At 40.5% G+C, this 61718-nt stretch overlaps 6 protein-coding genes across 7 annotated transcripts; 4 read left to right on the forward strand and 2 right to left on the reverse strand.

Annotated features, from left to right (window-relative positions):
* Positions 1–476: 476 nt before the first annotated feature.
* Positions 477–1704, reverse strand: LOC139282257 (vasopressin V2 receptor-like). Its single transcript, XM_070901849.1, has 2 exons — positions 861–1704; positions 477–652 (listed from the first exon to the last, which is right to left on the reverse strand). Exons 1-2 carry the CDS (start codon positions 1702–1704, stop codon positions 477–479), a joined length of 1020 nt encoding a protein of 339 aa, XP_070757950.1.
* Positions 1705–2932: 1228 nt separating this feature from the next.
* On the forward strand, positions 2933–6015 carry vhl (von Hippel-Lindau tumor suppressor). The gene is made up of 3 exons (XM_070901850.1): positions 2933–3330; positions 3906–4028; positions 4852–6015. The coding sequence occupies exons 1-3, from the start codon at positions 3144–3146 to the stop codon at positions 5043–5045; spliced, it is 504 nt and encodes a 167-aa protein (XP_070757951.1). The 5' UTR covers positions 2933–3143; the 3' UTR covers positions 5046–6015.
* A 5636-nt stretch (positions 6016–11651) lies between these two features.
* On the forward strand, positions 11652–15081 carry tatdn2 (TatD DNase domain containing 2). The gene is made up of 5 exons (XM_070903058.1): positions 11652–11999; positions 12274–13230; positions 13364–13491; positions 13913–14096; positions 14941–15081. The coding sequence occupies exons 1-5, from the start codon at positions 11721–11723 to the stop codon at positions 15079–15081; spliced, it is 1689 nt and encodes a 562-aa protein (XP_070759159.1). The 5' UTR covers positions 11652–11720.
* A 2004-nt stretch (positions 15082–17085) lies between these two features.
* On the reverse strand, positions 17086–18281 carry ghrl (ghrelin/obestatin prepropeptide). Its single transcript, XM_070903059.1, has 4 exons — positions 18168–18281; positions 17394–17471; positions 17193–17304; positions 17086–17105 (listed from the first exon to the last, which is right to left on the reverse strand). Exons 1-4 carry the CDS (start codon positions 18279–18281, stop codon positions 17086–17088), a joined length of 324 nt encoding a protein of 107 aa, XP_070759160.1.
* Positions 18282–19617: 1336 nt separating this feature from the next.
* Positions 19618–23263, forward strand: ccdc174 (coiled-coil domain containing 174). Of its 2 annotated transcripts, none has more exons than XM_070902338.1 (11): positions 19618–19694; positions 19906–20016; positions 20116–20216; positions 20307–20365; positions 20456–20609; positions 20904–20993; positions 21101–21237; positions 21358–21452; positions 21797–21944; positions 22093–22245; positions 22496–23263. In XM_070902338.1, the coding sequence occupies exons 1-11, from the start codon at positions 19653–19655 to the stop codon at positions 23158–23160; spliced, it is 1755 nt and encodes a 584-aa protein (XP_070758439.1). In that variant the 5' UTR covers positions 19618–19652; the 3' UTR covers positions 23161–23263. The 2 variants fall into 2 exon arrangements, with proteins under 2 accessions (XP_070758439.1, XP_070758440.1); XM_070902339.1 differs by having other exon boundaries at positions 22096–22245.
* A 15284-nt stretch (positions 23264–38547) lies between these two features.
* fgd5b (FYVE, RhoGEF and PH domain containing 5b) lies at positions 38548–56797 on the forward strand. The gene is made up of 22 exons (XM_070903061.1): positions 38548–38557; positions 39181–39200; positions 39580–42191; positions 46126–46273; positions 46725–46783; positions 46888–46918; positions 47561–47712; positions 47906–48062; positions 50000–50090; positions 50177–50227; positions 50711–50769; positions 51432–51503; positions 51735–51803; positions 53584–53667; positions 53935–54014; positions 54229–54325; positions 54478–54615; positions 54778–54880; positions 55571–55707; positions 55840–55965; positions 56066–56220; positions 56761–56797. The coding sequence occupies exons 1-22, from the start codon at positions 38548–38550 to the stop codon at positions 56795–56797; spliced, it is 4488 nt and encodes a 1495-aa protein (XP_070759162.1).
* The last annotated feature ends 4921 nt before the right edge of the window (positions 56798–61718 follow it).

A 61718-nucleotide genomic window follows, 5' to 3' on the forward strand; every position in this document is an offset into this window, starting at 1 on the left:
TTTTTTCCGATACACAAAACAACAATGCAATTGAATCCTTAGGTTCTTCTTTATCCTGAACAAAAGTCACAATTCAGCTTCTTGTAAACGTGAAGACTATTTTTTAATATCACATCCAAACTGTCACAGGCGGAACAATGTGATGACTTGATCCACACCGGTTGCTTCCAGAGTCTGTACGGACTCTTTGCTTTCCCAACAGTCCAACAAAACACCATTTGTTTTTATCATCCGTCCACATCCAACATCTGGAGCGCATTCCATGACATATTTTCTCATGTCAGAGACCGAGATAGATGCAGCACGTCTCATCTCCATAACTTCTGTTCAGAAGAAACAGTCGTTCAAATGCAGAGAGAGCTCAGAGGAGCTTCGCGAGGCGCACCGACTTTGCTTTTCCCCCTGCAGGCTTTTTTCCGTCTCCAGATTACAACGCGTTGCCCTCATTTGGACTCAGAGACATGTTTGAAGCTCATTTACAACGTGCTGACGAGCGTCGCCTCGTCTTGCATTGAATTCTTACCGTCGGCCTGCCGCTGGCACAGGAGCGTCACCAGCCTCTTGGGAAACTGGCCGCTGAACACAAGGTAAATGCAGGGATTCGCGCAGCTGTTCAGACTGGCCAGCAACATCAGGATGGTGAAAGTCGCAGCTGGAATGACATCAGAAGTGCAAAGCGTTATGAGTGTGTGCAAAGTGCCATTTACCGCCCATTAATGTCTTGTGTATTTTGTGCGTAAATACTCACTTCTCGGACTGCGAGTCGAGACTCTGATTTCATGTAATTACTGATCACGTATTTAGAGAGAAATCCAGAACAGAAACACTGTAGCACCAGCCAGAAATACTTAATAACTTACTTTCTTTTGGCGCGTGTGTGTCCCAGGCGGTCCAGAGCTGGACAGTGAAGAAGGGAGTCCAGCAGATAATATAAGCCAGCACGATAACCACCGTCATCTTCAGCGTCTTCACCCTGGCCTTGGACATGCCGGCCACGCCGCTGGCTCTGGATGGCAGTGGGAGACTCACGCCGCCCTGCTGTTGGATCTTGTGGTACAGGTTGATCTGGATGGCCCGGCAGATGCGCACTTGACAAACAACAACTGTAATAACAGGTAAAACAAAAATGACCAGCGTGGTCCAGGTTATGTAAGTCTGCAGCCCCCATGGCTGGATAAATTTAGCCCAGCAGTCAAACACGCCGGGTGCGACCTCGACCTGTGAGAAGATAAAAACCTGTGGCAAGCTGCCCAGCAGAGAAATCCCCCACGCGACGCACACAGGGATGTTCAGCCTCGTGCGTCTCCGCTGGAACTTCACCATCGGGTTGCAGACAGCTTGGTATCTGTCAACTGTCATCACCACGATCATGTAAGTGGATGAAAACATGCCGAGAACTTGCAGGTACTTCACCAGGCGGCACACCAGATCTGGTCCCACGAATCTGTCTGTGATGTCCCATATGAGCTGCGGGCACACCTGGAAGAAGGCGACCACCAGATCCGCCAGGCACAGGTGGAAGACGAAGACGCGCATCCTGGACATCTGTTTGCGCTGTCTCCAGAGGACAAGCAGCAGGGCGGTGTTGAGGATGGCGGCGCCGACGAAGATGACACTGAGCAGTGCGATCTCCACCTTGGCCAGAATCTCATCTCTCGCGATGTCCTCCGCATCCACAAAGTCGCTGTCATTCAGAGGACGCATCGTGTTTAGGTCGTGAAAGACTTCAGACTTGCCAACTGCCGGAAAAAAAACAGGCATGTTGGGGAATAAAAGAACAGGTAGTGTAGTGATATTAAAATTTGTCATTTGTCCAAAACAAAGTAAGAACTGTCTGTTAGGACTACATAATTGTTGAGGAGTTTTCATTCTGGAGAAAACTTATATTTGCTGAAAAGGGCCTATAAAATTAGGGTACATGGGAAAAACAGGTCATTTTATAGCAAATATTAAATAATACCTACCTTTTATTTTTCAAATAGTGCCGAAGGTAAATTGAAGCTCTGCTGCTGTGGCCGAGTTCAGGTTGGGAATAATCTCTGGAGAGGAGACTCGAGAAGGTCTCTGCAGCTGTGTTTTATATGACGATGAAACAGGGTGGAGCTTAGATTCTTTCACTACTTTGATTACCTTGCATATAAGTCTTAATATTCTGTACGGGAAAAAATAAATGAAGCCTGTGCTCATAATGGAATTCGTATACTGGTGAATGAAAGCTCCAGAACAGTTAATAAATAGACGTAGGTGACTGTTTTTCAGTAGTTTTGTCGAGTTTAGTAAAACTTTTATCTCTTATCTCTCAAGTGTTGTTTGATACAACAATAGGACTATAATAAGAATATTTTGTAATGTGCTGATTAACAGTGAAGTATTCAAATCCTTTACGTAAGTGAAAGGAATAATACATACCACAGTGTAAAAATACATCATTACAAGTACTGCATTACATTTTTTACTTTACTTTACTAAAAAGTACAGACGTATTCTCAGCAAAAGAATCAGAAGTAAAAGTACTCATTATGCAGTAGAATGACCTCTGCCAGTGTTTTATGATTACACATTTTATTAGCATATTGGATTAATATTACTGATGCATAAACTGGAAATACTTAAATAAAATGTACAGTGCTTGAGCAAATGGTCCTATAAATTCTACCCCTGTGATATTGAATCCCTTGCTGCAAAGGAACCTGCTGTGCATTTTAAATGAGACCACCAGCAATCAACGCCTGGAGTGTGACAGTTAACACTGGACTTATTTGAGCTCCTATATTATAAGACACCGCTGTAATTACTTTTCTTGCTTCTCAGTCTTCCCGGGACGTCATCGTGCTTCTCGGCCAATCACAGTACAGAAGAGTTTGACGTCCCAGGACTTTCAACCGGAAGAGTGAATGTAAACAAAGTAGTTGAGATTGAGGAGAAGCGACAGTAGACGTTTTTCCCGCTGTAGTGTCGCTGCAATAGTTGCTCATAGGCCTTTTTTTATAAACGATGTAATGTAATTGGACAGATTAACTGATACACTTATTGATTCGGTGATCTCATACATGGATACCTTGCCTGCTAGCTGCTAGCTAGAGTTAGCTAAACGTCTAACCTTACTGCGCTAACAATTTAGCGTTGATTAGCAACCAGCACCAATGTCTCAAGGGGGAGCGCAGTCTCTTCCACTGGTTCGCTCCCTGAACAGTCAAATACTCATTAATGCCGTGTTTTGTAACCGCAGTCCCTGTGTCGTACGACCACTGTGGATAGATTTCCGCGGTGAACCTCAGGCATACAATGACTTACAGCCAGGGACGTGGCTAAAAATGACTACCTACGTCGGTAAGGCAGCTTTTCCAAATATCACAAGCTACTCATGCATAACGTGTTAGAGCAACACTTGCTCTAACGTGTTAGTTGCCATGTCTCAGATTTAGAGTTCAGAGAAAGAGACGCCATGTAGGGACAACATGCAAACAACAGCAGATTTTAGCAGAAGCCTCATTATGTTATTTCTGTAATATTTTACAGCACTTTTAAATTGTGGAGATGTGGAAAAGTCCCTCATTAAGATGAACCACAGAGACAACAGAGGAACTGCTGCTCAGACTTACATCCCAGGGTGCTGTGACGGCAGCCACTGTTTTTATTCTGTACAGAGACATGGCTGCATTTTTTGATTCTGATAGACATTTGAACTTTACGTTCAAATAAAACTCATTTGAATGTAGCATCTCCCACAAAAACTTTATGAGGCACAAAGTTGGTCACTAATTAGTGGACCAACCACCAAAAGGTGTGACCTCATGTCTTAATTTGCGGTTTAGGGAGACAGTTAGTTGCCAGTGCAATGGTATCACTTGTGGGCTGTGTAATGCACACTCTGTAAAAGCATGCTTTATGTATGGTTTTCCCAGGTCACCCATGGATGTTCAGAAATGCAGAGACTGATGAGCCACTGAGGGTGAACAGCAAAGAACTCTTTCTGCCTAAACCAGCAGAGGGTGGAAATGCTACATTTGCTAATATCACTTTACCAGGTAACATATTAGCCATTTTCATCATTTGTAATTAATTACTACTCACAGACATGCAACCAAGGGTACATTTATGCTGCACTGTGTAATAAACTAATTTCACTGTAGACCATTTCTGAGCACACTTGCTGGTAGTTCATTTCAGAATATATCGTATTTGTGTTGTTTTGAAAGGCTGTCGAACTGTTGTTGATTACAGCTCTGTGAGCAATTTCCAGTCTGATGGTTTATAGGGACAAATGACAAAAATAGTACGAGTAGTTTTCCACTTGCCCCTAGTGTTATCTAGTCATGCAGGTAGTTTTCGGCTTTATTTGGCAGGGTTTTAAGATCCCTTTCACTGAGGCTTCTACCACACATAAAAGGTAGGTGAGTGGCATTTGGCTTGTGGTGCTTAAAGCATAAAAAAATAATTCATAAAGAAACCTCCAGAAATCTTTCACAGAAACACACAGGGGTTACACAGGATAATCCATAGATCTAGTTGTGAATAGTTTTCACTGAGAGTCCCTCTGCAGCGATTTTCTAATTTTCTAAAGCTTTGCGTGCCACAAACCAGTTCAAATTGAGTGATTTAATAATTATGATTGATTTTTTTACAGCAGAAATATTTGTAAATGCAGCATTAAAACACTCCTACATTTTCAATTCTCAGTGGACAAACACAAAGAAAAAAATCTTTATGAATACTCCAGCGTGTACTGCAACCTGCCAAGTCTTATTTTTAATTCATCTACTTTACACTGGTATCAATTAGTTTGAGTAAAAGACTATTAGGAAAGTGTTTTTTTCTCAACATTTGACAAACTCTTGTGTGGTTTTACAGTTTACAGCCTCAAGGATCGGGCTCTTCAGGTTATTCGGTGTCTGGTACGGCCAGAAGACTACAGGAGGCTGGAAATAGCCCGGTGTCTCCATGAGGAGCTAGAAGATCAGCCCAGTGTGTTGAAAGATCTCCAACGCATGAACCAGCGAGTAGAGCAGCATCTACTGGAGAGGATCCAAGGCCAGGAGGAATGAGGCATGAAACTGGATGGATAACGGTCACGTATGGACAGCAATATTGTATTCCACACTATTAGAAAGCAAAGAAGCCAGAATTGATCAAATGTAAGATTAAACATTGGGAGTGACTTCTTGGGCGAGTGAGCAGCTGTTGCACAGACTTCCCCACAGATCTCACATTTCTCGTAAAGGAGACTCAGTTTGATCTGCTGCCTGTTATATTCACTCATTGACTTTGGCAAATGTCTTCCTCAGCAGAAAAAAACTGTATGTAGCTTTTGCCTTTTAGTAAGAGGAGCTTTCATATAATGTGATGACAGTATCTTCAATGAAATAGTGTTTGTCCACTAAGATGTTATGAAATGGGGAAATGCAAGCCTTTGATGCCTCTCTGATTATGTTACCCTGTACTTGCCATATAGCCAGGTTCTGTCACAGCTAAACTCCCTCAAAAAATCCTAGTCGATCATTTGCACAAGACTGAGCTTGTTGTTGTCATGGATACAGTGTTAAAACTAGGATCATCTGTCCTAAATATCACAATTTATAAAGGTCAGTAAACAAAACGTATATAGTCACTTTAGATTTCAGAGAGATATATGTTGTTATTGGTCTTATTGGGGATGCCTGAGATGAGGTTATCTTAACTAATTCAGTTTACTGCACATCTCCCCTCGGAAAACATCTTACTTTGTTATTCTAGCTATTAAGCTCAGCAGTCTAACCAAGGCTGACTTGTACAGCAAAGAAAAATATGGAGTGATTATTGGTGCATTTTCCAAGTTGGCCTATTCTGGTGAAACAAAATGATGTGTGGAAAACAAACTAATTCACCTTGTCTTTTCAGTTTTAAAGATGAGGCTGTGAAACACTGTGACTGACGAGAGTATGCTTTTGTTTTTGCCTACTTTGTATTTCTTTTGTTCTTCTGTCATCCTGTTTTAAATTCATACATTGCTACTGTATCTCAAAGACTTTCATTGTTTATTTGTGTAATAAATGAAAGATATATTTCTACCATTTGAAAGGCACTATGTTTTCATTATTTGCTCAGCATCTAAAAACTGCGATTTGATTATGAACTATTAAAACATGAGGTGACAAAACATAAAATCATGAAATTGAGACCTCACTTCTCAGAGCACACAGCAGTGATTACACAGTGAGACGCTATTATATTCTGTATATTTTATGAGGAAAATATTGAAAAGTTACATTAGAAAAGTCTAATAACAAAACCTCTGTCTTTGGGTACTGAGTACATTGAAAGTACACACCCAACAGTATCTGTTTTGACCATACACAAAATACTATTAATTACTATTGTACAGTTGTGTGTATTTAATAAATGGGACTGCTGCTTTATGATTTAGGAAATAATATTCATTGCTGTTTTAAGTGCAAGAAGTTGAATTTCACTTCATCCCAACACTCAGATCATTTAAAAAAGTATTAGTATCTTCTTTATTAAGCTTTCTTTTTTGTGGATCATTTATCTTTATCAGATGAACTAAAACGTCTGAAATTAAGTAAAATGTTTAATTCTAACAACATAAAACGAAGCATCATTTAAAAATTTTAAAGCAATGTCATTATTTGTAATTATGCCCAAGTGGAGAAACGTTTTGTCTGTTATGTCTAACCCTAACCCTAATATATCAAGTTTGGCACGAGCTGAATAACTTCACATATTTAACACTTGTTCAAGCACGACTGTATAAACTCACAGACAAACACAAGGATGTATGTTCAAAGTGACATGTCAAACTCTGAAATTATAACCAGCTCCAGTTCACCACAGCAGCAGTACTGTTGCCAAAGGTGTTGCTAAGCGACAAAGTAACACAACCCATCTGTGTGTGTGTGTGTGTGAGTGAGTGGAGGTGAGCAGAGCGCAGTAATATCTGGAACATGCAGACAGGAGAAAAGAAAAAAACATGGGAGTCGAGTCGCTTCAGACGAGAGAAGTAAGTACTTGGTGACTGCTGAGAGCTTTGTCTTTGACTCACACACTTGTACAGTATTTGTTTTGCAGCTGGGATCCAGTGTTGTGCATGATGCGGCTTTGTTGGACTGAAGGAAAAGACGGTAACTAATATTCATGACCCTTCGATTTTCTTCACCAGCATGACATTTTGGCCAAGACGTCACCCAGTCATGTTTCCACATCTGCAGACAGACCACTGGAGCAAAATGAAAACAACAGTAAGATGAAATGAAACAAAACCCTCTTCTTAACACAACAACATAAAATCTAATGACACTCTTGACTGATTAATAACAAACACATGAACTTCTTTGTATTCTTGTGATGCACCGTTATTCCCACCTAGGTTCCAGTTTATCTTGCATCCCTTCCAGCTGCCTTGTTGGAGGACAGAGGTTTGTGAAAATAATACTTCACAGATAATATAAAATTGGGAGGTGACCAGGAGAGCACACAACACAGAGGGCAAAGTTCTGTACAGGTTACAAAGGAAAATGGGTCTCTAATATGACTTTATGATATGCCCTAGTGTATGAATCACATGAAGGTACTCTAAACCGTACCACCACCTCCACCAGCAGCAGCCTGTTACCTTCTCTGACTCTGGATGAAACTGCTGTTCCCTCCATGGTGCAAGGATACAGTAGGTCTCACATATTAATAATATTTTTTGTTTTTATTATTTGCTTCCCTGCTGTTTCACTATATGTTTTTCTTTAGGCGTGCATCCAAACACACCAAAAACCTCACCTCAAAACAAGCCCCAGTACAGCAATGTGTTTAATGACCGTGCCAGGAGGGGCTTCTGCTACTGGCTCGTTGAAAAGAAGGGTGCGACATGTAAGTACTGATCCAAGCCCCGTCTGCAGAGAAATGTCACCTATACAATAAGTGTCAGCTTGGTGTGACCTTCGCATGCACATGTGGCTGGGAGGAGTGACATCCATACCATAAATCTTTTTCACTGCTGATCCTGCTGCTCGGCCTTCCCACTGTGCACTCGATATTCTAAGTTTTGAAGCTCATATTCAAAGATTACAGAAATCCCTCCCTGCTCTGTCCTCCTGACAGGTCAGACCTTTGGATTTGATCCTAATCCTCATTTGTCCCACACAGACCTCCAAGTCAGCATGTACTGTATATCATTTTATGTTGGTATACTATGAAGAGAATTGAGTGTCAGGATTAAAATCTGCTGCACTTGTGTATCTGAACAGATAATTATATTTCACAAAAGGAATGTAAACACTTCTAAATGTCTATCACAAGCATTTTTAAGAGGGACAACTATGTGTCTTGTATTTTAGAATAGAAACTGATGTCACTTTACATTATGATTGGTTTACTCAATGGTCAGAGGACTGATGCATCTTCATTCCTTCCCTACAGGTAAGGGATACAGCTTTGGCACCTACAAAACCTCTCTGGGATTACCAAAAGTCTAACAAAAAGTGTTACTAAGCTTTAGCCCTCTGTCCAAATATGATACAAACTGAAATGTGATTTCACTCAGAGGGTATAATGTAAATTTAATCTTCTATCACCTTACCAGAGCGTATCCATGCACTGACTTGCATTTCAGTGGAAACGCTGTTAATTTTAAGAAGATAAAAATTGTAGTGACTGCAATAATGTGCTAATGTGTGAAACTCCTGAATGTGCTAAATAAAAAAACAAACTCTATGAATATCTCAAGGGGAGCCTTTATATACACTACCTGACCCTCCACTCTGAGCAAGAAGGAGGCGTTCTTTGCATTGTTTTTGGCATAGGGCATGATGACCACTTGTTAAAGTTAATTTGTATATAGCAAAGGAAATTTAAATGTATTGGGCACACCTCTTTTGTATAGTATCACTGTTCAGCATTAAATACTTGTGTCCCGCCTCTGACTACCTTTAAAAACAGGATTCAAATCCCATATTCTCTGCTGCCTTCTAAATGTTGTGTTTATGGATTTTAGCCCATCTTGTTTTAATGTTTTTATTTTCATTTTTATATCAGGATTGCCTCTAAATTTATATAGGCCTCCAGTATACATTTCGTTTACTCACTCCATAAAAACTTGTTTTTAATTCCTTAAAAAAGTTTAAATGTATGCAATGTATCTGTGCTATATAAGTACATTTGCCTTACCTACTCCTATGTAGGCTATGTCTTAGGCCTATTGTTCTGAGCACTGAACATTTGCGGGTATGAACGGCCAGCACAGCAGGTCTTGACCACCAAGCATTTCTGAGGTAGCTTTCACAAACTTCTCAGTCTGAAACGTGATTTGTGCTTAACGTTTGCTGCAGTTATGCTTTATATACTAGGAATTATATTGTATCTGTATCTATGTATATCACACGTGACCAAATTTAGTAGCCATCCCAGCAAATGTAGCCCACCTGTTCTCACCGTGTTTCGCTTATTAGTCAAATCTCGTTGCTAGAATTGATCTCGCGATGTAGCGTAATCAGCTTGGTTGCGTTCAAACTGTCGAAAACATAACTTTACCACCATCTAGCGGTTAATTTAAACACAAACATTATAATTCAGTCCAATATTAAACATAATGAAACGTTTTCACATTTCGTTGTTGTTCGGACTATATTGTTCGGACACGTTGTTTGCAAGAACTCGTTTAAGCTAACGAGAAGACACCGGCGGACTGAAGCAACGCGGATAAAGTGACACTTTATGTTGACTTCCCAGCAGTGCCTGCCACTTCTACGGTGCGGAGCCTGAGAAGGTAACTTCACAACTCTTTAACACTAGCTAGCTAGATAAATACATTTAGCAATGTGGCTAGTACAACCAACTAGCTTATTTGTGATAAATAAGTGTAAAGTCATAATAAAAACAACGTTGGCTATTAAGCGCCGTTTCGTAGCTAACGCTAGAACATTTAGCTAGTTACTTTTTGGGTTGCAGTTTGAAACAACAGGTGAAAGTAGGCAACGTTAGCTAACACCTAGTTAGCGTTAATTGGCTAAAAAGGTGCCAGATAAAGTCTCGCAAATTGCAGTGCAGTCTCTACTCTTTTCTACCGATTGATTCACAACCAACGTTAGCTCTTGTACTCGGTGTCCAAATCGTTAAAGTAAACTTAGGTTTTACTTTAAATTTCGGCCAACGTGTGCACCTAAAATTGATTGACACAACTCCACGTCAGACTTAGTAGAACTAGCCATGATGTGTTGCACCATAATGTTTAATTTTTCTGTAATTTGAAAAATCATGAACATCAAGAATCAGATCATTAAAGTTATAAGTTTGACCAGTCGATTATTGGTATTGTATGGCTAGATACGCACCAGTACTGTAATTATTCACGGTTTCCCACTGTCCTTTTGTAGTGGAGGTAAGCTTTTTTTTTTGTGTGTGAATATTATCTTTAATTTAGATCCCCATTAGATCTTACTTTGGCAACAGCAACTCTTCTTGGGGTTTTTTATCCTTGTGATGCTACCTGGCCCCAGGTTTGCTGCAAAATATGAACGATGTAATTTAGGTCTGAAAACTAGATTTTGATGCTGTGGTGGTGCTTTTGTGGTGCATATATTGCAATCAAGTGACAACAAACAGGATCCCTGGAGCAGTCACCTGCTTTAACTTACCCAGTTGGTAGCCCAGCCTTGGGGCCACCTCCATCACCATAAAAAACTGATACAGCTGATATGAATTTAATAATGATAATAACTTGATTTGAATAGCTCTTTTCTTAACATAGTTACAAAGTGCTATAACAAAAGACACAAGAGACAGTAATACAATTATAAAGATTAAAACCAGATAAATGAGATAAAATAAATCATAGGACATTTAGATAATCCAAGTCCGTTAAAAGAAGTAGCAAATACAGAAGTAGAGGTACGGATTGTGAACGGTAATTCGTTCCACAGTTGAGGTGCCATGACAGCAAATGGTTGCAAATCTTGATCTATACAACATATAGGGGACAATGTACTTTCACACAGTATATTTAATGATTGGGGCCATTGTTTAGGTCTTCATCTACTAACTAAATTGTAATATCCTCTCCTTGTTGCTCACATGATGTACTAGATGGTCAAAGAGGTCTGTTCATTTCTTTTCTAACTATGTATTGGTTTAGGATCTCAGACATGGACAGCAGCAGAAAGAAGTTGACGTTTAAGTGGCTACGAACTACCATCACCTCACCCACACGTCAGGGGGGAGATGCTGGCTCAGGAACACCCTCTCGCAGGAATATGTCACCGAATGAAGATTTAGAGACCCTGCCCCTCAGTGATTCTCCAGGACCTGAAGGCCTTGGAGCACTGAGTCTGGACACTCCCAAGAGAAAAGCAGTGGTGCTCGGTGAAAGCATGCCCTCTTTAGGCAAAGTTAAGCTGAGGAAGCTTTCCAGGCAAAATTATGAGACTTTTGCAACTTCAGAGGTAAATCTTTAATGTAAATCTTGCTCTGCCCATCTTTTAATGGTACATCTAAAGTGTTTTTTTTTTTCTTCAAAATTAGAATGTCAAATGTGCTTTCTCATGAATTTAAAGTGTTCTTGTTAAGAAATTAAAGATTTATTTTTCCTTTTGCACCTGAACTATGAGGAAAAACTTATGGCCAACACAACCAAGCAGCTGGAATCCACAGAGAGCCAGCAAGTATCACCTCCATCTCACTCTTTCCTCTTGAAAAAGAAAGAGAGGACACCGGAGGAGGGATCAAAGGCTATCTACAGGATGGCAGTGATTGCAGCCATTGGCAACAGAAAAGAAAGACGCAGCGCTACTAATATCCCCAGCCTGTCTTTGCCATTTGAATCTTCACCAGTGAAGACTGAAGTACCCAGTCCAGCATCACCTGACAGAACGGTCGTGAATATTTACTGTTCCTCGATCAAACCTGAGAATAAATCAGAGGACAACAGCACGGTCACAGAAGATCAGTGGTCCCCCATTCGGGTGTTTGAGGACACAGAAGCCCCAAGTGACCGCTCAGAGCCGAAAACAGACGGAAGAGTAAGTCAACTAACAACCAGGAATCTATCTTGTCTTGTAGTTTTGTTTGCTTATATATAATTTCTAATGTTTTAGTTCCACATAATCTTTTTTCAAATTTTCTTGTAACTTGTGTTCATTTAGCTAATACCAAAAGCGACCATAATATTTGTACAGAAGCCAGGAAATTGACATCCTTAAAATATTGTGACCATAGAATAATCATCAAGCCATTGAGGATTAAAAGCTAAAGGGCGATGTTTGTTGTAATTTTTTACTATTTTGTGTTTTTCAGAGTGTTGTGCTAAAAGGAGAAGATTCACCTGAGAGGTTTGTTGCTCAGGACTCTGAAGAAGCTGAGGACCGTGACTCACCCATCCCTGGTGTGGAGTATATCCCAGATTCTTTGTCTTGTTTCACGACCCATCAGAAAAGCTCTTCTGACTGCCAACAATGGCCAAGTCCCTCAGTGTGTATCCAGGAAGCTTCCTCTTTCACCTTTTCGTCCACTAATGAAAGCACTGGGGCCATACAGGCAGCTGCTGAGGACATGGAGATGCCTGTCTCGCTGTCCCAAAGGACAGTTTTTGTCTCATCGAAGCATCCCCACCCAGCAAAGACGGGCCCTTCAAAGACATCCAGAGTTGAGACTGAGAATTTCCACTCCTCCTACATTATGGCCCATTTATCGGATCCCTTTGCTCTGCCACTGCACACAAATCGAGGAGAAATGAACCCTTACTTGAACTCCACAACCACACGTAGGCAGTCAGATATTGGCCCTTCCATGCGTTACCCCCCCTACTCCTTTACTCATCGTGGCACTCCTAAAAGAAGACTATCCATGGGGGCAGAACCTATGTGGACCAGTTCCCCCTACCTGGACAGTCGGGCTGGTTTCATAGACACACACTGCCATCTAGACATGCTCTATGGAAAACTTGGCTTCTGCGGGACATTCAGAAACTTTCGGAGGATGTACCAAAGCAGCTTTCCTCCGGAGTTTAGAGGCTGTATTACTGACTTCTGCAACCCAGGGGTCATGGTGAGGGAGGCCCTGTGGGAAGGTTTGCTGGCTGAAGACATGGTGTGGGGGGCATTTGGGTGCCATCCCCACTTTGCCAAAGACTACTCAAGTGTCCATGAACGCAATATACTGATGGCCATGCGGCATCCAAAAGCTGTGGCGTTTGGTGAGATGGGCCTGGACTACTCCCACAAAAACTCCACTGACTGCTCCAGGCAAAAAGAGGTCAGGTCTAGTTTCATATGGTCTATTGCCCATAATAATAATAATAATAATAATAATAGATAATAAAAATAATAATAATGATGAATTTTGTGGTGTGTGTTTTGGTTCTTTGCTTCTCTGCTTCTCTGCGAAGGTGTTGGAGCGTCAGCTGCGTTTGGCTGTGGCCATGCAGAAGCCTCTGGTGATCCACTGTAGGGACGCAGATGATGACCTGCTGCCAATCCTGAAGAAGTGTGTCCCGAGGGAATACAAAATTCACAGGTGTGTGTGTGTGTGTGTGTGTGTGTGTGTGTGTGTGTGTGTGTGTGTGTGTGTGTGTGTGTGTGTGTGTGTGTGGAGGAAAATCACCTGACTAATTATTCTTATTTTACATCATATTTTTAAAAGATATTTCTTGGTTTTATCAACATGGTAACAAGTTAGTAACTCTATTCGGTTTAAATGTATTATCCTTAAGATTTTCATGAAGTCAAACCCCATCTTTGATGCTATTTATTTTTGAATGTAGATTTTTGTCACTGTGGTTAGCGCTGATGCAATTTTGGTCATTTTTGTCAGTGGATCAGCTTATTTAGGACTGAAATCTTGAGGTTTGTAACTTTAAGGACGTTCAAAGTGTGAACTGTTGTGGATTTAATCTGTGAATTGTTTTTCTTGATTACTTTTCTTGATTATTTTCCAGGCACTGTTTCACAAACAGTTATCCAGTGATTGAGCCCTTCCTGACAGAGTTCCCCAACATGTATGTGGGCTTCACAGCCCTGATCACCAACTTCAGGGCCACCGAGGCCCGAGATGCTGTCTGCCAGATCCCTCTGAACCGCATTGTGTTGGAGACCGACGCACCATACTTCCTGCCCAGACAGGTACAGGTTTCTCCAGCTCTTCAAAAATACTCAAAAGAATATTATTATTATTATTATTATTATTATTATCTAAAATAATCTTTCATGGTTCCATATTGATCCAAAGAAAACTCTTCACAACCTGAAACTGTTTGAATCATGTAAACAACATGGAAATCAAAGCTGAAGTAAATCGACTTAGTCGATCATCAGAAAATGAATTGCAGTATTTTGATAATTTATCGTTTAAGTAATTTTGGACTGTTGGTCGTATTTTCTATTTTCTTGCATTTTAAAGACTGAATGATTAATCGATTTAACTGAGAAAATACCCGTCAGGTCGATCAATAATGAAAATAAGGGGTGGTTGCAGCCCCAATGGAAATTGTGAAAAGCTGCAAGATCTTTGGTTAGACCAATAAATATTTGATATTTGTGATTTATGTCCATTTCTTTACTAATTTAATAATGTTACCGGACAATTATCTTTTAGTTTTAAGGATCAATTTTGGATAAACTGCAGTTTGTATGGTGGGGTTTTTGCGGTAATGTGCCGCTAACTCACAAAATACTTTTAGTTTTAGCGTCCCATGATGGTCTAAATGCTGTCTGAAAAATGTTAACAATGAAAGAATGGACAAACAAACTGACAATTGGTACAAAATATCAGCTTTTGGCCTAAAATGATGAATTATTGATAGTGATTTAAAAAAAAAAAACTACATTCGTCAAACTTTTGCATGAATCCCCTTTTTGTTAGATTTGAAGGGCCATTATTGCATTGTTTACAGCACTGGTACACTTGAACAGACGGGGAGTAAATTGTGACTACATGCATACATTAAGTGTGTCTCACTCTCAACAGGTGAGTAAAGATGTCTGCCGGTTTTCACATCCTGGAATGGGCATCCATACGCTGCAGGAGCTGAGCCTGCTGAAGGGGGAAGACATGGCCACGGTGCTCGCCACCATCCGAAACAACACCGCTAAACTCTACGGCATATGAAAAGCAAGCAGGAAAGAAAAGACCGAATCAATGTTTTTGGAGGTGGTTTGTGACACAAGCATTTTATGTGGCTTTTTGTTTTAGATTTATCAATCCTCCATGTAGAGTTATCGGAATATGGAGGAGCAGTCTGATTTTAAACAACCTGAAAGACTCATGCTCCTGCACCGAAATGAAAGTCACACAAAAAAACCAATGACTTGAATAAAAATGTCTCTCATCTGATAGAGATATGGTATATCATTGTTTATATTTTATGTCATCATAGAAATTAATTCCTAAGCGTTTTTTGGTTTTAAGTTGTTAAGTTATGTGTTTGTTTTTGCTGTGTTGCCATAATTTGACATCCCTTGCCTTGTTCTAATTTGTCTGGATGTTTGTGTTGTCCGATCGCTGTGCAGTCTAGTTTGGTTTGATGCAGTGGAGACATATTAAAAGACTTTAATCCTGCTTTTTTTATTCTGCAGGTATGATTTGTTGAATTACTCATTAATGCGCACACGTGCTGACTGAAGAGCACATGAAGACATAAAATGGAAGAGAGTAAAGTACCGTATGTAATGCAAAGACACAAACGTGGTGTTTGCCATAAGCAAAGCTGATTATTTATTGAAGAAAGGAAGTAGCTCTGAGTCCATTAGCTCGCTTTGATACCACCGTGTTCTGCACACACATTTGGCTTGAGTGCCTTTTTATTTTGAGAATGATTAGCCTGCTCTACTTGTGACATTTTCTGCTGGTTAGAGTATGCCATCCAAGGATAAGATTAATGTTAGATGTGTTTTTTTATCCAGTTTCACAAGAGAAATGTGTTAAAATATATATACATTCCTCCTTTTTCCAGGGTCATAATGAAAGCCTTGTTTTCTTTGAGTTTTACATCCTTTCCAGAATGTAGGCCAAAGCACACTTTGTCCATGGTTGTATATCTGTGCTTATTAAAGGCTACAACACAGGACTGACACAAGCACCAGAGCAGAACGTGCTTTGCTGTGTTTGACGCAGTCCTTGAGATTTGATTAGTGTTGCAACCCCGTCTTAGGGGGTTTGTTCATTGGATGTTTGCACCACGAATAAAACAACATTTAGCCCTGTGATGGCTGTAAGACTGTTTCTACTATTGAGTTATAATTATTTTCATGTCTGTTTTCTGGTTTCACACAAAGGTGCAATTTATTTAGGAGGTGAATGGATGCTCCTTTGTACATTTATGAAAGCATAATACATTAAAGCCTAGAAACCATTCTCAAGTGTATCACCGAATTAAAGGGATTTTTTGTTTTGTGCAAGAGCCAGTCAAAAATAAGACCGAGAGACAAAAGGTTAATTGATGCTTTATTTTTACAGGCACATGTGGGTCTCTGAAGACAAAAATAGTACATATTGGACTGGTATGTATTGGGTGTTTTTAATGCTGAAGAACATCATTACACAGGTATGAATATGAGTGACTCAGGAGAGAGGTTTTAAAAGTTGAAATAGATTAAAAATGTCAGACGTGACGTGTGACTTGAAGATGAATGTCTATGAGAGACATTTTACTACATTTTTACATTTGTGAGTAGGAAGTTAATATTAACCATGAGAACAGTAGTTGGACAAAATCACTTTAACTCAAGTTGCATATTTAACCATATTATTGTATACTATTATAATATTGTATATTGTATACTATATTGTATTAAATTAACTGTCCACCATCTTGACACCAGTATGAGGTTTTTGTCAGTAACTCCATAATAAGGTTATGTGATGACAGCTGAACCAACTCAGTCACACCTCAGTGGTGGAAAGCCAAGTTACACATGGTTTCACCTTTTGATTGTAATGACTTTGACATCAGAGACCAGCATGTCTGCCATAGACTGTATAAAAGAAATACATTTACGTACAGCCTATGATGTCTACAGGCTACTTGCTTTCTGTATTTTAATGATCACTATCTAATGAAGTTGAAATAGGAAGGCATTGAGACGGTACATTTTACATTCTTGTCTGTGATCTTCAAAGTTGTGATGGTGTATCTGAAACAAGACAAAACATGTTTAAAATAACATTAAAGAAATGTGAGTTTCATTATTTTACTATATATTGGCTGAAGGGAACACAACCTGCTGCCTCTGTGTCCCCCAGCAGACGCTTAATGATCTCCTGCAGCGCTGCACTGTACTCCTCAAAGTCCTCTCCGCTCATAGTGACGCCAATCTCAAAGGGTGCACTTATCTACTCAGAGGAGAGGAAGACCATTAAGTTAAAGGGATGTTTTTTTTTGTCAGTGATGTGCTCTAATCATGAGTATCATTTCCACTCACTGTGATGTGGTTGTCCTCAGTGGGTTGACTAGGCTCCTCCATGACTTGGCGGCCGACTCTTGAAGGCTTCCCCTTGTTCTGTGGTTGACCCAGAACAGACAAATCTCATGATTGTATCCAGTCCAGCTTTATATTAAAAGTTCATGCAGCCGAGGACATTTACATACATCTCAGGTCTTGAAGTACAGTATATATGTATATGCAGCCACTGTATTTGAGCTTCTAACTATCATGTGATTCGTCAAATTGTCCTCTTTTTACTCGACCTGGAAAATTTAGAAATTTCCATGACATGAAAACAAGCCTGCAGACTGACAAACAAACTTGAAGAAGTTATTCAGATACCAATAAGGATCCAATTATCACATATCCAAAAGATATACATTTTCCAGAAATAGAACATTTGGCTCAGTTGGATGGAGACAAAGAATCAATATTCAGTGTAAAATATTGCTTCATGGTTTGGCATTACATGTGACAGCATTACAAAAAGCTTTTCAAATATTAGTCACACGACAAAAACAAGCACACAACCACGTTACTGTTAATGGAGACTGATTTTAAGTTGTGTTGAAAGTGATGATGGCTCCATACAACAGCACGTCAGGATGTAAAGGAAAGTGCTTCATTCAACAGATATACAGCATCATCTACTGGTGTAGATCACGTGAGGGTTAACATTTCTTAGTTTACTTTCAGTTTTCATATTTTCTGGAAAAAGTTAAAGAATGAATCCAAATGTGTTAAATGACTGCGAGACAGGAATCACCTTACCGGAGGTTTGTGTGAAGGGCTGAGAAAGCTGGAGCCGGCACTGGTCGACTTGCACCACAAGGTCAGAGAACACAACAGAAAGACCAACAAACAGGTGTTTCTTTTCAGGAACATGGTGGAATAAAAATCTCAACTGCTTGATCGACTACAGACGATATGATGAAGCAATCTACTGTGTAGAAGGTTAAAAATATTGATCTGCTGACGACTTCAGCTCTCTTTCCTTTGAAATGGTCTTCTTTGTTTGGGGGCTTCTGGCTTCACACCTTTATATACCTTTCATCCTCTTTCATTTTGGTTTAAAAATGCATAAAATATAATAGTAACAGGTGCTTGGTAGCGTTGGACTGTTCAAATGTTTAAATTGATAACAAAATACACATTTCTCTGTCTCTGACCTGATAGCTGGCTGCTGATCATGTTATCTATTCAATGGGGTAATCGAGGTAATTGCATCGTCATAGAGATGCAGATAAATGGGCCTGACTACAGCAACATACCAATATCGAGCTATTATTCCCAGGACAAGTGCAATATACGTGGAAATTATTACAAATAGTATTTACTCAGGGAGAAAACTAAATCAACACAGTGAAATATTAAGGTTGATATCAAACAATCACACTGCTCAGCAGTAGAGGAACTCTCTTTTCATTTGTGCATCAAACTGAAGAATTTAACCAAATCTGAGCCCATAAATAAACTTTTTTTTTTGATGTGGTAAAACACTCAACTGGTCACACTCTGACAAGTTTGATCAAATATCTTGAAAGCAGATAAGAGCCATTAATGAAAAATCTGTTATGTCTTTTTTGTTTATGAATAAGACACATTATCCACTATTAGAACTTACCCCAAGGCATTAATGTCCCAGGTTTATACAACAGAAGAGGCAAATGGCTGTCATTTCCTAAATACTGCTGGTCAGAGGAGCAGGTCAACCTGACCTAATATTGACTGTAACCTCATGGTGGGAACTGCATGTCTGCTGTATGTAATTATTTCTATGTACCAGCTGAGAGGACCAAGTGAATCAAATATCATGTGTTGAGAGTTGCAGAGGCAGGCAAGAAACTCATGAGGAGGCTGATCCACCATCAGAACATCAGGGGCAAGGTTACTAACAAAGTATTCAAAATGAAATATTTGGCACACATTTCGGGTTGCAGTTAAAAAACAAGAGAAATTGGACAGGCATATTACTTAACTACCACAGAAACTGCCTTTTTTATGTTGTAGGCAAAGTTCAGTTCAGTTAATAGTTGCATATGAGACAGGAATGAGCCAGGTCATGAGGACTTCAAATGGACAGTGGCTAGAAAAAAAGCCCTCAGAACAGAGCAGATATTGTGTTTACGTTAAACCGCCACTAGTTGGCGGTAAAGCAACGTTTTGCTATTAGCGAGAGAGGCACCAACGAAGAAGTCGGGCATAGTGAGCACAACAGTAGCTCGGAGATTATGGTGTATATAAGAGTTAGTAAACATGGATAAAAAGAAGAAACCCTTCGATGTGACTGCTTCATCGGTGAGTTGCACTGAGAAGCAGCTTTAAAGCATTTTATTGATACCCTGTGCGGCTGTGCGACGTTTAATCAAATGATAATAACAGCTAACGTTAGCTAACTTGTTGTCAGGCTATATTGCTAACAGACACACAAGAGTTGTTTCAGCAGCCAAAGAATAAACATTATAGTCTATTCTTTTCTTATATTTCGGTAATACCTCGTTTCTTACAGCTGGTGGACCTTAAAGCGGAACTGTATAGGAAGCAGGAACAATTCAAACAGGAAAAACTTGGGCAAGAAAATGCTGGTGGTGCTGGATTCGCATCAAAATCCAAAGTCAAGGTACAGTATTTGTAATTTTGGGACATATTTTTTACCCGCTTGTCTAATTACAGATTGAGATCAGTAACCAGGGTGTCTTGTCTTCATGCCCTTGTGTAGAAACCTAATGTCTGGAGCAAACAAAATGCTGGTGTTTCAGCAAGAGCAGGGAAAGATGCAGAGCAGCTGGCTGAAGAGCAGAGCAGCCTTGATACAGCAAAGTGAGTTCAACACATTATATACAGGAGATTTACCGCCATAATACTATGGTGACCAAAACCTCTGACTCCTCATTTATCTCCTTATAACAGACGCAAGTTGGAGGAGAAGGCCAAACTCTACGAGCAGATGACAAAAGGAGACTTTCCAGGTTGGTGGAGTATAAATTATGTATTCCTGATATTTCGTTGTATGACAACATTTATTTACTTTGTAATCAACTTGTCTTGTAATACGTCAGATGAAGAGACGGAGGGACTGTTCTTGGTTGACTTCACCCAGAAGATTATCAACAAAAAGAGAGAAACACTTGCACAGAAGGAAACAGAAAGAGATGATAACGAAAGAGACAACTTGTCTGCTGTCCCTCCTCCTCAAAACCCAAATGAGGAATGGTAACGTCTGATTCAATCATTTTCAAGGGTTTTGAAATATGAAGTTTAGTTACTATGTTGTAAGTGTATACATTAACTATATAAACAAAATAAAAAACACTGACCACTTCCAGAGATTTATTTTAAACTAGTACCACCACCACTACTAACCTCAGAAACGCTAGTTATAGGAACAACAGTACAAACAATACATGTGAAAGTGTAAACATTACTTAACTATTATCATGTTTTGAAGTGTTAAACAATTAAAAACCTGTTGGTAAAATGTTCTCCTTCTGCGTTGCAACTCTGTAGGGTGGATTATGTAGACGCTTTGGGCCGATCTCGAAGATGCATGAAGAAAGACCTGCCAGATTTTAAGAAAATGGACCAAGACCTTAAAGGGTAAATATTCTAAAAATAACAACTCTTTTAAGGCGCAGGCGATGGTTTGTAGATGTTGATGTCATGCTGGGAACTGCAACTCTTTTGGATATGACTCTTTCATGTAGAAAAGCTTCAGCTGACAAAACCTTACTCTCGGAGGACATGCGTCGAGAGCTGCAGAGGCAGGAGTGGGAGAGGGAGGAAGAGGAGGCTATGAAGAGGCCTGTTGGACCGCTCCACTTCGAGGATATCAAGGGACAAGGTTACTGTTCAAGCATAGCATTAGCCTTTCTAAAACGTTTCTGCACACATTTGAAATTAAGGGATTTGGTCTGTAAGTCTTGTGCACTAAGAAAGCATTTCGTCTGTTTGATCCTCTCAGAGGCTCGGGAGCTCGGCGTGGGTTACTTTGCGTTCTCTCAGGATGAAGAGCAGCGCAGAAAGCAGAGAGAAACTCTGGACATGCTCAGAGACCAGGTGAGCTGCTGATATAAACACAGAAATATTTATTTAAGTGTGTGCATTTGCCTTGATAACCAATCCCCCCACACTACACGAATACTCTCACATGTTTGTACATTAAACACATATATCCACACTGCACTGGACTGATGGACATATTGTCCATATGCATCTTTGCTATGTCTCATGTTTTGCTTAGTACATCACAACTTTCTCCAGCTTTGGCAATGCTGCTACACACTTGCGCACTTTTTATATTTGATGACCAAAAGCTATTTTGGGTCTGAACAGATGATTAATTCCCCTTTCAGTTTTTGCTCAGTCTTTGTTTCTCTCTTACATCTGTCCTGTCCTTCCAGACAACAGAGCAGCGCACTAAGAGGGAACAACTGAAGGAGAAGAGGCAGAGCATCCTGCAGGCCCGACTGGCCAAGTTGAGGCAGAGGAAGATGAAGAAGGCCAAGCTGGATGGCACTGAGGACGAGCTGAGAACGGAGGAGCATGAAGGTTAGAATCCACACACCCACCTCTATGAGCTGTTGATCGGTTTTATATTATGGAGTCGGAGCTGTTTGTGTAAAAAGTCTGTTTTTATGCTGCAGTTCACTGATCACATGAATGTTAATGAAGGATTGCTGTGAATTGTTTGTCCTAGCAGAGGAGGGGGGAGGTGAATTAATAGGACCCTCGCCTCCTCCAGAGGACTCCCCGGAGGTCAGCACAGTGAAGAAAGTGGAAGTGGAGATCCAGGAAAGGAAGGACACCAAACCAGGAGTTCCTCATGTCAGAGAATGGGACAGAGGCAAAGGTAAGCCTCATTATTCTCTACTATGGGCTGTAGTGCTGTTTAGGTGTCATGCATTTTTTCTGCAGTAAATGTAGGTGCTTCCTCTTCACTCTTTTTGGCAAATCACAATGTGGCAAGTAAAGTTATAGGTTATAGGTTGTAGTTGTAGGTATAGATAGGTAGAGGTTAGTCTCTCTCTGCTCTTTTTGTGGGCCTTTGTTGTGGAGTTGTGTCAACTTCTTTAACACCACCCTTTTACTTTTTCTTCCAGAGTTTATGTTTAGTGAGTGGAAAACTCGGCGTCGCGATGAGCGAGAATCAGAATTTGCACCTCCCTCTGCGTACTTTGCTGAGGGGAAGATACAAAAACCAGAGAAGAATAAAACTCAGGAGAATAAATCCAAGATGTCTTTCAAGTGGACCAAAGGCTCAGGAGGAATCTCTGAGAGCAAGGAGGAACCACAACCTCAGCCTAAAACTGCTCCTTCACCTCCTCAACCTCAACAGAGTCCTCCAACTCCTTCACAAGCACAGACCACATCGCAGTCGTCGCCTTCAGATCGGCCAGCAGATTCAGCTCCTGCGTCTGCTCCCCCTTTAAACCCCCAGTATCCCCCTCCTCCATTTCCTTCTCAGTTTGCTGGACCACCTCACCTGCTTCCTCCGTTTCCCCAACAGTATCCCCCCCAGTATCCCCCCCAGTATCCCCCCCAGTATCCCCCCCAGTATCCACCCCAGTACCCCCCCCACTATCCCCCTCAGTATTCACCCCAGTACCCCCCCCAGTATCCACCCCAGTACCCCCCCCACTATCCCCCTCAGCTGCAGAGCCAGTCTCAGCCTCAGCCGCCCCCCCAGCCTGCAGACTCCAGCCAGGCCCAGCGGCCTGCACAGAGTCTAGACGACATGTTGTCCTTCTACAGGAACACTTCTTGATCTCTAAAACATCATGTTTGATGTGGAGTTGGTTCATATTTTGCAAATACTGTTGAAGAAATCACAGAAACAGAACACAACGTAATAAATATCAGGAATTTAACTGGACTGACTTTGCTTTTTTGTCATTGTCATAAACACTCTTTATTTAAGTTAAACTCTGATACATATAAAACCTCCACCTCATGAAGCATTTGAGTAATGGCAAAGGGCGTAATATGAGATGGTTGCACCTGTTTGAAGTCTGGACACTTGAGTTGTAGTATGAAATTATCCACAAGATGGTACTGTACACCATGTTGAGAAAATCTCTGCACGTGACCAAACTGCGGTGATCTCTTAACTGTCGATTAATCTGCTGATTCTTTTCCCCAAGAAATGATTAATTGAAGTCTGAAGAGTGAAAAGATGACTATGAGTCCCTGATGACATCTTCAAATGTCTTGATTTGTTATTCCAACTGTCCAAAACCTAAAGATATTCAGTTCATTATCACATAAGAGAAAGAAAAGCAGCAAATCTTCACAACTGAGAATGTTTGATTATCAAAAAGATGCTGATTGTCTATTTCTATCGTCTAAACGTTATAGGAATTCTACATATAAGTGTTTTTTACAGTGCAAATACTTTAAAGATTTAAATATCAAAATCTGTTAAATCATGGCAGCAATTGAAGTTGTGTATGAGTGATTTTACTGCTGAAGTGTAAGCCATCAATAACCTGAACTGAACCTCCTCGTTGCTGCTCCTTCTGGACACATCCTGGTGTTCTGCATCACCTCCTCCTTCTGTCCTCCATCAGATCTGTGCCTGTTCCAGTCCCTGTGTATAAATGAGCTGGCGAGTCTCAAACTGTAACAATTTCAGTTCCCAAATCCAGGAAAGAGATGGAAACTTTAATGCAGTTTGAATTATTTGAGATCCTTCTCACACGCCGCTCACAATGTAATCAAAGTGACATCCAAATAATGTAAGTGGGATAATTAATGCCAGAGAGGAACACATTTATCCTCTGCTACGTACCCCAAACTCAAAGGTTTATGCCTCTGCTGCTGGTGAAATGAATCATTTAAAAGAGCGTTGTGTAATCTAACAGTAGAGGATGATTTAATAACTTCTCCGAGTCTCATACTGTTACGAATGTAGCCTCACTGCATATCACAGCAATGAGACTGTGTGATGTGATTCAGAAGGCTGAATGTCACAAGTTTTTAATTAATGCTAACAAAATAGTAGCCTCCTACTGCTAATACATACAGCTAATTCAGACATGTAATCCTAAATTACAAAGGACAATATTTCTACTCGTAGATTATGTTGGTTTACATGTGTTGAAATGTGATACAGACGCGGCCAATTGTCTGACTCCGACCTCCGCCCCTGTCCTGGTCCACAGGAGCCATCTGAGACCTGTAACACGTCAGGAAACAAGAGGGGAAGTTTTCAGAGCAGTTGATAGTTGCCAGTGGTTTGATTAATAAGAGCTGGAACAAGAACTTGACCACAGATCAAAGACCAAATCACACCATTACCCTCTTCATTAGATGTTTGGCTTGAGTTCTGGTTCACTTGTTTCCTCTCTCAGGCAGGAGAATAGGTAGTTTGGCTCTTGGCATGTTTTTTGGATCTCCTGTATGAAGAGGTGGTTCTCTTCCTGGTGTGCTGGATTGTTGACCCCACTGTGACCTAAAACACTGTATTTTTTCCCCTATTTGCTCCTGCAGCCTCAAGTCTGTCCAGTCCAAGCAGAGTGGGAAATACACACTCAGACAGCTTCAGCACTGTCCGCCTGGTAAGTGTGTGTATGTATGTGTGTATGCGTGTGGGTCCATATACAGTATGCGTTTAAGTGTGTCCGTTTGTGGACTTATATGCTTTTGTCTGAATCGTCGAAGCCAATTTGCTGCCTGAGTAAATTTGCTGCCTGGGAGGTGAGATGATGCTGATACAGTGACAAGACCTCACACAGTGATAGTCATTCAGGGATTTAAATATGCTTTTACAAGCATACATGATGCAGTGCAGACTGTGAACTCATTACAATAAAGTGAGGCTCTGTTTAATGAGGTTTACAACAGAATAATTCAGCACCAATAAGAGCAAACAGAGGCAGCCTCATTTTGTTTGTCATTTGGCCTTTTTTTTGTAGCCATGTCAATGTTTGGTCAGTTTTGACAAAAATGAAATATCTCAACACCAATTGGATGAGTCGCCATGAATTTTTGCACAGACGTCCATGGTTTCCAGTTTCCAGAGGATGAACTATTTGTGGTTTTGAGTGAAATATCTCAACTACTAATGGATAGATTGTAATGGAGTTTGGTGCAGACATTCATGTTCCCCTCAGGATGAATTGTAATAATCATCGGACGTTTCCTGTAGCGCCCTCATCTGGTCAAATATTTAATTTGTCCAATACTTTGGTTTATGACCAAATACCTGCAAAACTAATGACATTCTCATCAGCCTCAGCAGTACTTGTGTTCATTGCTAATGAGCAAGTGTTAGCATGCTAAAGCCCTAAACTGAGATGGTGAACATGGTCAACATTATACCTGCTAAACATCAGCATGCTGTTGTAGCAGCATTGTCATTGTGAGCACGCTAGCATGCTGACGTTAGCATTTAGCTGAAAGTGTACAGCCTCACAGAGCTGCTATCCTGGCCGTAGGCTTAAAAACATGTCCACTCTCATCTGCCCATTTTCCCTTCAACCATGCAGCTAACCAAAATAAAACAACAGATTTAAATGAAATGAAATTGCATGGATTTACACACAATTGTCACAAACAAAAACCCACTAGCACAGAACCAGCTGCAGGTATGAACATGGTAAACACTATACATGCTAAACATGTTAGCATGTTAGCGTTATCATTGTGAGAATGTGATGTTAGCATTTAGCTCAAAGCACTGCAGAGTTGTCAGCATGGCTGTAGACTCTTTATACAGGACATTTTCTTGGATACATAGAACAAACAGTGGCTGTAGCGCTCAGAGCAGCTTCTTTCATTTCCAGCCACCATGCTGACCGTCAACCCTGCACAGAAGAGCAAGAAAAGACACTTCCTCTGTGTAGGATTACCACAGTTAACAATAACTAACACAGACTTCAGAAAAATGTCCATCTTCTCAGCTTAATTTGACTTGCTGACTCACCATTTTGATGAGTCTAATCACTTATTAGTGACAGGAAGGTGTGTCTCATTGACAGATCCGCCCTCCTCTCAGGGACCAGCTGCACTGAGGAATGATCTCTGCATTTACTTGTGGCAGATTCATCCTGCTGTGGCTGAGGAAAATGGCAACCTACTGTTTTCACAATAGAAAAGAAATGACATGGGAACCGCTTCAGATCTAATGTAGTAAAGTAGTTTAGTATTATTGATATTTTTTGCAAAGTATTATCTGTTTAACCAGCAGTTACTTATGCACTGTTCAGACACAGTGTAGGTGTTAGGGTTGTTGATATTCCTTACAGTGTAGCTATAAAGCTATTGTAGCGCAGGTCTTATGTCCTCTAGACCTGAGCAGGCAATCAATGTTGTCTTTATGGCATTGCAGGTCCTTGATCCAGAGAGGGAGGGCAGGTCTGGCCCCTTGTTAATGCAGTTTTACTGGGATAAAAGGCAACTAAGGAATGGCCATAATAAGAGGCTGCGATGTTTGCCCCCTCTACTAGCAAAATGAAACTTCAGACATGGTAAGATCAAATACATCCCCTCACAGACCTGGTAGATGTTAAGATATATTCATATTCAGATACACTAGAGAAGTGCAGAGTGCTTAGCTTTTGTGTTATTAGTCTAGATCTGCCTTGGGTTGTGTCTGTATTGATCCTCCCTCTAACACAAATTTAAAAAAGTAAACACCACAGGGGCAGCAGCAGTAAGATGCTGAGTCTGGCAAATATTATTATTTGAAAGACAGCCGGTGTATACTAACAAGCTGAAAACTTTATTTAGGGTAACGAACACCCAGTTGTTAAAACTAAATAAATAAATAAAAAACACACCAGCAGCACCTAAAGTAACATACATACAGTACATATACACGTAACGAAAGGTCTCTAAATTAATACAATATAGAAACATTTAAGAATTTCATGGTTCCTCTGAGATACCACAGTGAGACTAAAAAAACAGTCAAAAGTCTTTAATCAATCGATTGATCAAGTTAGTCAAATTAAATAACTGCTGCTGAATTGATGATTCTTCGTTACACTTAAATGAATAGTTCGACATTTTGGGAAAAAAAACACTTATTTGCTTTCTAGCAGAGAGTTTGAAGAGGAGATTGATACCTCTCTCGTATTTGTTCATCAGATAGGAAGCTACAGTAGCCAGTTAGCTTAGCTTAGCATAAAGAAACAGAAAGAAACAGCTAGCCTGACTCTGTCCAAAGGTGAAGCAGCGAACAGCACCATAAAGCCCACTAATATTTTATAATTCTAATCATATCTCATTCATTTAATCTGTACAAAAACATCACAACAAAAGTGTAAAAACAATAATTTGCCGTCTTATCTGACTATTTCTTCTTCCTCTTTCTGGTCTTCCCCAGAATCTGCATACAGTTTACTGCTGGCGTAACTCCAATGAGGCCCAGATGCGGTACGAGCTCAGATAAGATGCTCGTCTATAAGAGGTTTTTAATTCTCGGGACAGTTTTATGATGCAGGGTTTCAATGACCCAACTGGGGACTGAACTCACAAACGGGGAGAGGGAATCAAACTCATAAATTGTCAGTCCCAGGGCAGATGCTACAAGAACTACAAGTTCACTGAGCTGGATGAATCGTTGATATTGGGAGGGTTACTCAACAAAACAGCAGTGCAATCTTACACTGCCACAAAAGAGACAAAAATAGCCTACAGAGGCAGGATTTTGAGCTTTTAAGATCAGTTTCGGATTCCTCTTTAAATTACAGACATAAAAACAAGTGAAGGGAATAAAAGAAATACTACTGGCTCCATTAAAGATAATAGGCCATTAAGACTCGATCAGTAAAATCAAGCATATTGAGCCAACAAACAAATTTAGAAAACTACTACAGGCTAATGAGAGGTTATTAAAAAAAACAACAAATAATACAGTCTTAAAAGGAGACTGCACTTTTCAGGTCAAGTTTCTCACACACTCCAAGTTCAAAAACATTTACGAGCCCTGATCACAAAAAAAGTGTTATTTTTATATTTACTCCAAAACCTCCAGCAGGTTTCTCAAAAGCAGGATGTGATGTTTGCATGCGCAACACATAACTGGGTTACGAGTGCACATGTAAACTCATTCAATGAGTTTTATAAGAACTTGTTCAGGATGGAAAAGGTGTGGAAATAATGTAAAAATGACAAATGATAATCTTTGGGGATGGAAGGTTAGATTTTAACATTTTAAATAGGAGATTTTGACTTATGAATCACATTAAAGTTTTAAAAACATGCAGAAATCAGGTAAAATAAAGACACACACATTAGTATACGAGGACATTGATAGAAAACTGCTAGACAAGTAGTAAAGCAACTTCGAGATGAGTTTTCTAGTGGAGTCATAAAACAATAGGGGGGCTTTTGGTGAGGTCCGGCAAGACTGACAGAGAGACAGGTGGAAAATCCAACATTCATTAGAGCTTATTACATTTCATTTCTCATACGTAGGCAGGTTTATCCATCTAAATTAATTTCACCTTCTGTATTGCACCACCTGAGATGGACGGCTGCTTGGTTTCATTTCCCTTCAATGTGACATGATTCTCGCTTTGGGATTCAAGTTGTTCTTCTGTGTGCTTATCTCAGCTGTGGAGCGCTGCAGGAGTTTAACTTGTTATCTGTTGTCAGAGTCCTTGTAGAAATGCCACGTGATATAAAGTAAATGAGAAGCAGTGGTGGACTGAAATATAAAGATGCAAAGAGAAGATTGGCAGCCAGTACAAGTTTCTGAGCCCCTTTCATCCCTTTGTATACGACTTTTACAGTTTAAAACATTGCTAGTAAAGCTCATGCTGCTACCCCTACAACTTAATAAAAAGGAATAATGTAATGCCTTGGAAATACAGTTTTTATAATTTGGAGGACAAAATCTGCACATAATAGAAAAAGAAGAAAGAAAAGAAAAATCAGACCGACTTATTGACACGTCCTAATCAGAGCAGTGTCCGTAGTGCAGACAATTAAAGCACATAATTGCTTCAACATCCCACACTGCTCAATGAGAGCACTACCTTGCTGCTGCTGTAGGCTTCGTTAATGGTCCATCAGTGAATAGTCTTCCACTGCCGTGTATCGCCACCTCCACACTGTGAGACATGTGCTTCAGACGGAGACCCGGGTCCCTCAGTCAGCATCACCCCACGGTGAGCTGTAATGAGTTGGTGTGTGCGGAATGAGAGCTAATGCTGCCACAGCTATTAAGGCGCTCTTGCCACCAGGCCATAATGCCACTCCTGCTGTGTTGTGTCAAACAGCCACTTGCAAAACAGACTGGTGCCAGTGAGCTTGACGGCAGGCCTGCTGCAGTGTCTCCCCAGCAGCAGATGGATCACAGACAGAGGGACAAAGGCCCCGTGGAGTCTCTGATGACAGCATTTGGCTGCGGTTCAGCTCACAACATAAATTACACCTTTGCTCTCTGTTGACCACATATTGTTAACATCGGGGCTGGGTATCATTTGAAGTGCTGATACAACACCTGAGCTTTGGCCCTGATACCGATCCGTCACTTTGCAATAGTTCTTATTGTCAATATATCCCAAGGAAAGACCAAAAGCAACAATGAATTGAACCTACTAAGTATTGCCTGTGTAGGCAAAGCCTCATTCCTTTGTGCCAAAACTATTAAGAATACATCAATGAGTTGCACTGGCTGACAGCAGTGGATGAACTATTCAGGTCCTTTACTTAAGTGGAAGTACCAATACATGTAAAATCCCACTTATTTAAAAGCACAGATGTATTATCAAAATATACTTATACGTATCAAAAGTGAAAGTAAAAATAAAAATGGCCCCATGACTGATATTTACAACATTATTAGAGCAAGCAGCATGTTACGATTGTAGCTGTAGCTGCTTGTTTGAAGTATCTCCTATACAGTTCGGTAGTTTAGTCCAGTGGTTCCCAACCCGGGGGTCAGGCACCCTCCTAAGTGGGGTCATGAGATGATTAATGCGATACAAAAGAGGAAAAAACAAAGCTCTACTAAACAAATTTGTATCAATTTTTGGGGTCTTTTTTGTGAAATATTGGAGAGTTTGTGTCTTTAACAGTTAGTTAAATGAAACCATCTGCGAAGTTTAGATGAAAAATGTGTCTTTGGTGAAACTGAAACAACTGATAGACATTCGTAATGTGACAAGGCTTGTATAAACAATGGATCACTAGCCAAAAAGGTTGGAAACCACTGCTTTAATCTTTAAAAATGCATTTTATTTTATAAGCTTTTTTATACACATTTAAAAAATAAAATGTTAATCTGAAATGTAACTGGTAACTACAGCTTTCAGATAAACGCATTGCAGTAAAAAGTACATTTCCATGTAGTGGAGTACAAGTATAAAGTAGCATAAAATGGAAATACTCAAGTAAGTACCAAAAAAGTACCTCAAAATTGTACTTGAGTAAATGTACTTAGTTACTTTCCACCACTGCTGGCTGTTTCTTCATTACAATGAACATGGGCGCTGTAGTTTTTAGTCAATCCCTGCTGCTGTCACTAGATCACCGAATGTGTATAAATCCACAACTGAAAATAGTCCCCAACAAATGCACAATTTACTTTGAGTAATGATTGCTTAAAACTACAGTGCCCAGCTGTTTTAGGAAGTGATTTAGCCTTTTTGAACACTAAAACTATATACTTGTGACCTACTATTAAAGATTTATTCTCCTCAGAGGAACCAACGGGCTGAGAGCCACGGACAGCTGAGTCAGTAAGTATGTCAGTAAGAGTGACAGATGAATTTGCAGACAATAACAACTGTACAAGAACTTTCCCTGGATAAAACTGTCTTAAATTGGCAAAAAAGTTGATTAAAATCAGGAACTATCTGATCAATATATAAGTAAACAAGATTACCAGTATTTCCAGACACTTGATGCCAGCTTTCAGAACTTAACAGCTTTCAATACTCCATGACACATTTTGGTTAGTAACCAGCATTAGTTAGCAGATACCTGAATGTATTTCTGTATGTTAGTGTGTTACAAGCTGCACTGCATTGATTTTAATCCTCTGGGCCTCTGACCAGGTTTCAGCTTCCTCCTTTAATGAACACGTGTTCATTATAAGAGAAGACTTGGGCTGAATTCATTATTTAAGTTGCTTGCTACCTTAAAGAAGCCATCTAATGCGTTTGAAATGTGGAGGCATGTTAAATGTCTTTACGTGTGTTTTTGGCTGAACTGTGAGCTGGGAGGGCAGTTTGTCTCCTGGGCGGTGTATGTATCGTCTGACAGGCCCCCCGCTCCTAACGGTGCTGGATAAAGATATTAGCTGGGCACTGTTGACACTGCATGCACACTCGTAATGGCCTCATAAATTCTGATCGTGTGAAAGGGAAAAAGGGAGTGAAAAAGGAAGGAAAGGGACTGTGGACTCATTGGCAGTCCACTCTCACTCTCTGCCTGCTCGAAACCACCCAGCATGCTCCCCACCTGCCATTAACAGATGCACCAAATAGTCCAACAGGCAGCATTTGATATTCATATTTACATAACACTTCAGAGCTCTGGGGCTGCTTCATAATATGGTTATATATAGTAAAGTAACTCCTTTTAAACTCACAGAGTTTTTACACACCCAGTGTTCGCATGGACAAAGTGACATGTTACCCTAAATCATTTCATATAAATCATGTGACAATGTCACCCCCTCCTTGACTGCAGAAAGGTAGAAATACAATCTTTCAGAACAAGGTGTTTAGCATCTTACGACACATTGTCCATTATGTTGAAAATGACAAACTTTTTTTAAAACAGCTGTCTTTATAAGTGGAGGTAGAAATTGGTTGTTACTGTGTGTGAGGCGGATTAAGCAGCTGGCGAAGTCGCATGTAGGAAATATCACTACAAAAAATTATTATTTTTATTTTTACAGGTCACAGAGGAAGCCACATTTATTGGTGTTTAAAGGTCCCATATTGTAGAAAGTGAGCTCTCCGTGTCTTGTTTGATTATAAAGCAGGTCTAGGTGTTATATAAATCCTGTGAAAGTATCAAAACGCTCAGTCCACTTGTTTGCTTGTTTCAGACAGAGGGTGAACTGAGGGGCTGCATAAAGGGCCAGTATAAGATAATTAGTCCCAGAATAAAAATATAGAGCTGAAATGAGCATAATAAAAGGCTTTAAAGGCTGTGAAAACATATTATCTCAATCAGGCTCTTGATGGATATGCAATTTTCTGTCACAGTTGGAACAGTTTTGGTGATTTTTCTCGAGAGATTTCTGTATTTGCTCTTTTGTCTGTGCTCTTTTCACTAGTTTGAAAGGGGCGGGGCTGCAAAAACGTGATTAAGTCCATGCACCAATCAGAGTTGAACAATATTTCAGTCAAAATCTGATGGCATTTGTAACATCTGTTCCACTAGATATGTAACATAAATGCAATTTCACACTCAACATTTCCTTCATTGGTCCTTCTGAAAACCCTTTTAGCCTTTTAATGACACTTTGTGGCCACAGAAAAAAAGTAGAGGTCCCATGAGAACTGCAATGCAGTACGTCATTGCAACTTGGTTTTGTCCATATTCAAAAAACTCATTTTTCGAACTTAGCTGTAATCTTGTGTTGTTTCCTGACACCAAACGTCTCCTGATGATATATTTTTTTTGTAAAACTGAAAGCTTGAGACTGGAGCAATGCCTCTGTCACTTTTTGGCATAACCTTAATCTTTTATACATATAAGTGGAGCAGCAGTTGAATAAAAAGTAGTCTAAAATGTGCTTAGTGTTGTCAAATCAGGTCACTGAGGTAAATGTGATGGTGAAATGTGACTGTCAGTGACTTTGCCGATTAGATGCTTTAAAGGGAGGAGGCGATGTTTCTTGGCAGCACCGATGTCACTCTTGCTTGCTCCAGTATCACATGGCCAGTATTGATTGTTAGATCCAGGCGCTGTTAAGGGGCTGCTTGCATCTCAATGTGTCCTTCAGTAGAAGATTAATGCTGCTTCTAAAAAACACAGACTACATCCTTCCTGCATTTCTCTTCATTATTAATGAAACTTAAATGGCTTTGCCAAACCAAAGTAAACATCTGATTTTAAACACACCGCTGCTCTGCCACAAACACCAACATAAACCAAAACAAGCACAAACAAGTGATAGCAGGATACATATTTATGTAAACAAAAAAGCGTCAAGGAATTTATACTGTAGGTGTAAATGTTATCATTAAATAAATGGTCTGACATTTTACGAAATACTATGCGAGAGTTAGATGAGAAGAGTGTTAACCACTCTTGTGTGTGGCTCTGTCCGAAAGTAACAAAATCCACCTACCAGCACCTTTAAAGCTCACTAACTTACACTTTATGTCTTGTTTGTTTAATTGTGTAAAAACAACAATTTACAGTTTTATGGGGATTATGTACAAGGCTATTTCTTGGACAACAGTAGTGGAGACTCCAGGAAGTTACTGCTCCCTGCCAAGTAATAGTCTGGCACGTAACCCTCCTGATATCGCAATGTGTCATTTTTTTTACACTTCAGTTTTTGTACAGATTAAACATGCAAGATCTGACGTGTTAATTAGTGTGCTTTACAGGTGCTGGGGAGGCAGACTTTGTTACCTTCAGACACAGCCGGGCTCTACCTGTTTCTGTCTTTATGCTAAGCTAAGCTAACTGGCTGCGGGGTGTAGCTCCATATTAACCGCACAGACATGAAGACACGGTGTCAATCTTTTCATATAGTTCTTGAATAACAAGTGAATAAGTGAGTTTCCCAAAATGTCAAACTATTCATTTAAAATGAAAAATCCTTGTGATTATCTTATTGATGATTAACGCACTGTTGATTTAGTCCATATCAGCCACTTCTCAAATCAAATCAAATCAGATCAAATAGTATCTTGTTAAGTTTATCTTGTTACAGTAAGTGATAGACTCAGATAAATGAATGTGCTAAAGCATAATGTGTTATTATAGTTAGAAAACAAGTGACTTCTTGAAATAATGTGTTGTCATTGTCCTGAAAAGGATGTAAAACTCACTTCATTACATTACAGTAATATAAAATGTCAAGTTCAGCTGAATCTCTGTGGCAGGTTTACAGGACATATGAATCCTGAGATTTTTACTGAGCTGTAGTAAATTTGCATTCATTCTTGTGTTAAATTCATTTTCATCGTCTAAACAAATGCCATGTCCACTGCATACACACACACACACACACACACACACACACACACACACACACTGACACATTATTGAAGACACACATGACACTCATGACATGTTCAGGTTAATCCAGTGTGACTTTACGGCAATGTGTGATCCATGCTCACATAGATATGGTCATTAGACTTATTGCTTCCCATGACATCGACCTGATTGATGTATTGTTCAGTTTCAGTTAATAGCCGTCACTTAAATCAACAGTAATTCATTTGCTGAATGAATTACAATGAATGAATTACAAGTGTTTTAATGTGCATTATGCTATTGAATGCCGTCAGAATATAAATATTAAGACCAGTGAACTAATACTTAATGTACAGGTATGTTTACTGACAATGTGTTAAAGAGAATATGAAGCGTTGCTAATCAGGATTAAACTATAACACAAACCCGATTTCCTTTCCTTTTTTAAAAAACTGAACCAAACTAAATTGGCAAAGTTCTCTTTTAAGGTTTATTATTCAAATAAAGCTCTATGCCTTTATTAGTTCCTATCAAGGTAAATAGCTGGCATACACAGGTTTGTGCAAGGAATTAATCACATTAAGACGAGAAAAATGTCTATAAACACATGACATTATAATAGATAGATACATGTAAAAAAATTTAAACATCACATTTTTCTGTACTTCATAAATCTTACTTTTACAGCTTTCTTTTGTTGGAACTTATCCCATTGTACACTTGTCAGAAAGTTCTCACAGAAGAACAAAAACAACCCCCCAGCTGTGTTTTCTTCCTTGTCATGATGTGAAACTAAAATTAGACAGCCATGACACAAGAGTTTGTTCCTGCGTCCCATTGGTTCAAAAACTTGTCAGTTTACAGGATTCAGTGTTGCCAAAGACAACACAAGTCAACAATACTTTCCAAGGATACACAAATGTGCATCTGTGTTTTTTCTGTTTTCTGTTTGCTCGTGTGTTTTGTGAAAGTCAGTATATGTGTGGACTTGTAGTAACAGCCACTTGGTTCCTTTCTTAATTCAATTTGTCCCGATTAAAACCAAAAGATGTGTCTAATGGGCCCTTTAGTTTTGTGAGAAAGTAATTTGAATATACACGACGTCCACGCATTTCTTAAAAATTTGCAGCTAATTTGAAATAATCAAAATAATAATTTATTATGGTGAAAATTAATTAAATACACAGGTAATTCTAACAGTCTTATACTTTGTGGACCCTCCTTCTTCTAATATAACACAAGTAAAAACAAACTGATTACAAGGAAACCGAGAATGAGTCAGAAAATGACATTTCGGTGCTTCCTGTCAACTGGAGACAGATAAAGTGAAGTGCTGATTTTATTATAAAAACCTTATAAACCCGTGATGATGTCAAAAAGTAGGACAATGGGGCCCAGGTTGAAAATAACTGGAATTATCCTTTAAGTTTGGTGACTACGCCCTCTGCGCTGTAGTTTTGCTGAAAGACTTGAAAACAGTCACAGGAAGGAGTATATCAAGATGGAGTTCCTTTTTTAAGCCCCAGCCTTATTGTTTCACCTCAGAGCAGGAGAGAGGAGGAGACGCACTCTTTCCTCGCCTGACGCAAACAGGAGACACACAGACAGAGATGGACCTCAGGGTTCAGATGGCACAGGGCTCGAATTGTTTTTCTAATCTATTACTGGAAACATACTGACATTGTTCAATACTGTCACTGTACACAGGCTGTATATATGTCTGACCTGGATCTCCTACATCCCAACCCTTATGAGAGAGATCCAGACAATTTATTGATTTGAAGTGTTTAATTCCTAATTGATAAATACACACATTCATTTTGATTTGAAGAGGGGCACAATCCATTGCATTGCAGTGAAGCAGGTTGGAAGAATCAGCTCACATTTATGCTTTGAAACACCAAAGTTGCAAGAGTTATATTAAGAGGAAATACTCAAAGTACAGTAAAGGCTAAGTTTGGAGAAATTTTATGTTGTTCTTATTGTTGACAAATCCCATTAATAAAACCAAAAGCAACAATAAATGTATCCTAACAAGTATTGTTTGTAGTATTGATACATCTTATACTCTGTCCCATAGAGCTCCATTGTTGTCCAAAAACTATTAAAAACACATCAGGGAGCTACACTGTTGCACTGGGTGACACGTTCCCTCATTACACTGATGATTGGCACTGTAGTTTATTTTGAGTCAGTCCCACATACACCGTCCTGTTGTTGTAAATACTCTCTGGAGCAAAATTGTGTTTTAATCCGCGGCTGGAAATAGTCCCTAACAAATGCACAATTTACTCCTGTTTGAGTGACGTTGCTAGATTTCCTCATGTTAATGGATACATTTTTGACCTTAAAGTGTGATGCATGAGAATATCAGGAGAGACTGTTCATCATTGTGTTGTACAGACTCATCAACACAGAAAGCCTCTGCATGGTGGTTTTTTAGGTGTGAGGTAAGTCCATTGACCAATGTGAATGGCACCAAATAGAAATTGGATTTATGTGTTTGCTGTGTGTTGGGTTTGGAGTCAAAGCAGCCAGGACCTGACTCCCCTTTTCTCTTCCTAACGCTGTACAGATCCCCCTCAGAGCCACTCCCCATTTTTATGCTCCTGTTTGTTGCAACTGAATCTGTGATAGGTAGCACAGATATTTTTTTCTGTATAATAAATCTTCACCAGCTGACCACAATTCAAGAGTAAAAATAGTTTTCCCTTTACTTCACCCCCAGTGAGTCACGGTTCATTCAGCGAGGGGTTAAATGTGAGCATAATGTCCATAAGCTGCTAAGGATGTGAAGCTGGGCTGTGCAGGAAACAGGGAGAGCAGTTTCCTGTTATGTAGAAAAGAGCCTGTTGTTCACCAATCAGACAGTTAGGTGGTGTGCAGGGAAACACGACGGGTTTATCAATGATCAAGATCTCAGACACGATCAGTAATACTGAGAAATATGGCTTTATGACAATATAATCCAGAAACAACTGGGATCTGATGATGTATTGATAAGCACAACTTCTAAACTGTACTTCAGTTAGTAAGTAGCAAAATTACCCCAAATTACAGAAATCATGGATAGCATGAAGGGAAGCTTTGATTTAATGGAAGTTTGGTGTCTTTTAAGGTGAAAAATATATTATTTTGGTGCCATTTTCTAATAAGGCACCAATTATAGTCAGTGATCAGCCATTTATAAGAACATCTTTTGGGTTGCCAGGTTGTGAGATCCCATTGGCTGGTGTTTCTATTTGCTAAAAATGCAGTACTGAAATGTTTACTGAAAAATCATTTTTAATCCATCAAGCCTGTATTTATAAATGTTGATAGTCTAACACTCGTCACAACGCTTTTCTACAACCTGGTAACTAAAAGTTGTTCTTATTCAAGACTTCTGACCGATCTATAAACGATGTATCTACCAGCAATAAAGCAATTAGTTATAAATTATAAACCCTTTATGAAAAGTGCCTTGTTAGGAAGTGGTAGCATTACTTGTATTTTTATTATTATTATTTTTTACCAGAAGTTGTTGTTTTTTACGTGTTACGTAGTTTGGTGTATGATCAAGGAAAGCAACAGGATTAACAGGTTCTATGATACATTTGGGGTAATGTCTGTAGTATGTATGACATATCTTTAACTCACCGGTAAAACATCCACATCACATCCTTAACATTTCCCCGTTGGCTGAAAGGACTAAAATCCTAATCCGCCTGTAAATTCAGTCGCATAGTCTGATGGAAACATTTTCAACACTTGACTGGACCTGCTGCTGCTGTGAGAGGCATCCTGGAGCGAGCGGCTCGAGCTCTCTCTCCATTTGGTTTCCAGTCGCGTCCCGCGCGCTCTGGGACGCACAGACGATCAGCTGAGCAGCGTTTCTCTCTCGGAGGCAGAAAGACAGAGCTGTGTTCAGACTCACTCTCGGTTTGGACAGTTCAGCTGAGTTTGGCTCCGTTTTTACATGTTATTTAAAACTGTGTGTGTCGAAACCTCTCGTGGACGAGATGTTGGAGATGGTCGCTTCGCCAAAATGAACCCAGGTGAGATGGTTTATTATAAAGGACGAGGGGCTGTCTTAAAAGCTTGAATATCACTGTGTGTTGGATATTTAGCATGTTTTGAGCAAGTGAGTATTAAGCATTATAGAGTTTTAGTTTTCATCATATCTTCTTATATCTGACTTTTTTGACTGTGCATGCCTGTGAATAGATGAATGAATCCAGCGGTAGCAACAGGATGTGAAGCAAACCAAATTGGGTCTAAAATGCAGTGTTTCTTGATTTCAGAGCAGGAGGCAGTGTAATGTTGGTAGATTATTCAATTTATACCTGTTTTTATTAGAATTAAGAGATTTCAAGGTGATTTAGCACCAATGGAGCTCATTTTGGTGTAAAAACTCAAGCAAACATTTTGAATCCTCAGCCAGCCTTGCAGTCATTCACAGGTCTAATGACACCCTTTTTAAACAACATAGAATATGTCTTTTCTAGTTTTGGGGGTAGATAATCTCACTTTATGCCAAAATCTTGAGTTATTGCTATCTCCAAGAGAAGTATAGTGAGCCTAATTTTTTTATTAGAATATTCAGGTCCTTCTCTGGAAGGGATCTTATGTTTTACATGAGTTAAATGTATTAAATATACATGTGTTGCTTTATTGTCAGTCTCCTTTGCTGCATATAAGGTATTATTCTCAAAGCAGCAAAGGGAGCCTGAGAGGGTTTTCTCTCACTTGAATCACAGGAAGTGAGTCAGGGAAATCCCTTAGATTTTTTGTATTCTTTCTCAAAGGATGTAAAAGCAAACATTACTCATTTTATGTCCCTTATTATGTCCTTTTAGCACCCAACTTTTAGTTTGGGTAGCTCTTTCTGGGAAGTATGAGGAAAGCTGATCTACATTTGATAGGTTGCCAAATATTTTAGCAAATGTTGAGCGCATTTTGGTGAGAAAATGGTCAAACTGCGACCACATGACAATATCTAGAATCTTTGAGCAGTTTTAGGTCACAGGGACACAATACAAATGACCTGTACGCTATTTTAAAGCACATAATCTTACAGTTTCCTTTTCCTGTTGTTCTTTCAGACTGCACCAAGCCTTCTGTTGCTCCAAAGCCAAGATTAGTTTGTCACGCCAGCCTGAAGCTGCCCTCCCCTCTCATGTCTGCAGCCAGGGGTCCAAAACCTTCTATAGCCCCGAAACCTAAAGTCACACCAGAGCTTAATGGCAACCAGGGAGGCTGCATTAACGGGGGCTTGCAAACTTCAGATGGCGAAGTTGATGAAGAGCACGAGACGGCGAACGGTCTAAACAAAGTGGTTGCAGACAGGTTGCCAGCAGAGAAACAATGTAGAGCCTTCATCCTCAAATCACCACAAAAACCTGTACAGAATGTGTCATGGGCAACGGAGGACGGAGAGGCAACAGAGGAGGAAAAGGAAGAGGAAGAAGACAGGATTCAGAAGATGGACGAGGACTGGAGGTTAACTGACAGCGCTCTAACAGAGGAGGTGGACTCCCTGGAAACACTTTGGGTCAGTGATGCCGGACTCACGGCTGACTCTGAGGAGGTGGTGGAGATGGTTGACACAGACGTGACGGAGGACATGGACGCTGAAGGTTGTGACGCAGGCGAGGCGCTGGCTGACACAGATGGCCTCTCAGTGGGAGACATTTCCGTTAATAGCATTGATGAGGAGGCAAGATGCTGTTCTGCTGAAAATCGACACATGAAGGAGAGGCAGGATGAAACAGCGGATGATTTAACTGAGTCTCTCACAGACGAACCTGGTCTCCTCATCAATGAAAACATGAAGGACACTGATGCACAGCAAGTTTTTCTTACAGATGGAGAGGAGAAAGACGAGGAATCTGCTCCTGATTGTGGCGTCACATGCAGGATCCTGAAGTTTAGCTGTGGCCATAAAATGAAGGAAAAGGGCGAAAACCTACAGAACATTAGTTTTTATGACTTTATTCCCAAAGACCAGAAACAGTTCTGTGATACAACTAAGAGACATGTTGCCTTAGAGGATGAATTAACTCATGAGCCGTATTACGTCTCTTCGGAGGACATTATTAACAGGGACATGATGTCAAGGAATAACAAAGGTTGTGGACTACCAGAGAGTCCACTCACACCACAGAAACTTTTGTCTGTAAACAGCAGTGGAGTATCAGCTGGAAAATATGAGGAAACCGCAGAAAATGGACAAATAGAGTGTGTGTCCACTGACGAATACGTGGAGATTGGTAACAACAACAACATTGGTAGTCTCAACAGTGATGAAAACAAGGTAAGAACATTTCAGAAATGGACGACCAAAGAACCCAAAGCTCAGACAGCGGCGGCCTTGCTGAATCATTTCGACTGCCAGCCGAGGTTCAGGCTGGTGTCCATCTCAGTGCCAACGGACACAGACACCTCGCTGGCATCTTCTCTCTCAGAAAGCCATCTGCTTTCACCGAATGACTCGGATGTCTTCAGAGACGATGAAGACTTTGAGGGTCACATAGTGCCGTTTCTGGATGACACCACGGACACGGAGCAGGACATCAGCGATGAACATGTCTATGAGGAGCCAGGGCACAGCTCAGAGGGTGAAAATGTTTTTCCTTTTGATAAGAGGACAACAGAGAAGCGTTCCCGCTCACTTTCACACCGCGTTAATAATAATGTGGCTGACATGGGAGTGCAGTTCGTTCAGAGGCCCTACATGAGTGGATTTGGACAACCTGCGCTGAGCAGCAGCCCCATGTTGAGCTCAGTGCTGCACAAAGGCTACGCCAAGCCCCACTATTTGTCCCTGTACCCCCGCTCCCTCTCCATGGAGGGACAGGACACACCTCTGGGTGTCTACAGCTACAGGGAAGGATCCCCAAGACAGGGAGGTGCCATTTGTTCATCTGGAAGCTTCTCCCAGTGCTCGCCTCTTTCATCCAGCGGGCTGTCCACTCCAACATCTGTAGTGGATATCCCTCCTCCGTTTGATCTGGCCTACATCACCAAGAGGCCCATCACAAAGAGTTCCCCCTCGCTTTTCATAGAAGGAGACTCGTCTGAGAAAAACAGGAAAAAGAAATCCTCCATTAAACGTTTCCTGATGCTTAAATTTAGGCGGAAAACAGAGAGCAAGCCCGTGGTGGATGTCAACCCGTCCTCCTTTAAGTCCTCAGCAGAGTCCAGCCACCACATGGCCAGCAGACTGCTGGATCTAGATAGACACAGCATAAGTAACTCTCCACAGCTCAACTCACGCTCTGCTAGTAAACTTCATGTTTCACCCGAGCCGGCCTCCGCCTTCTTGTTCTACAAGGATAGCAAAAGAAAAGGGAACTCTGTGGCCTTTCTCAATCGCAGCGTCGTCCGGGTGGAGTCCTTTGAGGACCGCTCCCGCGTGCCTTTCATACCTCTTCCACTGACCAAGCCTCGCTCCATCTCCTTCCCCAACACAGATACTTCAGACTACGAGAATGTTCCTGCCATCAGCTCAGATTACGAGAACATTCAGGTCCCACAGCGGAGGCCTGTCCGGCAGGCGCCGTTCGCAGACTTCTTTGACCGTCCCAGTCGGATGCTGTCCTCTGCCAATGAGACTGATGGTTATGTGGACATGAGCAGCCTCCCTGGGTTCAAGAGTAAAACTCAGTCACCTGAAGAGGAAACAGAGAGGTATGTAATCAAGACTAAGAGTCTACAGCCATGCTATCAGCTCAAAATGACAACCTTAACATTTAGCAGTTATAATGGTTATCATGTTCACCATCTTATTTTGGTGTGTTAGCATGCTAACATTTGCTAATTAGCTGAGGCTGATGGGAATGTCATTAGTTTTGCAGGTACCAAAGTAGTGCAGAAATTGAAATTTTGACCTGATGATGGCGCTGGAGGAAAAATCTAGGTATCACCAAAGTCAGTAGGATTCATCCTCTGGGAATCATGAACGTTTGTAAAAAATTTCACGGAAATCCATCCAGTAGTTGTTGAGATATTTCAGACATTGCCATCCATAGAGTCTAGTCTGCTGCTAGAGAGGCTAAAACTTGTGTGTTCATGTAGACTGATGCTGCTAGACATAATATTAGTGATCTTTGCCCTGTTTTACACTGAGTCTTTTTTATTACTGCTCGGCCACTGTGAGGGTAAAACAATGCCCCTGGGGAGGAGGATTTATAACAATTTATTATGTGCAGTCCCCTGATGCTGTGATCACAGCAGACACAGAAGTGGGGATCAATGGTGGGGAGGATGGTGCAGTAGCTTCCCTCCTGTTATGCAGCAAGACATGCTAAGCCTCAGCTGTGATGTGTCTGTGTGTTGTCGGGGCATGTTGGGTGGTAGAGAAGGAAACGCTGGAGGTGGTGGTGGTGGTGGTCTCTTAAGATCTAAGTGAAAACAGGCTGGTTTCATTCATAAATCATCTGTTTAGGAGCAGAAACAGGCTCCTGCGTTGATGCTGTAGGTAGAGCCTCTGGTCTCCCTGCTGTGGTGTTATTTGTTGGTATGATCATCCATGCTGTGCTGATATTAACCCACCCCCCCTGCATTCCTGTTGGCTCTGCCCGTATCATACAGGCCGCTCAGGATGATTAATAGTCAGAGCATTTTGGAGTCATTGCTCTTCTCTAGCCAGTCAGGAACAACATACTGAGATAAAATCAGTGTTCTGTAGTCAGCAGTTGTTCACCGTAGGGCTTCCCTCTCATCACGTTTACCATTGTGGTTATGTGTGCAAGAAACTGTACAGGCTAATACACATTTCTATGAAATGGAGGACAAAAATTTGGTTTAGTGTAAAAACATAAGGTTTTGTATTTCCTAAAGTACTCAAACAGACATAATACACATTAAGAAATACACAAGTAAATACACAATCTTCATTCTATCCTGTACTTCACTATGCTGGTGCCTCCATCCTGTGGTTCAGTCACAACAGTGACAATGAAGGTTTTGACTGTGTGTGTGCTTTAAAGCATTAAATTAGATATGAGGAGTTTGTGGCAGGAGTTTAGTTTTGGTAGGTCTAAATTCACGGTCGTGTGTATGGACTATGAGTAGAGCTGAAACAGTTTGATGATTAACTGATTAGTTGATTGACAGAAAAATATTCGGCCACAATTTTTTGATTGTTAGATTAATCATTTTGGTAATTTCTTCTTGCAGAAATGCAACATTCATTGTTTCTATCTGCTTTTCTGTGTTTTATATGAAAACAAACAATTATAGTTCATCATCATCAGACTTAAGGAAATTCTGTTGGTCATTTCTCTCTATTTTCAAACATTTTATAGACCAAATGATTCATTGATTAATCAAGAAAACAATGGGAAGATGAATTTATAATGAAAATAATCAATAGTTGCAGCCCTAACTGTGAGCTCACTGGTAGGTCCCCTCTTCTGAATTATTAATGTCTGCTAAAAATAATGTTGTGATTACAGTTGAATAAGCCAAAAGTTATGAAAGTTATGTAAACAGATACCTTCTTGAAGAATGTTCTACTTCTGTTTAAGTTATGTTGTTATGTTTTGTCATTATCGTACTGCATATTCTGTTGCAAGTTCGGTAAACCATTGGGTGCGTCATTTAGCACTACGTTTATTTAAAATATTTTTTACATCATTGCTTTTCCAACACAAAATACACATTTGCAAAAGTTACATGCCTCTGTGTAAGAACCTGAGCTTTCTATGCTAGTACTAAACAAAGACAGCGGTATGATTATCATATTCCACACTTTGAGTGAACTCAGCGCCTGTAATCACAGCAAAGCGATATCCCGATGGACAGCAGAGTCAGTGGTTGAGGCTGTTAGTGTTACAGTAGCCTGAAGGGGCAATATTAGCAGATCGTAGTTTGGAGATCAGCGGAGTCCTTGCCCCATCACTGCTCTGGAACAAATAGGCTCACCAATGAACCTGAGGCAAAGAGAAAATTAATAATTTTTTTTATCTCCTTCTGTAATTTGTCTTCATAGTTTTCGCCTTGAGCCACCATACAACAGAGCAGGACTGTGAGAAGTGACAGAGGCAGTTTCTGTGGGAGTGACATAAAAGCCGAATATAGAAACCGAGCATGTAGTTTATGGTTCAAACACCCCCTGGTATCTCATCCAAAGTTTGATCCAGTGAGCAGCAATGGGCCATGCAGCTCTAATGTGTGTGATGCAGAGATCTGAACTGTTCACATATGTTGTTCATATGTAGCTAATTCGCATCTCAGTGGGGTTAAATCCACTGGTGCTTGGAGTGAAACATGGCAGGAACATTGGCCAGGCAATTGGTCACATAGAGGACGACTGCATCACGACTGTAACTTAAGGACGTGTTTTTATTTGCATAGTTTACGCTCCCCACTGAGCCGCAGCCATTAGCATATTCATTTGAGCTCCCTGCAGAAGAGAATCTCGTAGCATAAAACACAGACATGCGTCCCTGGTTGGGTACAGTTGTCACCGCAGGCCTTTCAGGATCAGTTTATTGGTTTCTGTAGACCTGCAATGTTTTATCTATTCACATTTGCTTCTAACGCTGAATATGTTTATTATAGTGATATTTCAATGAAGACGACCATAAAGGACCATAAAGATGGCTTGGATGGTTAAATGAAATTCATCTGATTTATTCTTACATGAATGAAAGTTTGAGGGCAGAACACAGTTCATATTATAAAAATATATACATATATATATTATAAAACCACAGAGTCAAACCATGCAGTCTATGATAAAAACTGAAATGCTACTTTCCAGACTAGACCAGTGGTTCCCAACATGGGGGTCCTGACCCCACCAAGGGATCACAAGATAATTAAAGGAATAAGAAAGAAGAACTTATATTTCTCTTTTTTTGTGACGCTTCTCTAATTATACCTTTTGTCTTACTGGATACTTTCACATCTTTGGGGCCTTTAAAAATCATTAAAGAAGTAGCCGGACATTTTGGCCAATACATTTATTATCTTTCTGGCAGAGAGTCGGACGAGAAGATCTCTTCCACATCATGAGTGTACAGTAATTTTGAAGCAACAACCAGCAGCCGGATAGCTTAGCTTAGCATAAAGACTGGAAACAGGGGGAAACAGCTAACCTGGCTCTGTCCAAAGGTATCAAAAACTGCCTACCAGCATCATTAAGCTCACTAAATAACATATATGTTATATCTTGTTTGTTGTGTAAGTATAAAAACCTTCGCTTTTTCAGGGGGGGTTATGTGCCAAACTATTTCTTGCCAGGTAGCAGTTGCCAGGCAACCATTGTAGACTCCAGGAAGTTATGTCTCCCAGCCAAAACAGATACAACATCTTAATCACTGAGCTTTAGTGCTGGTTGGCAGATTTTGTTACCTTAGGGCACAGCCAGGCTAGGTCTCGTAAGAAAGCGAAAAAAGTATTTCCCAAAATGTCGAACTATCAGGGGGTCACATGCTAAAAAGGTCTGGAACCACTGGGCTAGACCAGATATTATAATGCAGGTATTTGAAGTTCAAGACACCAGTTTGACTTTGTTTGTCAGGAGTCAGTCACGTGCCTGTGTACACATAATTTATCGTATGATCACACTGTGTGTATGCTATATTTCACCACAGTACCCCCTCTCTCTCACCAGTGCCTATACGGAAGCCTACAACGTGTGTGCGATGGCTGCGTCTCCACAGACTGTTTCAGTGGGTGATGTCAGGGGAGAGACGGCAGGCGAGGAAGACCAAGGACGCACCTCAGAGGAGGAAGAGGGAGGCAGCAATTATGACAGACAGGTTAGTACTGACAAATGTGTGTTATGTGTGACTGTAGATTCCTATTGTGAAAGTTTATATGGAATTAAAAACATGTTACCTTATCATTTGTTAAGTATTGATAACATCATTTTTTGTTTCATGGTATCATTTTGTGAGAGAGCAGGTGTCACCTTTTTCCAAACAGTAGGTAGAAATTACTATTTGAAGAACAGAACAGAGCAAAATAAAACAAAGTGAACTGTTTTTCACCTTGGGCAATTGCAAAACTGCCCTCACAAGCCAGGATTTTAATGCGGGTTAATGGAGGTTAATGGGCTACTACAAGGCTGTCCTCATTATTTAGAATTTGATTGCCGCTTGGAGACGATGTGGAGAGGGGAGCCAGCTATATTTATTGAACTGGTGCCAAAATGCTTTAGCTCTTCCTAACCCTGGGCTTATTACAAGTAAATAATGTGATTGTTTATAGCCTGACGGCCGATCCAGAGCCTTTTACATCGCGAAGGAGCTGGTGGATACAGAGAGATTGTAAGTTACATTTTTCCTCATCTAACATCTCTGCTCATCAGTCAAAACTAATCAGGTTCCCTTCACTTTCCTGTTTAATTGTGTATTTATTTCTCTGTCCACAGACATGTGAAAGCCCTCAAGCTCCTCCAGGAAGTAAGTGATCTCTATTCTCTAATTTACTATTGCAATATAATTCTCATGTAGGTATCTAGATATCCTCTGTGGGAGGGAATTACAGTAGTTTCTACATTAGGTTACAGTAGGCTGCAGAGCTGAAGGTGCAGAGTTACATATTAAAGAATTAGCTTTCCTTAGCTCAGGTTTTAACTCTTAAATCCCCTCAAATGTGAACATTTTGTCTGTCTGCCAGTCTTGAGCAGTCTTGTCCTGTCAAAAATAACATGCTATGTATGTATTCAGCAGCTGCACACTATATTTATTTACAATATATATTAATTTCCTGGAACATTTGCTCCACCGGAGTTTTTTGTAAATTGCTCAAGGGCACCTCAGCAGTGATAACAAGGGAGGAACAAGAGCTTCCCTTTCACTTCCCTTCCTAGATTCATCCCTCTGGTGAGGGGATTAAACTCGTGACCTAAACCACCTCTTCTTCTTATCGACGATGAGGCTTCTTGATATCATAGCTCATGTACTCCCTGCTGTCTGATATTATCTTGTCATACTTTTGCAGAAGAAGGAAAAGGAAAACAGGGCAGAAATGCAGACTTTAGTGAAGTTTAGTTTAGATTTTGAACATTACTTTTGGAATAACCATTCCTTCATACTCGCCAGGATTTTAGGGAAGCGGTGGGGGCAGCAGTCGGGGACGAGGGGGATCCTGTGTTGGATGAAGAGAGGCTTCGAGAGATTCTCAATGAGCTGCCTGACGTTTACACCCTGCACCGCAGAATCCTCAACGAGCTGGAGAATCGAATCCGAAACTGGTGAGACGTGTACACCGCCCGATGCTGTTAATACTTGATGCACACATATGCTGAAAAGGAATTGCCTTCCGCACTCGTCCCTCTTGTTCCACAGACTGCACACATTAAAGCAGCTCAGAAAGCATGACATGTACCCTGAGGACTGGTGCATGCAGCTTCTCCTGCCTCCTTTCACCTCTGTTTCTCCACTCAGGGAGGAGAGCCAGAGGATTGCAGACATCTTCCTGTCCAGAAAAGCAGAGTTCTTGGTTTTTACCACTTACATCGGCCACTACGACCGAAGCATGAGCCTGCTGGAGGACAGCTGCCGAACTTCACCTGCCTTCGAAGCCATTGTTCACCAGTTCGAGGTCAGACCTGCAGCGCTTCTCTAACTCTAAACACGAAATGAGTAATGCAACACAAATGCAATCCATCGACATTTAAAACATTCTCAAAATCCGAATTAGAAATAATAATTATGCACACACATGATATAAACAGATCTTTCTGAGGATTAAGTGCCCTCTGATGTGCTCATGAGAAACCACACAACTAGGATGAATGTTGTTACTTAACACAAGACCAAGTTCATACTTATATATGTACAGTACTATTTTACTGATTTTTGTCATGTAATGAATCTATTCTGGTATACAAATACAAAACACAGTTGGGTACATAAAGTTTTGCCCACATGACATGTGAGACTCTTTCATAATTTGTAAAAAGATGTGTGAACAACAGGAAAATAGAACTACTGTGAATGTTTGGAATAATTGAAACAGTTGAATAGAAAACACTTTCGTCCAGTTGGTGAAAAATTACAGAGGTTTTGATTAAGAATAACAATGAAACTTTGGTTTCAACCTCACATATTTTATGGTTATCAAGAGCCCCACTTATCTCTGAACATCGTCTCTTATCAGACGAGTTCAGTGTGTGTTTGTGTGTGTGTCTCTTGTGTGTAATGACAAGGACGAGCAGAGGCAGCAGAGGTGGCGGTGGCTGAGTGTGTGTGTGTGTGTGTGTGTGTGTGTGTGTGTATTGGCCTGTGTGCATGTGTCTGTGTGAGGAGATTAAAAGCAAAAGATGGAAATCCTTAAAAGGTTCAAGCAAAAGGCAGCTAAGTGAATAAAACTAGTAATTTAATTTAAAGCAACAACTACACAGAGTTATTGGTTGTTTAAAGAAACACCCAATGGACTTATATAATATATATCATATTTATATAATATAGACTTTGTGTTTAGAAGTTAAGACCAAATATGTTTGGTTTGAGCCACTCAGAACAATTACACACTGGACGTCTCTTTAAAAACAGGGGGATCTTAAAATGTATTGGTTGCATTTCCCTACAGCTTCTTTGAGCTGCACAACATATCCAAACAATGCACTTTAGTGAGGGGTTATAATTAGCCTCAATTAAATGAACAGACACAAGACAGCGTTTTTCAAACCAGTCAGCAAGAGAAGCTATTAAGTTGATAAGTTGAAAATGTGAAACATAAAATAAAAGTAGGATATGATAGTATGCTTGACAATTCAACAGGGAGATTGCGGCACCTGTTCACTACCCACTATTTAATTTACAATTAATATATTATCCAGCCACGGACAAAGGACTTTTCAATATTTTCCCTCCATTTTATAGACCACGGAGGAGAAGACTTGGCAGAAAGTCTTTGCCGAGCTGGGCAGTTTTCTCCGTCTGATTTAAGAGCACCCATGTTTAAAAGTCCTTAGATTCTCCTAAGCACTTTGTGTGTTAATGTCAGTGCAGTAAACACTCTCTGTTTGCCTTTCATCATTATGAGTTTCATTGATTATGAGTTTATTATTTTGAGTTTTTAAGTGGGAAACTGCTGACAGAATAGTTTTTCACACTTTTGAATTAAACCTGTTTATGGACCAAAAAACTAAAGCTTTAGCTTAGATATCACGATCACTTTGAACGTGTGCGTGTGAGAGAGAGGGACATTATCAATAAAGTGATTGATTATTGACATTGAGACAGAGGGTGTTGATAGATAGGAGTGTGTATCATTGCTGTCTTTGCACATGCACACTGCAAGGCACTGTGCTGACCAGCAGTCTGTGTTATTGGCCTTTGTTCACACTTAAAATATGACTGGTTGTTCTGCTCAAAAGTCCAGCGTTGTTGTATAATTTGCTTCTCAGTAAAACTGTCATTATCTTTGCCAAAGTTTTTTATACATTCGGTGAGATTTCTACAGTAAATCTGGCCTTAATGTGCAGCCATGATACAGTGAAAATGTTGACTTTGTATTTGGTGTATTTGTCTCAGCAGCAGAGTCCAGCTGGGGACAAAGTGTCTCTGAAACATCAGCTCCTGCAGGTCATTGTGCGTGTGGCTCAGTACCGCATGCTCCTCACTGGTGAGTCTCAGAGTGTCTTTTTAGAATAAAAAAACACACTTCACTCATAGTGGTTGCATTCATTTATTCTCTCACTCCTCTTACAGATTACCTGAACAACCTCTCCCCTGATTCCAAGGAATATGAAGACACCCAAGGTACCGTAAACAAACAGCAGGCCCTGTGTGGACAAAAGCAGCTCACTCTGCACTCTCTGTTACTCACAGGAGAGCCTTACTGGCCTGTGTTTGTGGCTCTGTGTTTACAGGGAATTTATTTGCTCTCATTTGGCATGGAGAGACGGCCATCAGAGAGCCAATTTAGATTTTTTTTGTTTGTGGTGGTAACCCACCAGGCAGTCATTTCAACGCCCCTCTGTGTGAAGACTGTAATGTGTAATTCATGAGAAGGCCAGTTGCAGCAACACTATCTCTTATCTTCGATAAGGGAGCCACCCCAGTCCGGGCTTGTAGGCACATCCGGGCTCCTGGCTCATTTTGAGTTTTATTCTTGGTGACTTTCAACACAGAGACAAAGAACAAAGAAACATCTCATCAGTTATGAATATTCATTGTGAATGTGTTCACTTCTTAAGATGCAGTGTCTTTCCTGACTCCTCTCTCTGTGTTTGTCTTATACAGCTGCTGTGGTGGTAGTGTCTGACATTGCAGATCAAGCAAACGACAGCTTAAAACATGGGGTAAGTGTCATGTTTTAACTACATATCTTATTTTCAACCTAAACCTTGGTCAGTACTGAACACACAGACATTAAAACACACATCTGTAGAATCTCTTGGCTTAGTACTTCCAACATTATGGGTTGTTTGTGTGCGTCAAAAATCATCCACTAAAGTTTAGGTCCCAAACAGATTATTCAAAAAGGAAAGTTACCTGCTTCCTGAGTAAATGTAGCGTGAGGGAGAAATATGAGATCATTTTCACCCCAACAATCTATCAAAATTATATTACTAAAACTCCCCTTCTTCCATACTGCTAAGGCATAGTGTAGTGATTATACCAGCTAACATCAGCATGTTAGAATTATCATGTTAGCATGCTGTTTTATCTCAAAGCACTGCTGTACCTAATCACAGCCTCAAAGAGCCGCTAGCATGTCAGTACAGTAGTTCTAGTTAGAGTCACGTGCCAAATGATGACATCTCTGAATAGTCTGACTCATTCTGAAGAGAACAATATGTGACATGCCTGCCTGTGATAACTACGTCTAAAAACAAAGGGAGTCATGAAAATAGCAGAGCAGAAGAAAATAGTTTGGGCTTTACGGGAAAACAACAAGTCTTTCATCGTTTCTCTTATTTTGGCGTCTCATGTTCTCTCCCTGTCTCTCTTTGTGTCTCAGGAGAACTTGTTGCGTCTGGTCAACATAGAGTACAGTGTTCGTGGCCTGCGGGACCTGCTGCAGCCTGGCAGGGTATGACTCTGATAACGGCATTGTTTCTGTCTGTTCTGCTTGCCAGCCCACCCTGTCTGCCCCGCACCACCCCTGTGTTGCCCTTTACACAATCATTCAGCTGGGAATCCCCAGCCGGCCTGCTTTTAAAACAACACTAATTACTGCAGATGTGCTCTGTGTGTCATGCTCAGATGACTCGTGAAGTGTTCAGTTTCATTTGATTTTGTGTATGTGCCTTTTTTTAATCAGGTCTTTGTGAAGGAGGGCACATTGATGAAGGTCAGCAGGAAGAGTCGACAGCCCCGCCACCTGTTTTTGGTAAACGTTGCTTCCTGTTTGTGGTATATAAATTAATAGACACATGTGCCAGTTGTCCTACTCTGTTGATCACTGAACAACAGTAAGATCTTAAGACATCTCTGTGTAAAATGTAGAGTCAGGCATTTTCTGTCTGCTCCGTTTCTATGTCCAGACTGAGCTATTAAGGGCAGGTTTCCTGGCAGGATGTTTCTGAATGCTGATTTCCTGAGCCAGTTCTTTACTGACAGCACAGGGGAGGTCACCACCAGCTCCTTATAAACTGAAGGATCCGTGCGCACCTGTGAACTTTTATGACTTTAATTCTGTTGGCTAAATATTAGTCTGGTGGGTCCTTTTAATATAGACAGCGATTTCAGAAGAGAAAAAATTAAGATAATGCTTAAGTAAACAGGGAGAAAGATCTAATTGATAGTTGACAAAGTATAAACTAAGTAACAGTGCCAGCACCTGTGTGTCAAACAGACAGATGACACACTGTACTAGATATTCAGTTTATATAAATCACAACAGAGAGATAGTCCTAAAATGTTATAATCAAGAGAGATTAGAAAATTAAACGCCTTTGCAAATTATCCACTGAGCATCATCAAAGTGCACTGCTTTTTCCTCCTGTGGCGTTTTCGAAATTTGAGGTCTGTGCTCAACACTAAAAAAAGCTCGTAAATGTCTCATCTGGAGGAATGTTGGTAATCATCGCTGTGTAACTTTTATCCTGCCGGTTTATCCACCCAGACGATCGTCACGTGTTATCAGATATTATTAATGTTGGAGACAGCATGATAAAACAAGTCCGCAGGAGATGCCAGCATCATAACAAAAGTACTAAAACACACAGGGACAGTGAGTGAAATGATTCACAGAGGTTAATGATCCAGTTTGATATCAACACACATTTATTTACTGAAGTATCTCATTCATGTATGATCATAAAGATACAAGGAAGGAGTTTCAAATTTATAGATCCCCCGCAGACAAGTTTTACGACGTACACAAGCACTATAACTTTGTATCTGATATCTGAAAAAGATCAGTTAACCAGTTTGAAATTCATAAAATGACATCTACTCCTTCTCCCTCATTAAAAAATCTGGAACTGATGAATACACAAATATTTTTCATTTCAAAAGTTTAACTGCTGGACACAAAATGTCTCCCACATCACTGAAAAGTCTGTTCTCAGTGTTTCAAGCTTCCATATCACACTTGTGTAAGTCTTATTCATGATTGGCTCCCACACTAGTTGAGTGATGTCTTAAACTCAGATTTAATATGAGCACGGAGAAACTTTCCTCCTTCAGTAGATGAAGTTGAAAAGAACATCCAAGTGAAGTTACAATAGGCACCTTTATATTTGGACTTTAAATGTAAGTTTTGTGTTCAACATTTGAGGTCTTTGTTAGCCAGTAGAGATCTGTACTGTGTGGAGTGGACAATAGTGGAGCTGGTGGTTGGGAATTGTTTTCCTTTAGGGGGAGATTGAGTGTGTGTGAACATGTGCGTGTGTGAGCTGGTACAGCATGTTGTGATTATGTTTACTGTGTACCTGTAATTGTACACCACCCTATCAAAAGTTAAAAATACATAGTTTGGTGTGACCCATCCGTGAATCAAATGTGTGAACTCATAGAAGTCAAGTTTTGTATTAGAGTGCCACCTACTGGAGAGTCACTGCACACATGTTTTATGTTATCCTTTTAACACGTCCTCTGATCTGCATTTACTTGTCTGTTCTGCACCTTTACTGTGAATCATGAGTGTTTTCTCTGTCTTTTGTTAGATGAATGACGTGCTGCTGTACACCTACCCTCAGCAGGACGGGAAATACAGACTGAAGAACACTCTGCCACTCACAGGGTTGAAGGTAAGAGACTTTCATTAAGTCTAATGTCATAATCTTTTTGATTTCTAAATGTTTTCCCTTTGAAATCCCCCAGGAGTTGATATGCAGTTAAAGCTGGAAGTACTTTTTACAACACATATAAGAACTACAGCCATGAAAGTATTAAATAATGTACATATATGGATCTTTAATGAAATAATTTACCTGTTTGCAGTTAAGTTGGACACTTTTGCCCTTTACTTTTTGGTCTTTCTGGTCTTTGAGTTGTGATTTTTACCGATTTCCCAGGTCAGTAAACCCTTCGTAGAAAATGTCCAAAATGCACTGAGGATCGAAGGAACAGACATCTCCATCACTTTGTCTGCAAGGTGGGTCACACTGTACTGTGTCCTGTTTGAATAATGGATAATATCCAAAAATGGCAGGGATGAAAAAGTTCAAAACCTCTAAAACCCCAAATAAGTCAGATGTTTACTACTGCTGCTGATGTTTTGCATGTTTAGTGTTAATGACCTTTGCGTGGCTTCAATTACTTAGTTATATTAAGTGATAGTGTAGTGATTTTATGTGTGTTTTTTGCAGTTCCTTCATTGAAAGAGAGGACTGGTTTTACACTCTGAGCCGCACTGTGACTGAAAATGCCAGGGGATCTGTAGCATTCAGCAGCTGCTCAGGAGAGGTGCGCAAACTCTGCTTCTCTGTATTCATCTGTTTAATAAATAAAAAAAATTTCACCCAAACAGAGTGAGACTGGTGTTATAAGTTATCATCATCGATCTCCTCAGTGTGATAAAGTATGTTTTATTTTCTGTTTCTGTGTGTTTATTCCAGGCCAGAGATCGTCTGCGGCTGTCTCTGGGAGAGAAAGCTCCCACACTTGTTCCAGTCTCACAAGTGATGATGTGCATGAACTGCACCTCAGATTTCAGCCTCACTCTTCGTCGACACCACTGTCATGGCTGCGGAAGAGTGAGTCACACGCGAATACAACACAGTGCTTAATTATGCTTTGATATCTGTTTGATGGGATGCAACAAGTTGTGCCTTTTAGAGGGTTTAGTGAGCTGAATGCACTCATTGTTTTCTGAGCTCCTTAATGTGCCTCTGGTGATTTTACGTTGTTTGACACAGATTGTTTGTCGGAGCTGCTCCAGGAACAGATATCCACTGAAATACATGAAAGACCGCATGGCCAAAGTGTGTGATCACTGTTACAATGAGCTAAAGAAGAGAGGTGAGAAAACTGTGCTTGAATGCATTTTTTGGATTCAACAATCAATTTAACTGTCAGTCTGCCAAACAGCCTGCAAATGTTAGTATTGCTGTGCTTCATATAACCAGTAGAAGCAATACGGTTACCCCTAACATCACTTATGGGAGATGCAGTGTCAGGTGGAGGAGGAGTGTCTGACTGAAATCAGACAGAGCTGGCAGATTTTGGAAAAATATGTTTATTTTACAGGAAATATATTCATAAAAGAAAGGAAGTAGTACATTTGGAAAAGTCTAACTAAAAGAAGAAAGTCATGGGCTACTATTACTAGCACCATAATATGGTGAGGATTATGTATGAAACATGGCCAAACAAAAATATACATAAACATATATATGAACTGAATTCAGTGTATTGGACATGTGGGTAACGAGATTACACTCTGAAAACTGCAAAGCTGAAGCTGAGGTTCATTTGTAAAGGAAAAAGTTTCTAATAACATATTTCACATTTGTTGTAACTGTACAGCTCCTATTGTTACTCGAACACATCCTCACTATGATTCAACAAAGAAGGATATCTCTTCTATTGCGGTATAGTTCAGATACCAAGGTTGCACGTCGAACCTGCCATGTTACTTAGTTAGTGTGGGTGTTATAGTCTGGTCCTTGTCCTCTGCTGTGGATGAAAAGCATTTGTATATTTCTGCAGGGGGAGATGTGTCTGCACTGTCAGGTAAGAGTAGCCCTCGTCCAAACCGCTCCAGCCGTCCTCTCTCTGCCGTTTTTCAAAACATTCATCCTCCCAACATCTGGAGACATCGGAAAGGCACTGCCTCCTTCACCCAGGTACGCAGAGATTGCCACGATCAACGCACAGTGCAGGTTACTGAATAGTTGATGGTGTGGATGACAGCTATGCCATGTTTTGTAAGGAGCATTGCTAGTTATCAGCCCCCTTCCTGCTCCTGTGTTGTGCAGGTGACATTGTCAGAGGAAGGCTCCATTAGTGGCAGTCTACAGTGCAGCAAGAAGAGCAAGAGGAGCTGGAAAAGACTGTGGTTCCTCCTAAAAGACAAGGTGCTTTACACCTACCGAGCCCAAGAGGTGAGGGGAAACACGCACTCCCCTTTAACCTGATAGGTGCTGTTACATCACTGTATCTTATAATCCTTTTTTGTTCCACTAATGGCTTTTCTGTCTGCAGGAGAAAGTAGCATCAGAGAGTTTACCTCTGCTGGGTTTCACAGTGAAGCTACCTGACAAGCAGGAGGGAGAGCAGGAGGCCAACGTCTTCCAGCTTTACCACAAAAACACTCTGTATTACACCTTTAAAGCTTCGGACAACTACACAGCCCAGAGGTGAGAAGCACATCGCTGATTTCAAAATGTTTAGAGATTGACAATTGAAACACATTGTGACTTTTGCTGGAGTATGGATGTCTGTTTTGCTGTCGGAGGCTAAAAGAGACTAAAAGAGATGATGCCATGATCTTTGCCAATGTGAATGACTCACAGGGCTGCTACTGATCTATGTGGGAAAAAGACTAAGAAAAACATTCAAGTTTATAACTTTCACATTACTCAGTGGGTTCCGAAGGGTTTTATTGGTCCAGGACTGGATAGTTTACCCACAGACGACCATGTAATCCATGGTCTGAAGTGGAAAGTTTACTTTGGAGTGAGTTTACAGAAACAGTAACATGTACTCCTCTAGGACAAAATGCTATAATGTTTCAAAATTAGGAGCAGGCTATAAAATGAGCTCAGTAAATAATGAAGCTATATGTCATTATGACAGAATTGGTAGTTTTTAGGTGAGGCAGATTTAAATTAGTCTTTTAGCATAACTGCAGTTCATGTTCTTTTTTTTCCTAACATAAAATCCCTCCCCTCGTACAGGTGGGTAAATGCCATGGAGGAAGCCACAGTTTTATAGGATCAGCTGCTCTGCATGGGTTGCTGAAAATAGAAATCTGCTGCTTTTCTTCCGCTACGTACCAACCAAGAAGGGAAGATAAAAGAAAGGGAATAAAAAACAGTATTTGATTATGTCTGCAAGTTGTAACTCGCCTGGCTGGACCGAATAAAGGAAGACATCGTGTTCTTTGAGAGGGGACACGATTACCTACTTTGTCAACCTCCGGTGTCCCCTGCCTGCTGTTACAGCAGGTGTGATGCTGAGAGCCACGAGAGGCGTTGGCCCAGATACCTGCCAGAGAGGAACGTTTCATTGACGTGACCTGTATTTCCCCCCAGCAGCTGCTCAGAGACATTCCTCCAAATCATGGGGAAGAGTGTAGATTTGTTTTGGAAAGGAAAAATATTCTGTGATTTCAACTATTTTTTTCAACATATCAAATACTTCAAACCAACACAAACAAATCATTTCAATAACTGAACAAACATACACTTCAACCACAGTCATTTCACTGTCATGTCGATGGAGGCTGCAAAAATAGCAACAAATTTCACCCTCACTCAAAAATGCCCAAATCTGGAATGGCCTGATCTTCAGTTAAAAAAAGAAATTAGTTATGCCTTCATTTCAACATGTGTTCTTTCACTGGATTAACTACATCTCTATGACTAATACTTTGAAGCGGCTGTATCAGAGAATGAGTAATTTTATATGTATAGAAGAGTCTGTAGTTTTGCCATGTACTGTATTGTTGGAGATGCCAGTGAATGAATAGTTTCTATGCTTTTTTTCTTTGCACTGATATGAAAAGGAATGAACAAGAAATATGAGTGTACCTTCATCTTCAGAGGCCAGAAGCTTCAGCTACTATACTTTACTTCCTTAACTTACTTAACATGCTTTTTTTATTGGGAGAAAAAAGACCTAAAACAAGTATGATGTAAATTCTTATCTGCATAAAGACTCCACATCCAGTTGTGCACAGATGTTTTTGCCCTGGACTGAACCACGGATCACCGATTTCACTGATCTACATAATCAGTGTCTTGGACTTTGTACTGTACTTGATGATTTATTGAATTTAAATTTACTAACATTATACAATCAAGTAAAGGAGGCTATAACGATGGAAACAGTCTGTGTCTGTGCTTTCTATTTATCCTCTTCCTGTCCTCTAGATGGCAAGTGGGCTAAACATTAAAGTGGCTGTCATTGACTTCCTGTCACTGTGTCCTTGCTAATGGAGCTCAGTAAATACATTAAAAATGGAAACATTAGCCACTACACTGTCGAACCGCTGCACTCACCTTGTAGCACCCCCAATATGAGCATATCTCGTCTGCTCTGCCATGCAGTCCATGTGTGGTCTGTTCTGATGAAACACTGAGCTGGTGGGTGTTTCAGATCACTCTTTGAGCTGCTTGGGAAGACACTGGGGGACTGAGTGACACACAGACCAGTTTGCTCTGTGCGGCCAAAGAAAGGCCAGGCCTGCTCTGCTTTTCTTCTCCCCCTGAGGCTTCCTGACCCAGAATAATATCAGGCAGAAAGTTTGCTTTCTGGGGCTCCTGAAAAGTTGCAGACACCTCGTCCTATATAGAGGACAGATCATTCATCACGCTGCTCTCCCTCTCTAGCCCCAATTCTGTTTTCTCCCTCCTCGGTCGCCTCATTCTTCTCAAATCTTAGTTCTCTTTTCCTTCGTTGCTGTCGGTTATGATACGATACACAAAGTGACAGTTTTTCTAAGTATTTATCATGCCATCACTGCACCTGTTCCTTCTCACTGAACCCTTCTGCTGAAATAACGTCTCTTAATTGGCTGTGGTTCAGAGTGAAAATTGTAGTTGATTTCATCTTTATGAAACACTAAAACTGAGTAGATTCCAAGACTCAACAAATCATTTAAAATAGCCAGTTTACCTGAATACAGAAGCCAGCTTCTATATGGAAAACAGAGCTTTCATACTTGCGCTTGGGATTTTTTCTGGTCACGGCAAAGCAGCAAGAAACAGGAAATCGTTTACTTGAGTTGTTTGAAGAGTAAACAAGACTAAAACTGGAATGTCCAGCTGCACTTTGTGATTCTCAATATGTGCTAATTAATAAAAAAAATAAAGCTTGTGTGGGGCTGATTGTAGAAAAGATAAGCTTTTTCTTTACAGCGGGGCAGCAACAGTGTCATAATCCAAGCTTACTTTCATATCGCTGCAGGCAGGAGCAATGCAGAGAGAAGCAAATAATCAATCATACACACACAGCCCACTGAATAAGGTCGGCTGCATTCAGCTCTGTTACATGTGCTCAGCCTCAGGAATCATTAACAACTGGTAACAAAAAAGCTGAAATATTTTTCTGAGCTGAACGTCGCCATCTATGGCTTTTTTTTCTTTTACCTGCTGTGAGTAAAAGAGTTGTTTGTTTTTAATGATGAACTCACACTAACAAAAACTTTTCTGGCCATTTTCAGCTTTAGTCTGAGAAGGCAATGCAGTATTTGTGTTGATGTCGTGAGCTACAACAGCATGCCTTCTCATCTTTCATAGTGTTGTGTGGGCAGCAGATCCTCAGGGGAAAAAGGAAAGATTTTCATTACATAATAGCTGGAGATTTAAATGAAAAGGCTAAGAAATACAACATAGGGGAAAATATCTGTATCCACTTGACATTGGCTTGACATTTCTGGGTTTGCACCTTGTCTTGTGTTTTTCTCAGCACCCTTCAGAGACTGGGAGAGTGAGAGAAAAAAACAAAGATGTGGAGAGGCTGGAAGAATAGAGGGACACACTGTTATGTCCCACTTTGCAAACTCTTTGCAGCCTACACTGCCAAGTCAATGTTACACCTATTCCACCTCCCCTAAAGCTTTAAATAGCCCACTCTGCCTCAACAGGACAAACAGAGAAAAACACACAGCCTTCAGCACACTCTGCATCTCCGACTGAACATTTATTATCCCTGTTGCCTAAACATGGAGTCCTGCATCGTGCTTTCCATTCTCTTGTGACAATTCTGTCATCTGCAACTATCTGCAGAGAGAGAAGTATAAACACATGTCAGCAGGGCCGGCAGCTGTCCTCAAGGGATGTAAAATCTGTCTGGTGCCTTTGAGTCAAAACAGGGATGTTAGGGTGTTTATTTTCTTCTTCTGTTTTTGTTTAAAGGAATAGTTCGACATTTTGGGAAATACACTCTACAGCTTTCTTGCCAAGATTTAGATGAGAACATTGATGCCACTCTCACATTTGTCCGTTCAGTTCAATATGGAGCTAGTGCCAGCAGCCGATTAGCTTAGCTTAGCATAAAGACTGGAAACAGGGAAAAAAGTTAGCCGACTAGGACTTCTAAAGCTCACTAATTAACACAGCTAACGCTATATCTTGTTTGTTTAATCTGACAAATTGTGTTTTATGGGGGATTAACTATTTTTTGGCCAGGAGCAGTTGCTAGGCAACCAGTGGAGACTCCAGAAAGTCAATGCTCCAGTCTAAGAAATATTCTGGCACACAACACCCATAAAACGAGGAATTGTGGTTTTTACGGGCTAGTAGGTGGTAGGAGCCAGGCTATACTGTAGCTTCAACAGACAGATATTCTTCTCATCTAACTCTCTGCAGGACAGCAAATAAGTGCATTTCCCAAAATAGCAAATAATTCCTTTAAGAGGCCATTTTTTCTTATGGCAGGACATTTTTTACAGTCTTTAAAACAACACATCTAAAGAAAGGGGGCGCCCAGGTAGCTCACCTGGTAGAACGCATACCATATTTAGGCTGAATCCTTGCTGCAAAAGTGACACTTTTGGTCACCTTGCCAGGACTGATGGATTATTCTGTTTTGACCCTTTGACACTTATAGTAAACTTTTTGCATAAAAAACACATGATATGCTTGGATGATATGATGCAGAACTAATCTACCCAGTAGTATACAAAGTATCTAAAATTGGCTCCACATCGACAAACTACAACCATTCAAATGCTATTACATGTAGTCGTTAAAAAACAGATAAAAACAGAATAATATAATATTCTGTGATAATAATATAACACTGGGAAAGGAGCCATTATGTCTGTACCCCAGCAGAGCCATGTAGCTGTATGTGTCAACTCAATACATAGGGATTTTCTATGTGGATCTTCATCTGACTGTCTTTAAGCTCTGTATGCTAAATTTAACATCCGCTTGTTCCTCAACCTATACATCCCACGGGTGGATCATGGCAGTGGGTATGTCTGTGTGTTTGCTAGAAGAAGAACAGAAGGAGACGGTTCCGCGAGCTTTCAATGTGCATCTGTCAGAGTCAGAGAAGAGCAGCTGAGCAATGAAGTCTTCAGAGCACACCCTTAGACTCCAGTGTAGATTTCCTGTGTCTGCCATGAGTCACTATCCGCCTGTTGTGTAAGTCCTCAGAAAAGAGAGGGGAACACTGACAAACCTGTGTCCTACTGTCAGCCTCTTCCTGGCAGGTATCACTTTACATTCACTATAGCAGCACATAAAAGTTCAAACTTATAAACTGCACCTAAACATTTAATTATGACTCACTGTTCAGGAATTAATCTGCTGCATTTCCTCATTTAGGTCTTCCCTTCAGCCAATATTTCAAAGCCAAAGTGTCATCAGATGAGAATAGCTGCCCTTGCTCATTTGCACACAAACATATATTTGGATGTGTGTGTGAGCGGGTGGATGCAGGCACGACATAAATAAAGGATATTTATAATTGGGAGTGTTTGTGTTAGTTTAGAACAAGAAAAGATGCTTAGGCTGCAGGAGCCAAATCTGCCACCTCCTCACCAGCAAAACCTTGCTCAAACCTAGAAACTACCCCCGCAGCCTACAGTACCAGCCACGTGACCCCCATCCCCTGCCACACAAACACTTTAAGTGGGAAAAAACATCTCTTCTCCCACATACAAGGCTATGCTACAATAATC

Source organism: Enoplosus armatus, chromosome 3, assembly GCF_043641665.1.
Source record: "Enoplosus armatus isolate fEnoArm2 chromosome 3, fEnoArm2.hap1, whole genome shotgun sequence".
NCBI lineage: Eukaryota > Metazoa > Chordata > Actinopteri > Centrarchiformes > Enoplosidae > Enoplosus > Enoplosus armatus.

Coding starts and splice junctions, on each gene's coding strand:
- ccdc174 (XM_070902338.1), top strand. CDS start 19,653: ATGGATAAAAAGAAGAAACCCTTCGATGTGACTGCTTCATCG. Junction 20,610..20,903: donor CAAAACCCAAATGAGGAATG/GTAACGTCTGAT, acceptor GCAACTCTGTAG/GGTGGATTATGTAGACGCTT. Junction 21,453..21,796: donor TGGACATGCTCAGAGACCAG/GTGAGCTGCTGA, acceptor CTGTCCTTCCAG/ACAACAGAGCAGCGCACTAA.
- tatdn2 (XM_070903058.1), top strand. CDS start 11,721: ATGGCAGTGATTGCAGCCATTGGCAACAGAAAAGAAAGACGCAGCGCT. Junction 12,000..12,273: donor AGCCGAAAACAGACGGAAGA/GTAAGTCAACTA, acceptor TGTGTTTTTCAG/AGTGTTGTGCTAAAAGGAGA. Junction 14,097..14,940: donor CATACTTCCTGCCCAGACAG/GTACAGGTTTCT, acceptor CACTCTCAACAG/GTGAGTAAAGATGTCTGCCG.
- vhl (XM_070901850.1), top strand. CDS start 3,144: ATGTCTCAAGGGGGAGCGCAGTCTCTTCCACTGGTTCGCTCCCTGAAC. Junction 3,331..3,905: donor AAAAATGACTACCTACGTCG/GTAAGGCAGCTT, acceptor TGGTTTTCCCAG/GTCACCCATGGATGTTCAGA. Junction 4,029..4,851: donor TGCTAATATCACTTTACCAG/GTAACATATTAG, acceptor GTGGTTTTACAG/TTTACAGCCTCAAGGATCGG.
- LOC139282257 (XM_070901849.1), bottom strand. CDS start 1,704: ATGCGTCCTCTGAATGACAGCGACTTTGTGGATGCGGAGGACATCGCG. Junction 653..860: donor CACACACGCGCCAAAAGAAA/GTAAGTTATTAA, acceptor ATGTCATTCCAG/CTGCGACTTTCACCATCCTG.
- fgd5b (XM_070903061.1), top strand. Junction 50,091..50,176: donor GTACCGCATGCTCCTCACTG/GTGAGTCTCAGA, acceptor CTCCTCTTACAG/ATTACCTGAACAACCTCTCC. Junction 55,708..55,839: donor GCACTGCCTCCTTCACCCAG/GTACGCAGAGAT, acceptor TGTGTTGTGCAG/GTGACATTGTCAGAGGAAGG.
- ghrl (XM_070903059.1), bottom strand. CDS start 18,281: ATGTTCCTGAAAAGAAACACCTGTTTGTTGGTCTTTCTGTTGTGTTCT. Junction 17,472..18,167: donor GCCCTTCACACAAACCTCCG/GTAAGGTGATTC, acceptor GGTCAACCACAG/AACAAGGGGAAGCCTTCAAG. Junction 17,305..17,393: donor CTGAGGACAACCACATCACA/GTGAGTGGAAAT, acceptor TCCTCTGAGTAG/ATAAGTGCACCCTTTGAGAT.